The following is a 68781-nucleotide window of genomic DNA, read 5'->3' as shown; positions in this document are numbered from 1 at the left end:
AGACCTCTCCTCGGAGACCCGCTGCTGGCTGACCGCGGACCCACGGCGGCATCGCCGCTTTTGCAGTCCCGCTTGGGCATCTTCCAGCTTGACGGTTTCCCTTTTGTAAAAGTCCACTAGCTGCTCATTTTTCATTATTTAAATAGGATGTTACGGGTAACGGCTGCTGGGCCCAGCAGCAGTTCAGCTTGATAGAGCTTCACAATCCAAAGGTGGTTCCGTAAATCTCATTTACTTTCTGACTGTAAAATGAGACAAGCGCGTATTTCTCAGGAAAGCCTTCTGCATACAGCCTATACCTCAAGTGTAAATGGGAAGATTTTAGTATATCTGTTTGTAAGTTAGAAAGTATTTCTCAGCTTTTAAGTTTAATTTCCAAATAGCTTGATATGATCTTTTTATTACGGGTTATCTTCTGGCTTGCTGTTTTATACACTCAAGGAATTGTTAAAATTGCATAGGAGTAATTTTATTCTACAGTTACTGAATTATTATAAGCTGTTGATGAATTAAGAGTTCGTTTTAATTAGTGTACATAAAAGTGGTCATCTTATTGCCAAATACTAAACAAAAATAATCTGTTAGATATTCGGTGTTTATCCAAAATAGAATCCCAAGACTAATGCTGTACCACCACCACCAAAAAAACTAAAATCATTTATGATGGTGAAAGGACAAGAATGTTCTACTTTCTATTGTATAAAACAAATTTTAGAAAGGTTGATTGGCAGCAGTATCCGTTAACAAATAACCCATTTGTTGTAGGGAGTAGAAAAGCCTTACTAAACTGACAAGTAAGGAAGAAGCTAATATACCGAACCAGAATCTAGCTCACTGGACAGTCATTCTTAATATCTTCTGCACCAAGTCCTCTAATGACTTGTATTTTTTAAACAGGGTAAAGTGAATGTGTTGCATTGCAAACTCAGGTATTATGAGAAGGTAGGAATGTAGCTAGAGACGTAGAGATGTTAGGTCAGTCACTAGATGTATTTGTGAATTTGGTTTGAAGGACACCCTGGAAAGGTTGGAATTTTTGTTCCATTCTTCACGTAACATTCCGTTTACAGGGACTCATATTTTATTTGTGCTTAATGCTAGTAGGGGGAAGTTCATTATCTTTGGTATCTATCTGCTCTTGCTTATCTGACCTTCTGTCATAGAGGAATCAATCAACAATAATAGTCTTTGGTAGAATTTTCTGCCATGACAAGTCAATTTTTATCCCCGATTTGAAAGATAAATTGGCTGACTGACCCCCTCCTCTCCTTCATAGCATTTGTGCAGATGGAAAGCTGAAGAGTTACTTTTAATCTGAACAGAGATTTGGGACATAAATTTGAAGTGCTCATGCTCACATATTCAGAGGGACTCTGCCGAGGTATCCTCGTTGCTGTTTTGCAGCTTGAAGCTCGTCACCCGGTACAGAGAACAGAGCAGAAACTGCTGCTGCCAGCTGATGGGGCTGAGCTGCAGCTCGCGTGGGAAGACCCCGGGACCTGAACAAAAGCTTTTTGAAAGCAGCTGGGTTTTCTTCCACTGCCTGCCTTTGGGTCAGGCTTCTGTCCCGTCAGCTCAGCCTTGACCCCACTGTGTGTGTCAGTAGCGAGTCCTTGTCCTCGGCATGCCCGGCCCCTCGAGAGGGCTGGGGGATGGAGGGACGACCAGGATGCTCAGAGATGCCAGGTACCTCAAAACTGATGGGCTCTGTCTGGGCATGGCAAGATTGATGCAGCAGGAGCTAATTCTCTAGCCGTTTTACATACGCACTAGCTACTTTCTAACTGTTAATAATGCCAGCGGCGTTCGTCTTTCTCATCGCACGCCTGCTAGCCCGCAGTGCTGTGCAGCGGCACTGCTTGCTTTGGGTCATCGGGGTGCAGCTCTGGATTTTTCTGTAATTCTTAAATCCTGAGCTTTTGCCGTTTCCCGTCACGCAAAGACCAAAGGGGGAACATGGCGTTTTCGGGGTGATCAGTGCAAAGTGGTCAGTCGCCTTGCCAGCTGCAGGGCAACCGGTACCGGCGAGCTGCTGCCCCAGTAACACCCATTTTCCTAGTGCTGTGGTGTTGCTTCGAGCGAGCAGCGCCAGCAGAGCGAGCAGGGCTCCCGGGCGCCGCGGTGTTTCGGCAGGGCTGCCATCGCTCGCCGGGGGATGCCTGGGTGGCCGTGCCCCCGCCCCGCAGTTGCCCATGCAAAGGCTCGAGCTCACGTCGCGTGCCGCTCGCTGCCCGTCCCTCGCTCTGCTGCGCACGGCAGAATCTGCCCTTGCTCTTCAGGCTTCTGCACGGAACTGCAGCCACCTTGGGTTAAGGAGATTCAGTCTTGTCCTTCAAACCAACCTTTTTTTAAAAAACTTGAATTTCTTTTATCTTTACTACATTTTTAAAAATGAAAAAAAAAAAAAAAGATTCTCCTGTGAATGTGCTATTTACCGTTCATTCTTTCTTCTTTCTTGGTTTTGATTTGAAGCTATGAAGCTTGGTGTCTGTGAAAATGTTGTTATTTCTCAGGATAATAAGCGGCAATCATCCCTGCCACATAAAAGGCAGGAGAAAGGGGGAAACTTGGGGAACTAGTTTAAGTATGAAGCTAATTTTTAAGTTGTAGATGATGTGTAAATCGAGGGTAATACATAGGATGTCAGTATCAAGCTGTGGTGTTTCTCTGGGTTCACGGTGTGTTGTTTGCAATACACAGAAGCTCAGGGATAAGTATTTAAAATGTGACCCAGAGAAACCCTAGTTTTGATGTTGCAACAGTTGCTTCTTTCATGACTTGTTTGGAGGAGCCATTGAAAGCTGAATAAAGCCCCCATACGGAGATTTTGGGGGAAAAACTTCTGGTTTGGCTTGTGGGAAGTTTGCCTGCTGAAGGCTTGACGTGGTCCAACGGGAAAAGCGTCCCGAGGACGCACGTTGCCATCTGGGCTGTTGCAAGGCCGTGGCGAGGGGAGCTGCGGCTGGCTTTGCCCTCGCACGAGCTGGCAGCTGGGGGTCCGCTCTGCGCGGGGGGCTCGCGGGGAGAGCGGGGCCGAGCCCGGGGCAGCACAGGCGGCCGAGGGGCTTGGGGAGAGCAGAGAGGCAGGGGGGTCTGGTCAGGGCTGTGGGGAGCACCGGAGCTGCCCTGCCTCCTCTCTGGCTGCAGCCCCTCTGCCCTGTGGCGCGCAGCCCTTCTCGCCGGCGCTGTTGGACGGGGAAATGGTGAAGTGTAAAATACCACCGTTTAGGGAACTTCAGAGTTTTCATGAAGGCACATCAGCTTCTAGGGCTGGGAGAGGTTTGTCTGTATTTGCACATTACCTCGTCCTTCTGCCTTCGGTGTTAAATGTGTTCGAGTGCTCGTGGCAAAGGGAAAAATGGGAATTTCTCAATATGTCCCTGGCAGCCAGTCCCAGTGTTCTGTACTCTGTTGCTTATGAATTAGAGCATCTTAGTTGCCAGTCAGTGCAACTTTCTCATCATGGGTCGGTAAGGTTGTAGATTCAGTCAGACTGCTTGAGAAAGGTACTGACGTGTGAAACTAGTTCAGTTACAGCTGCTAGGAGTATCCAAAAGGCGCCGTGCAGCCCGATGCAGCCGCAGGCAGTGCCAGTGCTGAGCAAGAGTCAGCAAAAGTTTGCAGGGCTGAAACCCACCTTCCCAGCAGTCTCACTGGCCAGGATCTGCAAATCTGAGTTTAAACCAGCCCTGCAAAAAACTAGTCAGGCCAACCCAGGCAATATCTTCCCCTTGAAAAAAAATAATTAAAAAAGAGCTCCCGTGCAGCTGACCTCTAACAAGTCTATGAAAGAAGCAACATGGTTCAGTGGCAGAAATGCCCCCAAGGGCAAAAAGAAACAGAAATTGAAACCAGATGACGATCAACCTTAACAAAGCCTTTTGTGATTCATTGTTTTCTTTCAATTTATAAAATGTCTTGTAATAGTTGATAACATTATTGACTCAATTTCCATAACAAAACTACCTCGTGTGACATCCTGTTTATCATCTCAAAGGGATTGTGTGAAAAACAAAATACTGCCAGTGTTTGTTGCCAGCCAAGAACAGGGGGTGTGATGGCTGGAGTTTTGCTTCCCTTCCCGTGGGTTGTGGCTTGGTTCCTGTTACCGCTGCGGCATTTCAACCTGCGGGTGATGGTTTCGACTTTGCATCCCACCTGCACCCCTGACCCCGTGGGAAGGCGTTGGGCTGCGCATGCCGTGCTCTCGCCCAGCACCGATGTGCCGTGGCAATGACCGCTGCGGCTACTGCTGCACCGAGCCGCTGTTTCACAGCGTGGGCAGTGTCCTGCGGCTGCGGCCGTGTGTCCCTGCACAGCGAGGTGGAGGTCTGCGATGCTGCAGGGAAGGGCTGAGCTCCGGCATCCCTCCCGGCAGAGCGCAGCCCCTGCCTGCAGCTGCGGGGCAGGACGTGGCTCTCGCCAGTTTGGTTTTTGTTGGTGCCCATCAAGCCACAGGCCTGGTTCCAGCTCTGTCCTGGTGCAGGTGCAGTGCAGAGGCTGCGTTTGTAGCTTGGGACCTCGCAGAGCCCTCGCGCCTACGTCCTGGGCGTAAGCGTGCTGGGCAGCTCAAGGAGGAAGCGGGTCCAGTTTGCTGCCATGTGCTTCTGTCTGCCCATGGCTGGTTTGCGGGATGTTTCCAAGACGGGTTGGTGCCGGTCTTCGGGTCCTTCCGCTGATATTCCAGGTGATGGTTTCTCCCAGTAAAACACTTCATTTTTCCCACGATCCCTTGCATAAATCAGGGAAGCAGGATGTTGCCTCGGCATGACACACGGTGAACGTTGGCACGCTCAGAGCCGGGGCTGGGGCAGGAGAGCGTGTCTGGCCGCTGCCGCCCTCGCCCCGCAGCGCCCGAGGAGGAGCGGGCACCGTGCTGCGCCTCTCGGGAGCTGCCTTTCCGTCACTACGCTACGACCAAATGAATGTTTCTGCCGGCACGTCTCGGGCGCGCCGTGGCACAGCCGGTTCCCCTTGCGCAGCGGGACCGGTGCGGGTCCGTGTCAGCCCGACCTGCCCCTGCTCCGCTGCTCTGCTCTGTGACTTGACTACCTGTGGAAATGTGACCAATAAGTGTTGAACGCATGTTTAGCGAGTGTTAGCTGTATGAACTAATAAATGTGAATTGTTCTGCACTGGTGGCGTCTGCTGTTGGCTTGCACCTTCGCCCTTCGGCAGCGGCTCTCCCTCGGGGGGGGAGGCATCATCAGGGTGATGGAACCCAGCGCTGGTTCGGGTGGCAGCCGCGGCGCTGCCCTGCCTGCCGCCGTCCTGCGGTGGAGCAGCGGGGGCTGGAATCATTTGTGGGTCTGGGGAAGGCCTTGGTGCCGTTGGTGCAGCTGGGGACTCGGGCGGGTGCACGACCCCTGCCTTGGGCAGCCGGCAGCGTGGACTGGCAGCGGCCTCTGCTAAGAGCAGGGTCGGCTGGGGAGAGCCTGTGTGGCAGGAGCTGAGGGGGGTCCTGTGCCATGGGGGGACGGGGACACAGGAGCAGGGGCAATGCAAGAGTGAAGCTTTGCATGATCTTCTGGGCCCTGCCACGCAATGGGCTCATGGTGGTCCCCTTCCCCTGCCCAGGTCCCAGAGGAGAAGGCAGGAGGACGGGTTTCCTCCTTTTGGTCATTGCACCATTGCAGCCCGAGGTGCCCACCATGGCACACACGGCCCGGCCGTGCCACCCGGGGGTTCCTGTCCATGGGATGGCCAGAACACGCAGCCGTTCGGGTGGGTCGCCGTCGCTGCAGGGTGCAGCAGGAGGAGGGTTTGCACCAGCAGCGAGAGAAGACCCGTGCAGCAACAGCTGCTGCAGGCAGGAGGAATAATCCAAACAAGCAAACGCACCAGAAATCCTTGACCAGCATGCTCTGGAGAGAAACTGCAGAAATCATTTAACGATCTCTCATGTCACTGAGGTGGGTGTGTGTTAAAAGACTAAGAAGCACTTTTCGTATTTACATTTCCATGTGTATTAAAGAGCACACATTAAGGCCCACTTAGGGAGACGCTGCGCTGCCACAAAGGTGGCTCCAAGTGAGCAGCCAGCCCCTACGCTCCACTGCTCCCTCCCGCGGGGCTGCCGGCACTTTCTGCGTTGCTAAACTCATAAAAATGGAAATTCTTCCTTTTTAATGTTTAGGAGCTCTTGTGCTTAAGAGCATTTAGGATTTTTTTTTTTCCCCACTTATTTTAATAATGGGAGGTTCTATGGCAGAGAAATAGCAGTTGTGTCTGCCTTCTGGCACACAGGGATGCAGCCCCCCCCATATTTCTCCTGAGCTGAAGGGTTTTGTCACTGATGTAGCTCCTGGGTTTGAACATGGAGCTGCTGGATTGTAACAAGCAGGTTTTGTGTAGGGCAGAGCCTGTCCCCAGACACAGGGCAGAGGGGTGCGGGCTGAGAGTCTGCTTTCCTTCGCTGGCCAGTTTTGGGGTGTTTTCCTTCCATCACTTGCCCCTTTGCTGTGACCCCCGGCTGCGGGGGGAGCCGACCCACGGCTCTGCCGTCCCTTTCGGGAGGCTGAGGAGCGGCACTGCCAGGTCTCTGCCCTCAGCCCCCTTGGCGGGTGCGTGTCCCCCCAGGGAAAGGCTGGTTCCTTGGGCAGGGCAGGCAGATGAAGTGCTCAGCCCTCCCCGGCCATGCTTACAGGAGAGACTTGGTGGCTCTGGGTTCTGCGTGGAGCAGAGGGATCCATGAAGGTCGCCTGTGAGGGCAGGGCTGTCCTCCTGCTTTTGGGCTTTTGTCCTTAGAAAATTCCCTGGTGTCTGTTCTCCAGAGACAACAGAAATCCGCTTGTTAGGGGCTTTGGTCTGGGGAGCAGGGGATGGTCAGAAGAGCTGTCCCAAAACTCGAGCCAAGCCAAGGACCTAGCAGAGCCCGTGACAGTTGTTTGCAGCCAGGTGAAGCGGCTGTTCCCCCAAGCTGGAGTGTTATGCCTCACAGCAGATGCAATAAACATGTCAGACCATAAATCAGCACTGAGCACGTTCAGCCTCACCTGAGGTCTAGTCCCAAGCTTGCAGCAGGACAGCTCACTTTTGGGGAGGATCTTGTGTCATGACCTCGTGCTGTCCCGCAGTCCCTGCACATCCCCTTCCCAAGGGTGTTGTGGGAGCATGGGCTGAGCAAAGGGGAGAGGGAAGAGAAGACCGACTTCAGGAGGGGGAATTGGTCCAGCAGCCCTTCTCTAGGTGTTTCTGCAGAAGATGCTTCTTTCCCAGGAGGAAAGCTTTGCTCCTTTTCCCGATGTGGCCATGGGGAAGCCAGATGTGCTCGACATGGAGGGCTCAGAGGCTGCAGCGGTGCCTGGGCTGCTGGGACGATGCGGAGGGAGAGTGGCCGGCCGGCTCCCCATCACCCCGGGCACTGCTCCCTGCTGATGCTGGCCCCAGACCTGCTCCATCTCCCCCAGCGTCCCCATGGACGTCACGGCTGCTCTGCCTCTGCCCCGCCAGCCTGCTCGCTGCAGGGTGGCTGTCTCCCCCCTGAGCTCGTGGGGTCCCCGCTCCCCTCCCTGCCGCAGCACCATGCCTACCCCCTTCCCGCTCCTTGTAGAGGGTTTATGGCATCCTCCTTTCAATCCCAGCATGAGCCGTGCCGCTCTGCTCCTCTGCCAAGCGCTGTCATGCCTCCTGCCCTCTCTGTTGTGTTAGTTTTTCTTCTTTACAGGGGTTCTCCTCCACGGTGCAGCTCGAGCAGCTTTGACGCTCACTGCCCTGGATTTATTCCCTGTAAGGGGGCCCTGAAGGTCAGTAATGGCGGGCTCCCTGGGAAGCCGCAGAGGATGCTTCGCACACGTGGGGCGACGGGGTTGTCCTCACCTTCAACCCAAGCAAGAGGAGCTGCTGGAGCTGTGCAGAGGCGATGGGGCGGCCTCTCCCCGTGCCCTGCGCTGGCACAAAGGGCTGCCTGGAAAGCAGGGCTGGAGTGGGAAAAGTACCAGCACATTTTCATTTTCAGCTCAACCTCTACTGACCACTGTATTTTGATTAGAGCTCTGCTTCCTTTTCATCTCGGTGCTCTGGCTGGTGACAACTGCCACAGCCTCGTGCGCGCAGTGCAATAGTTTATCACCGAAGGCCAGCCGCTCTATGAATTCAGAGCCAGCGCTGAACAAATCACGCTGTCACTAACGTCAAACTTGTTAACCTGATCTTTGGTGGATCACTAGTGTCAACATTGCATGGGACATACATTATCGGGCCCAAGGACTTTGGGAGATGCGTTTGTCAGGCTGCTCTGTCACAGTCCCACTCTTGACCTTCGGAAAGTAACTTTCAAGGGTAAGCTGCTTTCCTCTAAAAAAGAGTTGCTGTTCCCAGGAGTGTCACCCCACGGCCACTGGCTAGGACCGGGCTGTGAGGTGAGGCTGGGTCACCACGCCTGCACCGGTGGTGTCAGCCCAGCAACGGGTGAAGGATCTGCTGGGATGGTCCTGTGGGGAGTCTTCCAGGGCTGGGGAAGGATTTCCATTGAAGTCCATCACTGGCCATGTCTATTCCCTGAGCTTCTCCACATCTTGTCACCAACTGCTCTCACACCTCTCCTCATCTCTTGCCCAGTCACTGTCCCCCTGGAGCTCAAACCTGAAAACCAGTCCATTGAGTGCAGCAGACTGGTGGGTCACCATTTACTGGACCATCACGTGTCTCTCACGTCTCAGTTTGCCACGTGCAGGTGCAAGAATTGTTCTCGGTGTTTCTGACAGGGTTGATCACCGCCCCAGAGGTCAGACGAAGGATGGGCCGCCACCACCGGCACGGTAACGGCGTGCTCAAGAGATGTGTGTTCCCGGTAAGATCCTGCCCAAGCTCCTGGGCACAGTTGGGTTTCATGGCACCTTTGCTCAGGCTGGTGGCATCCCCTCCCTGCAGCCCCCCACGAGCCGGAGGGGAGTGATGCCGCAGGGGCGCGGGACGGCCTGGGCACCCGGCACGGGGCTGCGTGCTGGTGGGGCCGGCGGGACAGGACAGCGCTGGAGCAGACGCGGCTCGTGGCCGGGGGGACCCTGAGGTGGGTGCTGGATTCAAGCTCCATGTCGCTGTCCCTGTGGGCCGACCCCGCTAATCAGCTGTGAAAGAGAGAGAGAAAGCTGGAGAGAAATCTTTCTCTCTGCTAACCTCATCACAATAAAGATTCCTATAAAGAGCTCTTATCCTTGAAGAAAATGAGGCACATAAGCAGGAATAGTAAACAAAAGGCTGTCATTTTGACCCAGGAGTGCTTCATGTTGTTGGCAACTGCCAAGAGGAAACATAAAGAGAGGCTGCATCCAAGCCCCAATTATGCAGAACTATGTGACTGATATGTCAATGAGTCCCCCCGGGGAGGAGACCACCAGCGCTTCCCAGCGCTGCCTGCGCACCATCTGCACACACCGCCATGTGCCGGGCCTGCCCGCGCCCCTGAGCGAAGGCGTGCGTGGCATCAGAAGAATGCGGGGGACAAGGTAATGTCATCGGGAACGCTATCGCCAAAGTCCTCGCTGCGTGCGCATTATCGGCACGGGCCCCGGAGTCAGGGACTGCGGGCAGCCGGCGGTGCAGGCAGCGAGATCTGGCAAACAGTAGTGCTGACCACACCTGCTGCAGGCACGCTCCGGGAACGTGGCGCAGGCAGGAGGGCTGCCCCGCCGCCGATAAGCTGAGTGGATGGAGATAAAATCCAAGAAGGAGATATGCTTTGCTGAGCATCAAGGCTACGCACCAGCAAGGAGCCAAAGCACGGCTGCGGCCAGCGGCGGGCGGCGTGGCTCCGCGGGCTCCAGCTGCGCCATGGCCATGCTGGCCCCACGGCCCAGCCAGGGGGATTTGGGGCAGGGCAGTCGCTGGACCAAAAGCTGGGGCTTTGGTGACGGACGTGCCGGTGCTTGGGCCCGTCAGGAGCACGAAGCAGAGCCGGTCCCTTGGCCATGACAATGCTGCGGCAGGGCAGCGACTTCGGGGCCCGGCCCCAGCCCCGAACAGCAGCCGTGCCCTCCCCAGCACATCCCCGGGGACCCATGCAGCTGGAAGCCCAGGGCCACCCCGTCCTTCCCTCCTGGGTGCTGTGGCCACCGAAACGTCACTCCAGTCTGCACCCCCTCCCTGTCCCCAGGGACCCCTGGGGCTGCGCGCAGCCTTCGGCTCGAGCTCCGTGTGTGCCGGGCTGCTCCTGCCCGCGCAGGCGTGTGCTGCCAGAGGTACCCAGGGTCTCCTCGGGCACCGCCGGTCCCACGTCCCGGCGCAAACCCAGCACGGGGAGGGGAAGGAGGGCAGGAGCGTGGGCAAGAGGTCGCTGCTGCCGCTGGTGTTGGAGCTGGCATCCAGCTGGCACCCACACTGCAGACGGGCTTGGGCATCCCTGGTGCCGGGTCCCCACGCACCCACCCTGCCGGGAGCCGGCTCTGCCCGGCCCCTGGGTGGTCACTCCGGAGCGGCCTTCCCAAATCCGCCCTCCCGTCGATGCTGGTCGGGACCTGCCGGGCTGCACCGCGGCCCGTGCACTGGCCCTGACCCGGGGCTGCGCGCCCGCTGCAGAAGCTGCGCTGCGGCCTTGTCAAGGGCCCGTGCAAAGGAAAGTGCCCAAGGCCAGCAGGGACGTATTTGCCCCTGAAAGCACCTTGCTGCAAAAATAGCAAGCGGCCGGCATGAGGCCGGGGCTTCCCAGGGGAACAATGCCCGGCGGGAGGAAGCGGCCGCGGCCGCCCCGCAGCTCCGTCCCCGCCTCGTGCGGTGATGAGCCGCGAGCCGCCGCATGCCGGCCCGGCAGGGACCTTGAACCTGCCACAGATTTATTTTCTCTGACATTGGCATCGCATCGGAACATCTGGCATGCGGCTGATAATTGCTGGGGATCGGGGCGGAAGCCGCTCCGAGCCTGGCGCTTCTTCCAGAGCTCTGTTTTCATTAGTTTTTCTCCTCTCTTCAGCTGCAGAGTGAGGAAAAAACAAGCAGGGCTGCGCAGCTCGCCGCTCCCGCTCCTCTCCCCGCGGCCGCAGCGCCGGGGGTCTCCCTGCTCCCCCCCACTCGGCGTGGGCACGCCACAGGGCCCGTCGCTGTCGTGCCGCGTCAGGGCTGCGTTGATGCCGAGGGGGGACGAGCGTTTCCCCGACCCCTGAGCCCGGGATGGCGGGTCCTGCCGTCCCACCCCGGGTGCCAGCAGCCGCCTGGCCGGGGCAGAGCTGCGGCACAGCCCTCGCTGCGCCGGCACGGGGCTCGGGGCCGCTGCAGCCAGCCCGTCCTCGGGGCTGTCGTCGCTGCGGGACAAGGCAAAGAGCGGGACCCTGTGCGCAAACACAGAGGGAGACGCCTTGGTGACGGCCGGCCGGAGCGCGGGGCCGACGGCGGGAGCAAATCCCTGCTCTGGCGGGACGGGAGGTCTCGCGCACGGCCTCTCACCCCGGCACCCGGCCTCGCCGCCCTCGCGTTTTCACAGGGCGATTGGAAACCCGAGCCCTGTGGCCGACGTGGTGCTTGCGGGCCAGGACCGTGCCCGGCGCTGGAGCGTGGGGAAACACACACGGCAAACACACCTCCGCTGCCAGGGGCTTGGCTGCCCACCGTGTCCCCAGCCCAGGGGCTCCGGCTTTCTTCGAGAGCTGTCTCGGCACACGCGGAGCTGCCGGCCACGGGCGCCGCGAGCTCGCAGGGACCCCAGGCGTGGGGCCCCATGCGTGGAGGAGCCTCCTCCCACGCCCCCCTGCAGAGGGGACCCCTGGGGGCTGGGGAGGCCCCCGCTGCAGGTCCCGGCGCTGGGTGGGTGCGGTGGGCTCGCACTCCTCCCGGAGGCGTCCTGCCCCGTGCCCGTGGCCCCCTCCCTCCCTCCCCGGGCCGTAAATCAGCGTGGCCGTGGGTGCTGGTGCGCTCGCCACCACCCGCCGGTGCCCCCCACCTCCCCGCAAGGTCTCTCTCCCATGGCGCGTTATCTGCCGCGGGGGTCCCACTTATCTCCGCTGTCACTTTCTAATGCTAGTTTATGGGCAGCATTTTGTAGCCTAATTATGATGTTTTTCAGCGCCGTCACGTGGCCACAGAAGCCAATAAGGCACCGAAGTGGGTCCATCCCAGCTGAGCCTGGCCCCCATGGGGAGGAGATTGGCCGGTGTCCTGCCCGGGGCGGCGTGTGCGCAGCCAGATCCCCGACACCTTCCCGCTGGACACAGGTCCCATAAATCCCCCAGCCCACTGCAGACAGGCCGGCGGTGCCCAACACCCCACAAAGGCTCCTCGGGTCACAGCTCCTGGCCGGCAGCGTGAGCGAGGCTGTCCTGCCACAACGGTCCCACGCGCAGCAGGGCGCGCAGCCGCCTCGCGGTGAGTATGTGTCCGTGGGGAGAACCGTGGTCCCACCCGTCTCCTGGCCGCTGCCGCCATTCCCCGGCATGGTGGCGGCCGAGGCCAGAGCTGGAGACGCGGCAGGGTTTGGCAAGGAAGCCGGAGCCATGCATGGGCCTCCGCTTCCCGTCCCGTCCCCATCAGCAGGCGCGGGGATGGAGACTGCACACCGCGAGCAGCAGAGCGAGGCCTCGCCGTAGCCTCGGCCCCTCAGCCGTGCTGCTGCCCAGAAATGACAGATCTGGCTGCCGAGGGGCTCTGGGAGCCCAGCCCGTGGTAGCTGGGGGTCCCGGTCACCCCAGCGCTGCGTGTTATCCATGGGAACGCAGGCAGCGCCCACACCCCAGAGCAGGCGTGGGAGGTGGCTGGGAACCCGTGGCGCCCGGGGCTGGCCGAGCCCACGACCCTTCCCCATCCCGCGCCGGCAGGCACCGCAACCCTCGGCTCCGAGTTGCTTTTGTTCCTTGTGGGGTTTGCTCGGCTCTTCTCCCGACCCGCGGCCCCTCCTGGGCTCCTCTTCCCGGATGGCAGGTCCCGCTCCATGGCTGCCCAGCAGCTCCCCCGGGAGCTCGCGGCGAGTGAGGGGGCCACGGCCAAGGGGCTCTGCCGGCGGTGGGAGCGCTCCTTCCCGGCCAAATGGCAGCTGACCCGCACCGGGGGTTGCTCTGCTGCTATTCTTAGCCTGGGCTTGATTCCTGGTCGCTCTGGAGCGATGCTCCACCGAGCCCGTTTCCTGTTTGCCGCTCTCCCTGCCAGCGCCGCTTCCCACCCACCGCACCCGCGGGCGGCAGCGGGCGTGTAGGGCGAGCTGGGCGGGATGAACCGTGCGGGATGAGATGTGTGGGGCGAGCTGTGCGGGATGAGCCGTGTGGGATGAGCTGTGTGCAATGAGCCATGCGGGACAAGCCGTGTGGGATCAGCCGTGCGGGAGGAGCCGTGTGGGGCCAGCAGCCATGGCTCCTCTTCACCTGGTGCTGCCGGCAGCACAGCCCCCAGCCGTGCAGGAGCTCCAGGCGCCCAAGACCTCGGGATCCCCGTGCCGCTGCCCTTCCTCCAGCTCCCTCGGCATCAAAACACCTCGAATCGGAGCCCCCCCCCGGGGTGGCTGTGCAGGCAGCAGGCTCCTGCCCGTGCTGGGACAGACTGCAGCTCTGCACCAGCCACAAAGGGTCTCCTGCCCGAGCGGGTCAGCCCTGATGGGATGGGTTCAGCTCCAGTGCCCAGCTCAGGGCCGGAGCCTCAAGCTCCCCATGGCCAAGTGCTTGGGCCGCAGTGTGTGGCCAGCCGGCCTGGGAGCATCCCAATAAACAGGACGTGCCGGGAGCACGGGTGCTGCTGTGCCGGTCTGCTGCCGTCATGGAATATTTCATTAAGAATCCCTGAATGTGCAGCAATGAATTAAATACGGGCGGTGAACAACCGTTGTCCGACAGGCGGACCAGGATACTGTTGGCCGTAGCCGCTCCATGTGGGGTGGCTGGTGCTAGGTCCGAACTGTCACCTCGTTAGTAGTGGCCCCAGAGGAGGTGTTGGGAGCTGCTGCACACCCCAGTGCTCCTCATGCAGCTTTCCCCCGGCTCTGTGAGCACCTCCCTGCAGCCGGCCGGCTGGCAGGATGGCCTGGTGCAGGATAACAGGGGTGGTTCTGGCAGCACCCGGGGGTCCAGGGGCTGTGCACTGAGCAGGGCCGGCTGCGGGGTGTTCCTCTTGATCAGACGCGTTTAACTGTGCTCCAGCCCCCAGGACACCCAGTTCCCACACTGGCCCTGCCGCTTTGCAGGCAGGATGCCTGGGGAGGTGGGGGGCTCGTTATTGCCCACCGACGGCGTGGGGCAGCTCCACCAGCCCCGTGGGAGCGGGAAGGGCCCCGTGCCCCTTCCTGCAGAGAGATGCCCCCTGCCCTGGGGTCCCCGGGGCCGGAGCCCTGCGCTACCGAGGCCTGGCTGAGCATCTTCCCCCCAACCCCGGGGAGCAGCGGCGGGAGCTGCCGCCCTCAGCGCTGCCCTCGGGGGCTGCTCCTGCCCCGAGCCCCCCAGCTCCCTCTGCCCGCCCCCCCCCACTCCCGGCTCTTGGCCCGGGGCTGCTGCCGGGAGCTGCCGGCCTGGGGTGCCGTGCCCGCCGCCCGCTGCCCGCCGCCCGCCGGGGCCTGCCGGGCCGGGGACCGGCCGCGGGGCAGAGCGCGGCCCCTTCCCCGCGTCCCCGCGGCCCCGGGCTGGCAGGTCCCTCCGCCCCCAGCCCGTCCCCGGCGCCGTGAGCCGCCCGCTCTCCCCAGAGGAGGTTCCCCAGCCCCCGGGGGGCTGGCCGCTCGCCCGCACCAACATGGAGATGCTCTTCCAGGCGCTATAAAGGGCTCCGGCTCCGGCACCTGCCGCTCCGCTCGGTCTCCGCCGCGCCGCGCTCCCGCTCCGCACCCAGCGCAGGGGCTGGGGACCACCGTCCCCGTCCCCGTCCCCCGTCCCGTCCCGTCCCGTCCCGCTGACCCGCCGGCTTGTCCCGCAGCAGGGCCACTGGAGGGGATGGACTATTCCTATGATGAGGACCTGGACGAGCTCTGTCCGGTCTGCGGGGACAAGGTCTCCGGGTACCACTACGGGCTGCTCACCTGCGAGAGCTGCAAGGTAGGAGCCGGCCGGGGCGGGCGGGGGGCCCGGGGGAACGGGGCCGGGGCTGTGCGGGGACCGGCGCCTCTGCGGGGACCGGGGAAAGGCGCCCGGGGCTGTGCGGGGACCGCTGCACGGGGGAGAGGGGGCCGGGGCTGAGCGGAGAGCGGGGAGGGGGCTCCGCGGGGGCCGGGGCAGCGGGGCCGGCCGCGGGCCGCTCCTCGCCCGTTTTCGTTCGCGGCGGATTCGCCCTCGGCGGCGGGACGGGAGTGCGGCCGCGACGGGAACCCCGACCGCGGCGGGGCGGCCGGGGGGGCGGCGGGGGGGGGGGGGGGCGTCGCGGCGGGAGCCTCCGTCGGAAGCGGGACGCGGGGCCGGGATGCTGGTGCCGGGCTGCCGGGGAGCCGGGCTGCCGATGCCGGGATGCCGGGATGCCGGGATGCCGGGATGCCGGGATGCCGGTGCCGGTGCCCGCCGCATCGCCGCCGCCCGCCGCCGCAGGGTTTCTTCAAGCGGACGGTGCAGAACAACAAGCACTACACCTGCACCGAGAGCCAGAACTGCAAGATCGACAAGACCCAGCGCAAGCGCTGCCCCTACTGCCGCTTCCAGAAGTGCCTCTCCGTGGGGATGCGCCTGGAAGGTAGGGCTGAGCCGCCGGCCGGCTCCCCGCGGGCACGGCCGGGCTTCCGCGGCTGCGGACGGGGCCGGGGGCGGCGGAGGGGGCGGCCGCGGGGCTGCGCGGGGCTGCGCGGTTCCCCCGGCCGCGGTCGCGCTGTCCCCGCCGCAGCCCGCCCGTCCCCGCCGCGTCCCCGGGCCGGTAATTCCCGCGGCCGCTTCGATTCCGTTTTTCCCTCCCAAGTTAAAAAAAAATTCGTTTTTTCGCGTCGCCTCCTGCTTTTCCTTTTTTTGTTTTTGTTTTGTTTCCCCGGGGGTTTTGGCTGCTGCGGCTTCAACTTTCCAGGATTTTCTTTGCTGGCAGAGTGGTTGGGAAATAGCATAGAAATTATTGGTTTCCTTAAGCACATAATTCCAGAAGCCGAGACTTAAGGAAAACGTTAAAAATGTTGGGGCTCACAATAAAACTGCTGAAGACCCACCACGAATTACATTTTTCCTCTTGATGACATTTAGTATAACAGATTTCTCGTCTGACTTTCGGGGAATGCAATTACAGCCCCCTCGGCCGCCACCTCACTCGTGTCAGAGAAGTCGATCCCGATTGAGATATCAGAGTCGGGCCCCAACATCCCCAAGTCGTGCATTGTGGTTTCTGCGAGGCTTAGCATGGGCCAAGAAAATACAGTCAGGGGGACAGATCGCTGGTAGGCGACTGCAAAGCAAAAGCAGACACAGAAAGGAGCCCCCCCCCACCAGAGTCAGCCACCCCCCCACCTCTTCTCCCCTGAAATCGTTTACATTTTGCAGCGGATGAAAGCGGCCAGATGCACCAGCCGGGCTGAGACCCCTCACCCAGCCAGGCTCGCTGCGCAGGGCTTCGCCTGCCCAGGAGCTCAGGGCAGAGTGCGGGTTAATCAGAAAGTACTTCGCGTACTTGCAGAGCGGCCGCTCACTTCCAGGAGCGGGATGAGAGCCTGCGAGCAGAGGCGCAGGAGTAAGACACAACATCAAGCTGCAAAATCAGCCCCTGCAAACTCCCAGCGTGGGCTGGCTTCCAGCACCGTCTCCAAACAGATCCCAGTTTCACTCTCCTCCCTGGGCTGGAGTTACTGGTATCTTAAATCAATCTGTGCATGCTCTGGCAGTTTTGACGGGTGCTGGAGGACAATTTGGGCGCTGGGCAGGGGCTGGGGCCTCTGGGGGCAGGCAGGCAGGGGCAGCACTTGGGGTGGCCGGGGGGTACAGGCGCGGTCTCAGTTTGCCCCTTTTCAGCAGTTTTTGTCTAGCTCGCCGTGGAGCTCCTTTGGTCCCGTGGCCCGGGAGGGCAGCAGCTGGGGTATCGGAAGGCTGCTCCTCCTAAACAGCCTTTTTTAATTTATTTTCTTGCTGTTAGCTCCTTAGCAAAGCCCTGCAGTCAGGCAGCTGGGGGGGATCCCCCAGTGCAGGGTGATATTCCCATGGGACCACCTCTTTTGTGGTAAAAACCAGAGCCTCAGTTCCTAGTATTTTTGGGCAGGGAATCTGAAGTGACACTTTGAAGGTGATCCTCCAGCTCCGCAGGACAAAAGCAAGCCTGAGATGATTGATTTGGGGGACAGAGCATTGACCCAGGCCCCCCTTGAAGTGCTTGAAGGGATGCTGCAGCGAAGCCTGGCTGGGGAGAGCAGCACAGCCCTAGCCCAAGCCTGCCCGCACCGCTGGGCACCCCCCGGGCACCCCCACATCCCTGCCCCGGGCAGGGCGAGGTGGGCGAGGGGAGGCAGAGCTCAGCCTGCAGCTCGCACCAGCCGGGGCTCTGCGTGGGGGATGAGGGCAGGCGAGGCAGAGGGAGCGGGAAGGGGGTGCGCTGGGGGCCCGCTCCTGCCGCCGTGCCAGCTGGTTGCAGCCCGGGTTTCGGGGGATGCTGGGGGTGCAGGCGCTTCCTGGGTGGCTCCGCTCGGGCGCCCTTGCCCCAGAGGTCGGGGCGCATCGGTTGCTTCCCGGCAGCCAGCTGGGATGTAGTGAATGGCAAGTTGTTCCCGATCCCAAGTGAGGCACAAACGGCAAGAAAAGCGGAGCAGGAGGGAATTAAAAGGCCTCTTCTCCCTTTGTGTCCTTGCTGGGAGAGGGAAGGGGGTGTACTAGCAGTTGCCTGTGGAGGGTTTGAGAGACCAGGCCGTGAGCACCTCTGGCTGTGTGTGGGGGTGCAGGCAGCACCGTGGGGTCCCTGCCTGTGCACCCTTGCCCAGAGTCACGGTGGTCCACTTGGGATGTGATCCTGGGCATCGCTGGGCCCAGCCTTGAGCAGTGGTAGAAACACATTACGTCGAGTGGATGGGAGATTTGGGCTTTCGGCGCGCTCTGGCATCTCCGGGGTGTGTGGCTGGGGACGCCAGTCCTGCCCGTGCCAGCTTGGGCTTCGTGACGGGGTCTGCCCATGGGGATCCCGGCAGGGGTACGCACACGTGCTTACTGCGGCCATCTCCCTTGTACCCCTGAAGTTGGGAATGGCCCCGGGGCAGCTGTCTGTTGCCCAGAGGTGTGTGGGCAGGTTTTCAGGAGTGGGGGGGCCACAGCACACCTCACCTCAGAGGATGCCTCTGGCTGCCCTGCTCCCAGCGAGATGCTGTTTTCATGAATAAAGAATGAGGGAGGAAGCACGGGGCAGCTCCCCTGGGAGCACATTCCTGCTCGCCCTGGAAATGTTGCTGCTCCCGGCGACGCTCCCCATTTCCAGCCTGCCTGGGGAGAGTTTGGGAGGTGCCCTGGCTCTCTGAGGGGGCTGGCCGTGCTTCCAGCAGTCCCAGGATAAGTAGGCGAAAGAGAGGCAGAGGTAACAACAGCTGAGACACAAAAGCAAGGCCTGCCTGCTGTCAGCAGGGACGGAAACTAGCGGAGGGTTTTTTCCCTTTGATGCTAAGTCTGTGGGCTGTGCTTGCTGGCGCGCTCTCCTCCATCCCTCGGCACCGCCGTCCAGCTCCCAGCTCCCAGCGAGCTGACGCTTTTCCAAGGGTGGGCCGGGGCAGCAGTCCCTGGGAGCGCAGCAGGGTGGTGCGGAGGGACGATCTCCTGCTGCAGAGAAGCACCTGCTCCTTCGTGCACTGACACATTCTTGGGTTTCTTTTGGGGTTCAGAGGGAACATCTGCTTTGCTACAGCTGGGAGATTGCAATGGGGCCGTCAGAGTGACTCCACCAGCGGGATGCTGTGGCAGAGCCCCTCGGCCGTAGCTGATACCCAGCAGGGATGGGCAGCCTCCTGCCCAAAAGCCAGCACAGCCCTGCTGTGGTGTGCAGTGCGCCCAGCGGGACCTGCCAGCTGTGCTGCCTGTGAAAGGGGCAGAGCTTTGCAGAAAAGAAGCACGTGCAGCCTGGATGCAGGCAAACCAGGGTCCCAAGGGGGCTGTGGGGTCCCAGGCTCTGCAGAAACAAGGAAATCCCAGGGCTGCTCCAGAGCCAGGGGTCGTAAAAATGAAAGTGGGTGTCGAGCCCCCTTGTCTGTCTGGGCTTCATGGGCTGTCCTCTCAACCTGTGAGGGATGCAAGCTGCTTTATCCCCCAGCCCATTTTGTAGTTAAAGCCAAATGTCTCTTCCTTTCCTGCGATTCCCAGAGGCTCTAAGGGTGACACCAGCAAGGCAAGAGCCGGAGCCAGGCACCTGAACCTGCCATGTCACGTTCATGGTGTGCATGGCTGGGCTGGGAGCAGCACAGCCTGCCAGCGGCTTTCTGGGAAGGTCTCCCCAGTGCCCCCCCAGCCCCGTTTGGCCACCAAATCCCCCGCCCATGAGTTTCTCTGTGCCACGTGGAAGCACTGGTCTCCCTCCGCGCAGGTTCACTGCAGCCTCTGCCCTCTCTCTGCCCCCCAGCTGTGCGTGCAGACAGGATGCGCGGCGGGAGGAACAAGTTTGGACCCATGTACAAGCGGGACCGTGCCTTAAAGCAGCAGAAGAAAGCTCTGATCCGCGCCAATGGCTTCAAGCTGGAGACCGTGCCTCAGATCATGTCCCCGGTGCAGAACGACTACAGCCTGTCCTCCACCATCCACAGCATCCACGCCATGTCCAAGACCTTGCCGCCCAATCCTGCCGCCCTGACGCCCGTCGACTACGAGCGCAGCCCCTACGGGACGCCCTCCCTGGGAATGACTGTGCCCAGCCACGTGCCGCTCGCCAGCTACCACTACCCCTCCTTCCCCAACCGCACCATCAAGTCCGAGTACCCGGACCACTACACAAACGCGCACGAGTCCATGCCCGCCTACGTGTACCCAGAGACCTACCCCAGCAGCTCCCCCCCCGACATCCCCGAGGTCATCCTGAAGCTGCTGCAGCTGGAGCCCGACGAGGCCCAGGTGAAGGCACGGATACTGGCCTGCCTGCAGCAAGAGCAAGGCAAAGGCCGGCACGAGAAGCTCAGCACCTTCGGCCTCATGTGCAAGATGGCCGACCAGACCCTCTTCTCCATCGTGGAGTGGGCACGGAGCTGCATTTTCTTCAAGGAGCTGGAGGTAGGAATCTGGGCGGCGGGGAGGGACGCTGCACTGGGCGGGAGAGGAGAGGCAGGTAGGATTGGGGCTGAAATGCCGTGAGGATGGGATGCTGCCATGGGCAGGATTGGGGCTGAAATGCCGTGAGGACAGGGCAATGCCCGTGGGCATGAGCCCGGGGCCACCAGTGCTGCAGATGTGCTGGTGCGTCCCTGTCCTGCTCCTGGCTCCCCGCGCCGGAGCGATTCCCACTGTCGCCGCAGAGCTAATGATTTCAGATTCATCACGGTGGGGGCAGGTGTGGGAGCAATCGCTGGCAGAGTGACTGTGGTGTCAAGCTCAAGATATAATTGAAAAATGTAACGTTGAGGAATTATAGTTGAGACAATTCTCTCCTCCGTCTTTAGGAGGAAAATCGATGCTGTCGGGTGGGTGCCTATTAGCACCAGGGAGCCGGGGCAGGGCTGGCCGGGGCAGGGGACACCACCAAGCCTCCTCCAGAGCTGCTTCTGCTGCCGGCAGCCCATAAGCGTGCCCGGCTGGGGGACATTGAACTGACCTCCGTCCCGCCGGGCCATCCCCTCTAGCAAATCCCCCCAATTACTTGCTGGGGCCAAGGGGTGGATTAGCAGAGGTGGGACAGCCTCTGCCATCCTGCAAACCTTGCCAAGCTTTCAGACATTTTCCATTCATGTCCTGGGCTGAACTAAGATCACAAACTGGTACAAAAATGGGAGAGAAAATTTTGCAATGATGTGGCCAAAACCCAGAGACCCATGTCCTGGGGTTGCTGAGAGACCTGGGTGCCTTCCTGTGCTTCCAGCGTGAGGCTGTGCTACCGGCTCTGGCCAAAATCACCTTCCTCCCGTGGTGCCGTGGGGACTGTGCCCCAGGACAGGGCCAGGCTCTTCCCCATGCCCATCCCAAAAGGGTGCCATGGGGCCAAGCGTTGCAGAGCCTCACGGCTCAAAATAGCCCCCGGCTGCCGGAACAGTGTCAGGAAACAGCATTGTGGGAGTGGGTCGGGCTCATTTCAATCATATCAGTGTCCAGCCTGGATTTTGGGAACAGGGTGGTTGTTGTTTTGCAGGAGATATTGTAAACAGTGTAAATTCAGCTCCTGGTGCCGCGTAGCCTTGTAAGTCCATTGTCAGCCTGATTGTGCCACCAAAATAGGCTGTTTCCGTGTGAATCCACGTCAGCGGGCACTCCTCCTCCTGTGGGGCTGGGGGGGGGGGACAGGAGCACCAGAGGCCTCACCTGGGCAGGGCCATCGGCATCCTGCCATGCCCGGGACACGGGGTGCAGTGCCCAGGGGTGGGAGCTCGGCTGGGCATCCCTGTCCATCACTGCCACCCCGGGGGCTCATGCCTTTTGCTTCCATCCACGTGGTAAGCGTGGGGCACATTCCCAGGGACTGCACGACAGCGTGTCCCACCCTGACTCCAGAGGGAGCGTGAGAAAGCGCGGTTGTTGCTGGCCTTGTCTCCCTCCCGTGCGCCGGCTCGGCAGCGCACAGCAGAACCGGGCAGGTCCAAGCCCCCAGCACGGGGCTGTGGTGCCCGGGCCCCTCTGTGCATGTCCCCCCGGGGATGGTGCTGGGGCTGCCCACCACCCACCCGGCACGGCGCGTCCTCCCTGGCGCAGGGTGGTGGCTTTCCCTTGGGCATGTGGGGAGAAGCTGTTGGGAAGCAGGAGTAGGTCTGCAGCTCCTGAAACCCCACTCCTGCTCCTGCCTGGCACATAAAAGCAAACAGCTGCTGGGGCGGTAAATGAACTCCTGCTAGTGCAGAGTTTATGGCTTTACCCTAAAGCCTGCTAGCACGGAGTAAAATTGTGATCTCGGAGATCGATGGCCGTCATGCAGGCAGTCCCTGCTGGGTGCTCAGGGCTCCTCGGAGCAGGGGATGGCAGCAGCCCTCTCCATCCCCGGGGAACATCTGTGTGAAGGCAATGGTGTCCATCCCCAGCCGGGGAAGGGCTGTTGGCCGAGGCCGGTGCGGGGATCCAGGCTGGAAGGGCATCGGGCTGGGACGTTGCTCCGGGGCATCACGCTGGGCTGATGCCAAGCAGGGAGGGGGTGAAGGCGGGTGAGGAGGGGGTGCGGGCAGACGACCCCATGCACGGCATCCCCTGCCTGAACACTCCCAGCACCCACGTGCTCCTGCCGCAGGGCTGCTTTGCAGACAGCCGGCTTCTCCCGCGGGCCTCGCAGGGATCCTGGAGAGGACGGAGCAAAACCTCGGGGCCGTGGGGACCTGCTGGCTCATGGCTGGCCAGGACGAGCCTTTGCTCCCTGCCCAGGGAGAGCGGGAGCAGATCCCCCCTGGAGGTGGCAGGTCTTGTTCCCATTCCCACACTAGCAGCCTGGCGAGGGGCAGTGGCAGATTGGGTGCTTTGCCATCTCCTCCCGGTGGGGTGGCCGGGGTGGGGGGCGTTGGGGAGAGCCCCCCCGGCTCTGCCGCTGCGCCCGGGGAAGGAGGGGGGAGATGGGCTAATGGCCTCTTGACATCGGCTCACACGCCACGTCCGCCCACAGGCGCGGGGCAGTCAGATTGAAAACAGATTTAACTTCCCAGATATATCGTTTCATTTAAGGGCCAGTAATTCTGTCAGTCTGCCACTGACAAACGAGGGTCCCCATGCCAATCCGCCGGGGAGACTGATGTCGCGGCGTTCATCTCGTGTCACCAGGCAGAGAATTACGGACTGCGCTGGCCTTCGGAGGCAAGACTAATAATGCCGCGCGGCAGAGGGGGATTTGGGGGCCCGCTTGTTTATCGAGGGCCGGCCAGGCAGCCGCGGCGCGAGGCCGCGCGGGCGGAGGTGGAAGAGGTCAGCGCTGACGCCCATAAATACGAACTTTAACTGAGTCTAGATGAGATGTGTCAGGACTGAGGGAAGATTTGCAGCATCTCTTCAGGAAGAAAAATATGGGCCGGGGGTGAAATATATTTTGTTGGGTCGTGAGTCTCAGGCAACTTTGTCCTTTCAGATGTAATTTTTTTATATATATATGGAGAGGGACAGACAGAGAGATGTGCATACAGACGCATGCTTGCACACTCACATTGTGTCTGGTTTCAGTTTGGTTTATAGCCATGTATCTTGCACAGCCTGGTTTATATAGGTGTTACTGCCATACGTACATATAAATATTGTGCACACAGGGGTGCAGTGACCTTTAGATTGGGATGAGCAGCCAGGAATGTTAAACAAATTGCCGCGGTTTCAGCCCGAAGGCCGGGCTGGCCTGGGTGTGCGGCGGGTCCTTGCTGCCGGTGGAGGGGCATGGCACGGCCACGGGGAGGTGGGCTGATGCCGATCGCCTCCTTGGCCCCTCCTCGCCGTGGGGCCGGGGCAAACCACCCTCCCATCCACGGGCAAGCACCAGTGTCAGGGGGAAGGGACACTGAGGGCAGAACCGTTCCCATGGACCGAGGGGTTCCTGCGGGTCGCTGGGTCTGTCTGCTGGGCTGCTGTCCCTCGCTTCTCGTTAAGAGATCTCGGAGCCACGACAAAGCCTATTTGTAGTCAGTTGCTTCTCTGCCTTTAGCATGCATGGGTCATCTTGACCCCATCTCCTGGCCAACGGCCAGAGCGTTTTTGGCAGATTTAAAATCTCCTTCTGGTCATGGATGCTGCAGCAATGTTTAGCATCCTATGCACTAGGGGAAATGTGATGGCTTTCCCTGCCTGCTGGCGTTCCGGCTGGCACAGCCCTGCCCTCGCTCCCGGGATGCACACGCAGAGCCACGATGCCCACACAGCCTTGCAGCTGGCTGCCTGTGAGCCCTAGCAAAAAGCAGTAGCCTGGGACACGGTTCTCTGCCAGCAGGGAGATGAGACCCTGGCCCTGCCGCACTGGTCTTGGTGGTTTTTTGCTTTAAGATGCCCATCGCGGTGGTATCTGGGCAGGGGGATGGGGACCTGCATTGACCATTAACACCTTAGACTTGTGTGGGGTTTCGATTGCAGGTGTCTGGCGGATGGTAATCCACTTTTGCACTTCTCGGTAGCCAAGGTGACAGGTCCTGCTCGCACCCAGTAATTGCCTGGGCTGCGGCTCAGGGCACTGGTATGTGCCGTGCACTTGGGTGGGAGCTGCTGGGGCAAATCCTGCACCAGTGATCTGGGAGGAGGCCTGGACAACATCCCTGGGGTGAAGGCAGGTCAGGGGCATCCGAGCGCTCCTCGTGCCTGTGGCATGCTGAAGCTGGGTGGGGAGAGGCTGGGGATCGATGTCTTGGGACCCGCTCAGGGCTTCTGAGCAAAGTGGGATTGCTGGTGGGTCACTCTGCTTCGTAGCGCTGCAGAGATGTTCGAGGGCAGACGGCGGTACCTGAGGTGGGGCATGCCCTGGACCAGCCGTGCAGGGAGCAGCAAGTTCAAGCAGGGCTCTGCTGTCCCCGCGGGGGTTTGGCTTCGGGATGCTGAGGCACTGGGGTGGCTTGGGCACTTTCTGGGGAGCGCCAACAGTTCCAGGGTCTTCCTCTCCTCATGCTTATGAACCCACAGGGAGGGTTGCAGGAGGTTTAAAACTACATCTGCATGCAGGTCCTGCAGCCGGGCAGCACTGTCCGTGCCTCTGCACACCCTGGCCCCCTCCTGCCCTTGGTCCCAGCCCATTTGCTGCAGGGAAATGCATTTTTCTGTGGGTCACAGGCCTTCAGCATCAAGGCGCTTTCGGCGGCAGGGGAGTGCTCTCCCTGTGTGGGAGTGTTTCGCTGCCGTGTTTTGTGAATGGGTTAAATGCCTGCTTTAAAAAAAAAAAAATAAAATCGCCTCTTAAAGATAGCTTGCATCAGGTCCTTGATAAAGCACTCCGTTGAAAAGCCTTGACATTAAAAGAGGAAGATCCTTTGCTTAACTTTTAAAGGCGAGAGTGCATGCGTGCCGCCTCGCCGGGAGGATTGATTGACTCTGAGTGGCCGTCCATTAGCAGCCCTCTCCTCCTGGGAGGCCAGGGGCTGGCGCTGGGCACAGGGGAGGTCATCTCCAGCCCGGAGACACACTGCCAGAGCGGGGCCGTGGCGGGACGCCTGCTGCCGCCCCCAGCCCGGGGCACAGGGACACCCAGCTTGGTGCTGGGGTGCAGGCAGGGCTGGGGTCTCTGGAGATGTCCCCAAGCCCTGCCCAGCCCTCAGAGCCCCCAGCCCACCCTGTCATGCCCCCAGCTGCACCCCCCCCCCCCCCCCCATGCCACAGCCACGTGGCTCCGGTGCATTGCGATGCTGCCAGGAAAGGCTGTGGCACGCTGGAGAATGCCGGCGGGAGAACAGCCATGCGACAGCCACGCAGGGTGAAATGTGTTGCTGACGGGATGCAGGGAGGTGCTCTGCTGAGGGAGCTGAACCCACCTGTAGAGTTTGGGAGAAGCTGATTAGTAATTTTTAAAGGAAGAAAAGAAGATTTCAAAAATGTTGAAATGCTTCCTTTTGGAAAAGCTGAATTTTTTAAAACCATTTTCAGGGTAAAACCTTCAGTCTGTCCCTTCTGGAGCTCGTCCTGCTCAGGAATGAGGCACAGGAAGGAGCTTCCAAAACAACGCTGCAACTCAGCCAGAGCAGAGGAGCTCAGCCCTGGCCAGGGGCGTGCGGCTGGGCTGGCAGCACGCTGCTGTGCCAGGAGCCCAGCTCCCTGCAAGGGCTGGCCGTGGTTACAGCCAGCCATTCACCTTGGGGCAGAGGTCATCACAAATTCCGAAAATCTCCATTTTGTTTTGATGCAGAATTAGCTTTTCCCCAGTTCTTTGTTCAGCAGCTGAACAGAAACCTCATGGTCTATTCTGCTGGGCTGTGTACTGTGGCTCCTTTTCCAGTTTGGGCGATGGGGTGGCGAGCCTGGCCTTGGCAGCCCCGTTGCATCTTGCTGCAGGTGGGTTTCGTGCCGTTGGGCAGGAGTGGGCACCACAGCCCTGGTCGCCGTAGCTGCCTTCTGCGCCACATCTCCCTCCCCGTGCTGCTGCGCAGCCAGCTCTGGCCACTCACCGCACTTGAGAAACAAATCCCGGCAGCTCACGGGGAGTGCCGGGCTCTGAGACCATAAAGCTCTTTCTCATCTGACTTCTATTCCTTTTGCAATCTTCCAGCACTGGTTTATTGCAGCCTCTTCAGCAAAACGAGGGTATTATCCAGTCCTGTGATACTGCATCTGTCTTCCTTCTATTAAAGGCAGCGAGCACAATGGCACTGCAGAGCTCTTCTGCTGGCGCTGAATTTGCTCTGCAGGGAAGTATCACTGATAACCCCCCGCCCTTTCCTTACAACAGCCTTGCAGGAGAAGGGGGCTCCGGGCAGGGCGGGGTTTCGGCTCTTTGCAGAAAGGAGTTGGGGTCCCACGGAGATCAGTGCTGAGGGGACGGAGCTGGTGACCCATGGTGGTTCTCGGCAGGGTGGCGGGGAAGGCAGCTGAGCGGCGCGCTGCCTGCCCGCTCCCTGAGCTGGGATGGCAGCGTGCCCCACGTCACACCACGACCCTGGCCTCTTTGTTTCGCCAGACGCAGCCGTTGGCTCTGGCACCTCGTCCTGCCCATCGCTGGCGCTGCCTGCAGCCCACCGGCTTTCCCGCAGGACCTGTGGAGGTCCTTGCAGTTGTGTCCTGGGTTGAGCTTCTTACCAGAGGCAACTGCAGCTATTTCTTTGAAAGCGTAGCTGTGGATGCTTATACCTGTGCCTGCACGTGCACATCAGCACACGTGCAAACGTGCACGTGATCATGCATGTGTTGAAGTGTGGGCAGAGGCTGACCTGCCAGGTGCAGGGCGCAGCGATGCCCCGTAGCCGGCGGCTCCCCCGTGACCATGCTGTGCTGCAGCAGCTCTGTCCACCCCCCCCAACAAATCTGCCATTCCGGGCAGGGAGGCAAGGATGGATACTGTCTTCTTTCATTTTAAAGTATCCAGAGGGGCTGCCGGGACACACAGGGCCTTTGTGCAGCAGCCACGCGTTCCCTCCCGCCTGGAGACGCAGCCAGCAGTCATTTTGTTAAAGATTTGTGTGTGGTTTGGGGAGGTTGTGCCTGGTGGGGGAAAAACCCGTGCCGATAAGAGCCGGCAAGTGCCACCGAAACGCACTGAGCTGCTTCAAAGCTGGCCCTGCGCAGCCGCCCAGCCCGTCTCCTCTCTTCCAGCCCAGCATCTCCTTACTAGGGGTGCAGCTCCAGCTCTCCCCGCCTGCCCAAGGGGATCTCGCTGCCGGGCTGGCCTCCCGCGGGATATCTGCCGGGCACGGGGTGGGTGCTGTGTGAGCGCAGTACAAGGTGTGCATGGGGCGTGAGCCTGCAGATGTAACGCAGCCGCAGGGAGCTGGTGGTTGCAATCCTCGCTATAGATGCTAACCAGTGCTGTGGGTGTCAGTCTTGCCATCCTCTCCTCCCACCCAACATGGAGGGAGGGCTGGAGGTGATGCAGGGGATACCAGTAGCAAGACGAAGTGGGGCGCAACCTCCAGCCCAGTTACACGCTGGCAGGGGTGGACATGGGAACCAGGAGCCAGACCAGGCCTTTGCAATTAATGTTTCATTAATCAGATGCAGCATCTCCTTGCTAGGAGCTTGTTCACAGTCAGACTGCAATTTCGATGTATAAATGTGTGTGTGAGAATTTGGGAAATGCTCTGCAGGTGGGAGGGTGAGGAGGGTTTCAGGTTCTTAAAAAAATGAGGCTTTTGCCAGGCTGCGAGGGTCAGGGACAAAGTCCTGGAGGACGAAGTTCCGTCCCACCTGGAGGAGCCAGATTCCCGAGGGAGATGGGTGATGCTCCCTGCAACCGCCCCCACGATGGCCTGCCAAGCAAATGCATGCACAAAGCAGACCTGGGGCTGGGCAAGTCTCTGTAGATCAGGTCACCTGGAGGGAGGCAGAGGTTTGTCACTTCTCCAACGCATCATGTTGATGCCGTATCTGTACCAAGGCATTGCTCATCCTTGTGGCAGAAGGCCTCATCCACTCTCTGCTTCATGTAGTGGCACCGATGACTGGACTTGTTGCTCTACTTCTGGGCACGTGAGCAGTGAAAATTGGGTTTTTTTTGACACTGATGCCAGTCCATTAGAAAACCCCTTTCTACTGTGGTCAGGGTGAGACACAGATGGGTGCGAGTCCTGCCCAGGTCCAATGCTAATGTGGCAACATGCCATAGTGGCTGATGGTGTGAGTTTGAGCCGTCGCTGCCACAGGGTTAGAACATAAAGCTGACCCTCGAACGCAGAGCTGGGGGGCCGGAGGGGTGGTGCAGGGACCGGGGCATCCCAGCCCTGTCCTGCCAGCCGGGAACAAGCTCGTGCAGACGCAGCCCCAGCTTCCCCCGTGGCCGACCGTGCCCCGGCGCGATGGGCGTCAGCGGCACTGCTCTGGCTGTGTTTCAGGTGGGCGACCAGATGAAGCTGCTGCAGAACTGCTGGAGCGAGCTGCTGGTGTTCGACCACGTCTACCGGCAGCTGCAGCACGGCAAGGAGCATAGCGTGCTGCTCGTCACCGGCCAGGAGGTGAGCGCCGGCCCACAGAGACTGCGGTGGATGCTGCGGAGGGGTCGGTGGGGGCGAGGGGGGGTGCGGGGTGACTTTTGTCTTACCTCTGGCCGAGGGTTGCCTACCCAGTGCAGGGCGGACGGGTTCGTTTTGCTGTGCTATGGGATGGCTTGCGCAGAATGTCCCGTCCCATCCCATCCCATCCCATCCCATCCCATCCCATCCCATCCCATTGCATTCTGTCCTGTCCTGTGCCATCCCGTCCTGTCCCATCCTGCCATCCAGCTCCTGGTTCTGGAGAAAAATGTTTCTCATGGAAAGATCAACAGCCACACCTGTACTCTCAGAGGCGGGATGTGAGAAGGGGCCCCTTCCCTCCCCAGGGGTGGTTTTTGGAGACACGGGTGCCTGCGATGCCAGCACCCTGCAAAGGGCCCCTCTGTTTCAACCAGTGCTGGAGAAACGGGGTTCCTGTTTCACTCATCAGCCTTTGCTTTGACGCTCCTAATTCTCAGTCGGTACTCTGGGCTGGTGCCCAGCTCCTGCCCTGCGCAGGGTCCCCTGCAGCCGGTTTGGGGGGGACTGTGGCCACCATGGCTGACACCGTCCCCATCCCCACAGGTGGACATGTCGACCATCGCAACCCAGGCCGGCTCCATCCTGAACACGCTGGTGCTGCGGGCGCAGGAGCTCGTCCTGCACTTGCACTCGCTCCAGGTGGACCGGCAGGAGTTCGTCTGCCTCAAGTTCCTCATCCTCTTCAGCCTCGGTGAGTGCTGCCGCGGGGGGGCCAGGACGAGGGGCGGCCGCGCTCGGGTGTCATGGCCGTGCTGCCGCGGGGTCTCAGGGGGGTGGTGGGAGCGCGGTCGGAGGGACCCCGCGCAGCTCAGGGTCCAGCCGTGCCGGCTGCTGCGCCGACGGGCAGCGAAGGGGCTTTTAATGAGGAGCCAGGAGCGAGGGCTGGGACGTGCCGGCTCCCACGCCTCGCTGGGAGCTCCGAAACGTCTCCCGCTGTGGGTCAGGCTCTGCCTCCAGCCGTGGGGGCCGTTGCCACCCCGTTGGCCAAGCGGAGACTGTTTTGGTCACTCTCCCGTCGGACCGGGCAGGGAAACAACCGGCTGATACGGCCGCAGCAAAACAGGCGTGTTGACAGAGGCGGCAGCCGGGGACAGCCCTATCTCCCGGGATTTGCGTCAGAGAGCCCGTGCCACCGCAGTGGGCAGGGGCCGCGCGTGGCTCCTGATTAGGCTCAGCCCTGGAGCCTGCGGTCGGGCCGAGGCGGCGGGTTCACACAGTCCTGCCTCACCTAGACAAAATACACAGGAGCACGGGTGCTGCTGCCAGAGCCCGCAACGTCCCTGGGGCTGCACAGCAGCTCTGCCCGCCCTGCTCCTGCCCTGCTCCTTCCCTGCTCCTGCCCTGCTCCTTCCCTGCTCCTGCCCTGCTCCCACCCTGCCGCCCCTGCGGAGAGCATCTGCCATGCACCACAACCAGGGATGAGCCTCCTTTCCCCGCAGGCATCGCCCTAAGGCAGGGATGCCCGTCAAAGTCTCACCAGAGGGATCTCAGCCCTCGGTGGGGTGGGGTGGCTGTGGGTGGTGCTGAGCACCACAGGGACCCCAGGGAGCCTGGCTACCTTAATTACCATGTGCTGACACCTTCCTCTTGGTCTCGTCCCAGTGGGAGATCTCACCTCCCTGTGAGAGGACGGTGGTGGGACCTGCGAGGGGCTCAGCTGGCTGCCACACTCCCAGCCCGCACCTCTGCTACCGTGGCTGCTTCACTTCCCACGCCTCCATGGCTGCTGCTAATTGCACGCACCCAGACGGGGCAGGAACTGGCATTTCCCCAGGGAAACTTGTGCTTGTGTATGTGCAGCGGCTGGCTGCTGGTGCTGAGTCGGGACAGTGAGCCCAGCTTGGGGCAGCCCTGTCTCCATCCCCATCCCAACCCATCCCTGTCCCCGTCCCCGTCCCTGTCCCAATGCCTTGGTTTGTGCTTGCACTTCTGGTCCCATCCGGGGGGGTCCTGCCCGTGGCTCTGTGCCTCACTGCCAAGTGCAGCAGGCCATGAGCTGCACTCTGCGCTGTATGGACACTGCTGTGGGTTTTGGCAGTTTGTGCTTGAGGGAGAGTTTGCATCGCTATATGTCACCGTCGCTGAGGAGCCAGCCTGCTCCAGGAGCAGCACCGTCGCTGGGTTAATGGGTTAAGTGGAAGCACTGACATGCTGTAGGCAGTGAGAATCCACTCCCCCATCCTAGGGGCCAGGGTCAGGGCCAGAAAGCTCTGAAGGATCCACTGGTTTGACTCAGGTTTGCTGTGGATATGTCTGGTTAGCAGGCAAGTCCGGCAGCCACAGGCAGCCGAGGAGCCCGGGCAGGGTGGGTGTCTTGGGGCGTGGGAGCTGCGCTGCTGTCCCATCCGGCACCTGCAGCACCTCCTCCGGCAGCTTTCTTTTCCTCTAGAGCTGTTTTGAAATCAAGAGAAATTAGGTATGATAATTTGCTGTTCAAGCAGTGATAAGGTGTGGCAAAAACAGTGCCTGGGCTGGGAAATAAAGGAGCTGGTGGGCCTTGTGCCCTGAGCTGGGACCTGCCCCGGCCACTGCCCCGCGGGTTCAGCACCGGGAGGGCCAGTACCCCCGGTGCTGCCCCACGTACCCCTGCCACGGCACGGCACAGCACAGCACGGCACAGCGAGCAAGGGCAGCGTCCTCCCAGAGCACAGCCAGCGCCGGCGGCCACGGCTGCTGTGCCGATCGCAGCTGTGGTTCTGCTTCCCTGGAGCAGCGGCTTTCAGGGAGTGTGTGGAATCAAATAGCTGTGTTTCCCCATACATCATTTTGCCCCAAATCCAACTTTTTCTCTCCATATTGCAGAGCTCACTTGGAGTAATTTGCCCTTCGCAGGCTCAGCTGTAGAGGATGGGATTGTGTATTATGTGCAGGATGTAATTGCCTTTAACAAGAGAATTTCCACATTTACCACTCTGCCACAGCACAGTCAAAGCCAAGCCCCACTCACAAGAGCTGCCATTTGAGTTCTAAATAGATTTCTCTCCTGAGCAGGTAAAGAGATTTAATTAAAATTAGGGCTTCTCAAAATAGCAATATTTATGAGGACGGCACAGGTTAGCTTTGTTCTACGGAAGGGCTTAATAGAGCCTTAATGGATTGACCTATCATTCGATTTCATGACTTACATTCATGAAGCAGCTACTCTTGGGGAGGGGAGGAAGAGAGGCTTTTATAGCCCACATTCCCTTAAGCGTTTGCAATTTATCAGCAGCTTCTCCCAAACAAAAGGAGCTGTGAATAGGAAGAACACTTGAGGGCATAGAAATAATCCCAGGCATATCTGTATGTGTGATGGGAGGCTTTGTCACAGGACAGTCTTTGCAACTGCTGCAGTGTCTCTAAATGAAGTGAGTCAATGTTATTTGGACAACATTCTTTATTCCTTGCAGGAATGAAAAGATTATTCAAATATTCAATTAAACACTGAATAGGGTCTTTCAGAGAACCAGGTGAGTTCATCGAGTAGAACTAGCTATTGTTGAGCCAACTCAGGGGATAGATTTGACATTTATCAATATAACTTCTTTTTTTTAATGACATGCAGAATAACCTTATGCAGATAAAGAGATTTCGTAACAACAACCCGGGTAGAAGGGAGACGGCCACAATAGGAGCAAATGTGCTGCAGGCGTGAAAAGGGAAGGGTGATCTGATAAAGTGCATCTTGGCACAACCTGCGGCGCTTTGTGCCTGTGCCGCACAGCGCCCGGCCCGGAGCCCCAGCACAGGCAGGGGGCTCCCAGCTTTGCTGGGCTGGAGCAGTGCTGGGTGCCGTGGCCCCCCCCCCAAGGGAGCCTTGCAGGGCCAGGTAGGGTAGGGGAGTCCACAGACACCCCCACCCAGTGGCACGGGGCTCCCGTCTGCTCCCTCCTGCTCAGGCACCTCCATCACCAGCACTGTGCTTTGCCCTCCCGAAAGCTGCTCAGCCCTCTGGGTACGGCCATGTTTGGCTCCCCGCTTTTGGGGGATGAAAACCAGAAACGAACCCCCAAATCCCAGCTGCCTTGGCCAGAACCCGTGCCCAGATTTCCCTGTTCCCAGCCTACAGGCAGGATGTGTCCAGGCTGCCAACACAGACCTGAATTTGGCCACGCATCTGCGGCTGCTGGACGTGGGCAGTGGAGCCGGCAGCACCGTTACCGAGCGCGGCGCTGCTGGGTGCCTCCGTGCCATACAGTAAATCTATGAAATCTGCTTGCCCCAAATGGGCTCGGTGCCGGGGTTTGCAGCAAGGTCTCCCGTGGGCAGGCGCCGAGATACCATTGCTGCGTGTAGCTGTAGCCGGCGGATGGGGCAGTGCACGGCACTGTTTCCCTAAAGCCACTGAAATCTGTGTGTGGGGCCAGTTTAACAACATGTTGCGCAGATTAAAAATCAGTGCTTCCTTCACGGAGCACTCATGGCAGCCCAAGCACTGAGGCAGCATCCTTGGAGGGCAGACCCCAGCTCAGGCTGCCCCAAAAGCCCGGAGAAACCCCGACCCACCAGCTGGGGTTGTCCCTGCAGTCGCTCCTCTGCCACGGCTGTGGTTGCAGGGCAGTTCCAGACCCATCATCCCAAGGGACGATCTCTGCCCTGGGGCTGTGCATGCCCCAGCTCCTGCAGTGCTGCCATCAGGGATGCAGCGGCCTCTTGGCTGCCAGACCCTGCCTGCACCTTGGTGCTGCGCTGCTTCCCACCCTGCAGGCAGCAGAGCTGGCAGCAGGATTATGGGGGACCTGCTGCGACCCTGGTGAGGAGCGGAGGATTAGGGTTTCCAGGCTGGTGAGCCCAGTTGCCACATTGGAAAGACCAGGTTTATCGGGGAATTAATTCAGCCGCTTCCTCGACCTTCAGGAATTAAAGGGGGCTCATGGCAACGGCTCCCTCTGTGTGGGCGCAGCCAGCAACATCTTTTGGCTTTGCAGCTTCCTGCGTGGCAAGGGCAGGGGGACATCGGCCCTCCTGATGCCGGGGGGTTTGGGTGTCCATCTTCAGCAGCGCGGGAGACCCGGGAGGCAGGGCAGGGATGGGCACCCCATGGCCGGGCCGGGATGGGGCATGGGACCCCTCCTGCACTGCGTTTTTGTGCACAAGGGGCATTGACACAGGAGCGTGGGTCCCTCCTGGCGCACCCAGCGCAGCACGGCACGGATGGGGCAAACACGTGCGTTCGGCACCGTTTCACCATTGTCCTCCTCCCTTGCAGACGTGAAGTACCTGGACAACCACACGCTGGCTAAGGACGCTCAGGAGAAGGCCAACGCGGCGCTGCTGGAGTACACCGTCTGCCACTACCCCCACTCCACGGACAAGTTTCGCCAGCTGCTGCTGCGGCTGGCAGAGGTCCGGGCGCTGAGCATGCAGGCGGAGGAGTACCTCTACCACAAGCACCTGAGCGGCGAGGTGCCCTGCAACAACCTCCTCATCGAGATGCTGCACGCCAAGCGGACTTGAGTGCGGCCGCCAGCACGGACCCGGCGCAGCCCCGGTGCTGCCAGCAGCGCGGCAGGGGCAGGACGTGTGCCTGGGGCTGGCAGGCCGGTGCCGCCTCTCCACCCCGCTTTTCTCAGTGACGCTATTTAACCTGTACTATTGCAAAAGTCCCAGGTGGTTTATTTTAATACACAGTAAGGACAGTTGATGGCTGCGGGGCCGTGGGCTCGGCTGCTGGACTGCCCCATCGGCAGCGCTGCCCCCCCGGCTCCTCTGCACAGCCGGTGCCCAACCTGTCGCCTGCCCGACCCGGCTCTGCGGCACGAAGGAAGGGTAAAGCCTGTCCTGGCTTTTCTCTTATTTATGCTCCCCTCCTGCTGTCCCTACCAGCCATTTCTCCACCACTGCCATCCCTCCCCCAACCCTGCCCCATGTCTCAGGGCCCCTCGTGCACAGGGCAGGGGAGAGGTGAGGTGAACCCCCCGGGTTGTGGTTTTGCGGTGGTCGGGGTGTCCCCAGCCACCAGCACAGAGGCAGAGGATTTCTGCAGGAGCCAAGCAGAACGCCAGGGCTGGGGCTGGAGATGTCAGCCCCATGCAGCCGAGCCAGGACCCCAGGGTGCACGTGTCGGGGTCCCTTCTCCTGGCTCCCCTCAGCATTGCTGCCTGCTCTGTATCCCACCGCAGCCCCTGCCGAGTGAGGGCAGGCAGGGATGGGCAGTGCTGAGCGCTCAGCTGAGATTTGTTTTCTCAGTGCTTGCCGGTGCTGGAGACAGCAGCCATGGCTTTGCGGCTCTTGACAGCCGCAGTGCCCAGAGCCCACAGGTGTCCACGGTCAGCACGTCTCTGGGATGTCAAAGCTTTGCTGCAGAGGCTCTAACAGTTTTGGTACTGGGAGCAGGGGATCGTCCTCGGGACACTTCGGGCCGGTGGCCCTGCTGCTGCGTCCTCAGTGCCAGCACAACATCCCCGCGGCTGGAAAGCTTTGCAGGTCACAGTGCCCGGGCGGCATCGGCACCACGAACCGAGCTGGTTCCTGAAGCGCGAGGACGGGGTGGCCCCGGGACAGTGTCCCTGGGCAGCGCAGGTCCTGCCTTGCTCCAGCCGTCAGCCGCAGGAGAACAGCCAAGGGGCAGGATTGGGCCGGGGACGGACCTGTCCCCTTCCTGCCCACCGGTGATGGGGGCAGAGGGAGGTGCAGGGTCCGGCCCCTGCACCGCAGGTGCCAGGGCAGCAGCAGGTCCAGACTGCAAACAGCCCAGAGCTGCTTCCACGACAGCACGTGCCTGGGGGCTCAGGGGAGCTGGGGGGGCTTTACAGCCCCGTCCTCCATTTACCTGCCCAAGCATAGGTAAAGAATAATAAGAATTGTCCTGCACTTCGGGCTGGGTCAAGCCGAGCCCCCAGACCCCCCGTTGTGCTCTACCGTGTCTCCAGGTCACAGCAAATGCTGTGCCGATGCCACAAGCAAAGAGTTATCGGTTCCTCTCCAGTCACAGGACAGGGGCTCACAGACATGACTGGGCAGCGCTGGGGGGCTGCAGCCCCCCGAGCTGGGATGTACTGGACTCTCGCTGCTGCTTGCTCTCGGTCTCAGCCATGGTCTCCTCTCCTACCGCACTGCTGCCGGGCAGCCCAGCACAGCCCCCCCCCAGCCATGGCCGAGCCCCCCCCGGCTCCGCTGGGGCTCCTCCAGCACGGCTGGGGTTGGTTCAGGTTTGTTTTCCACAGCGGTGTTTTGCTCTTCGTTTCGAGGAGGCTGTTGTCCGCTGCGGCTCTGCGCAGAGCCGGTGCCTTGAGGAGCTGCAGACGCTGTGCCCAGAGCCATGCGGTTTGTGGAAGCTTGTTAGATGCAGAAGAGCATGTTTGTCTCTGCTTTTCAACGTTTGTGCATTTTCCTCCTGAAGTCTGTGGTTCAGTTTCACCTTCTTCTTTCTGTGAACTTAAAGAACTGGAGAATATGGTTTGGGAGGTAAAAGATGTTTTATTTTCAGAAAATGAAAAGTGTCCTTAAGTGTCTCTCTCTCTCTCTCTGTCTCTCACATCCTTTTCTCCCCCTCATCCCTTCCCTTCCCCACTCCCCACCCTTCCTTCCCAGGCAGGAGGTTACCAACTTCCTTGTCGGGAGCAAACCACTGTAATAAATTTTGCAGTTCATTTAAAAAGGCAGACTTTGTCTTTTTTGACTGTGTTTCTAACCCTCCTTTTTGGTGCCTTCTCCTCCTCCTGGCTCCCCACAGGCAGGAGGGATGTCCTGCCTGGTGTCCCTGCAGGAGAGCAGTGCTTGGCCCCAGCAAGCACCGCGTGCCCACGGGCGTCTCTCCTGGAGCGATGCCTGCCTTCGGAGAGACCAGGACACTACGGCTGCAGGAGGGGGGCCGCTGCTGTGGTGTGATTCAAGGCATTGGTGACTCAGGATCTGGTTCGAAGTGCTGCTGGGAATTGCCATAGCGACTCTGAGTGTGTTTTGCAAGTGATGGGCAATTAGCTTAAACTCGGGATTTTTCACGTAGCCCTTGGTGGTCACTGTGGCTGAAAGCCTGCAATGTGCCATGCACTGCAGCAAGGAGCAAACCCACAGCAAAGCACAGAGCTCTGCAATAGGTTCGATGACCTGTCTTGTAAGTACTTTGGTGCGTGGCTGACTCTGATAACCGGAGCAATGGTCTGCACTCTCATCTCGCTCTCCTGACCAGCACGGGGCTGCTCGAGGGCTGCAGTTCCCAACAGCACGTAGATACATGCTGGCCAGCACACGCTGTGCTGAGGCCAGGGAACGCAGTGCAGTGCAGGGGACAGCACACGGGAGGATGCAGTGTCCTGGTCCCAGGCACCGTGGCCAAACTGCCCTCCACTGCATTCAGCCACGAAAAGCCACGGCACGCTGCCCCGGCTGAACACGAGCCCATTCCCGTGAATACATTGCAACAAGGAGAGAAGGTTGCCTTTAAAATCAGCATTTACTGTCATCATAATCAGCAAAAGAACCAACACATTTTATGTGCTCTAAACACTAGGGAGGTAACAGGAGAGCCAGTCGGATGCAAAGAACAGAGGGAGAGAAAACATAACCCCAGCTGGCGAGCGGCCACGCCAGCCGGGTGAGAGCCCAGGGAGGAGCAGGGAGAGGATTTTTGTCCTAAACAGCAGAAGATGCTATTGAAGTCAGCTGCTTTAGAAAAGACTTGAAGCCAGCTGCTGTCTTCCTTAGCGCATGTGCTTCCTACGCAGCCCATCCCCAGCCCTGCCCCGGCAGAGCGGTGTGCCGGGCCGGCGGCAGGGCCGGGGAGGGCAGCCATCCTTGCCGGCACGGGACCGTGGGCACACCACCTGGGCACGGCTGCCACGGGGAAAGCTGGGCTTGCTCCCACGCCACCTGCTCCAGGTCCCCCAAGCTAAACAAGCTCTACTGGCAGCAACAACAACCACGCACAACCACATGCTGCCGGTGGTGCCGTGGGGCGGCTGGCGGCAGTGCTGCACCGGGCCAAGCTTGGCTGCCCCGGCAGAGGCTGCATGAGCCGCGGGGACCCCCAGGCCGGCACGCAGGCTGGGCAGGAGTCAGGACGAGTACCTGCCTGTTGGTTGCCCGCCCCTGGAGAGGAGCGGGGCGGTCTTCAGCAGCAGATGAAGCCCCGTGAGACCCCACGCTACCCCAGTCCTGCCTTGGTTTTGTCCGCACATGCTGCTAGGAAGAAGCGCAGGGCTAGCAGCTCTGCCTGGGCTGGGACAGCCCTCCGCGCGGAAGCCAGCTCCTCCGACCTGCCGTCCTGCCAGCTGTTGGAAGAGCCTCGGCGTTGTGGGCCCGTCACCCAGAAACTTCTCAGAAACCTAAAGCAAAAGAGAGATGGTCTCAGCTGTGTTGGCAGGGAGGGGAGGGCAGGGGTCCCTGCCGGGGCAGCGGGTGCACTGGCGCGGTCCTGCGGCGCGCTGGGAGAAACTGCAGCCCAAACCTGCCGTAGGATGGAGCAGCGGGTGGAGGCGGCCACTGGTCTGGCACGGCCAGCCCTGCCTGTTGCCAGTGTGGCTCTGCCACCTCAGGGACCCCCCTGCCCCTTTAGGGGGTCTCTGAAATACAGTCCTTACAGCAGGGAGCCAAAGCTGCCTCAGTGCACGGGCTGCGGCTGTAAGGAGAAACCTCTTCTTCCCCTGCTCAGAAATTAACCCACCGTGCACAGCGCCAAGCTCTGAGAGTGCTGAAGAATGAGGTTTAAATGGAATTTAATGAAAATACCAGTGCCACCGTGGCAGAGAGCACTGATATCGCATGGGATGCACCTCCTTCCATCAGGGCATAATGTACCCTCTGCCCGTCGGGAAGGACCATGGCACAGATGGCAGCAGCGATCCCACCACAGCGCAGCCCGGCAGGGTCAGCATTGAGGGGTCTGCATTTCTCCAAGTGCCCATGACACTCAGGTGGTTTACTGGCTTTGAATCCCAAAGACTCGTAATATCCTTATTATTTTAAACCCAATCTTATTTAACACGGTATGGTGAGAGTTGCAGAATTACTCAATATTGATCAGAGAAAGGCTGGGCCATGGAGACAAGATCCATGTTGCTATGTGTGGCTTAGCAACATATAAATGTATTCAAACAGAATAATGAAATTATCGTGGGGAAACAAAGCAGCCATCACTTGAGGAGATGGAGGATGTGGAGGCCTCTTGGAGCTCTTGTTTGCCAAGACAAGGAAGACGGTACTTATTGTTTGTGCAAATATGTGAACCCCCCCCCCGGCCATCCCCTGCTTACATAAAGAGTGTAATGAATCCGGGCAGTGCGCTCGCTGCAACGTGCAGCTTTGTACAGCTGGGCTGGAGCTCATTACTGTGGAAATGTGTGGCCTCTCCGAGTGAATTGAGTCCTTGTGGGGGGAGCCCTAATATTGGGGGTGGGGAGGCAGGGAGGAAGCCCATGCCTACCTCCTGGCCACAGCCACACTGCAAAACTCCTCATTTCTGTGGTTCTGAAACTGGTCTGGTATTTACCTGGATTTTATCCGCTCTTATCCTCACGCGTGTTAATGCACCGCTGGGAGCCCATCCCACCTCCCCCCACGGACCCGCTGGCTGCCTCTTGCACGTGAAGCCAGCGCGATGCCCACAGCTCTCACAAGAGCATGGCTGAGGCGCTGGAGCAGAGAAGAGGTGGATCCCATCCCAGATCCAGCACAGCTTTCCTGGGAGACTGTGAGCAAGTCATTTAAGCCCCAAGTCTCCCACGGGTGCCCAGGGTCCAGCGCTCCTCCTGCCCACCAGCTCTCCTGACTGGACTGCCCCGCGGGGCAGGTGGGCTGCTCCTGGGTCTCTGCGGGGGCTCCTGCCAGCCTGCTGCTGGTACATCACAATTTTCATTAGAGCTGGCTGGTAATTTTCAAATAAAGATACCTGGGGCAAAATATGTCTCTTTTCATTAAACTATTTGGGAGAAAACAGAAGAGGGGAAGCAGTGTCTGTGTTGAAATGATTAGTCTCCTGTTCATCATCAAGCACACAAGTTTATGGTTTGCTTCCCCTGTTATCTCCAAGAGCTACGCAGCGTTTTGCTCTGTTGAGCGAGCTGTGAAGACGGGAGCCTGTGCAACACTGAGCTGCCCTGGGGTCTTCCAGGCATTACTACAGGTGGGCATTACTGCCTTTTATTTTTTATTTTTAATGGCTGGAAGCACTTGTCTTTGAGCCCGGTGCCTCGGAGCAGCGCAGCGTAGCCGGCACCAACGCTGTGCCGCACGCTGGCTTCCACGTACACAAGTGTGCAGAGGAGTGCTCTTCTGGTTCAAGGAGATCTTCTTGTTCACCCCAGGCTGAAGGACTGCCCAGCCAAGGGCTCCCTCGCCCCCGGGCGCGCTCGGAGCCACGCTCGGTGCTAGCAGAGAGGGTGGTCGTGCACAGCGCTGCCCTGCGCCCACCGGCCGCTTCCACGGCCGTTGTGCATCAGCCGGTGTATGGGGGGACAGGCACCGAGCCCGGCCCAGCGTCCCCACCGTCCTCTGGGCAGACCTGGGCTTTTAAAAATATACCGAGGGCTTACCTGAGAAAACAAAACCAAAATAAACCACCCACCTCTTTGCACAGCTGGAGTTTAATTACACATGTGGCTAGATTAAAATATGCAGGAGCAGGTGAGCGTGAGACTGTGGGGGGACAGAGCACAAATGCACGTGCTGGGTGTAGGTCTTGCTGTCTCTGAGACCCCACTCCTACGCCTGAAATGCTGCAGCACATTTACTCCCGGATGCCACTGTTTCTGCCTTGCTCATGTGTCCACTGTGGGGAGGAAAGCTGCAATGCTTCTGGGTGGCATCGTCTCGAAAATAGTCTAAGCATGCCCTGCTTAGACACTTAATGTGGAGCAAAATCAGAAACCTGCTAATACACTGCTTCCTTTGACAAAAGAAAATGTAACAATACAGAAAAAACAATATCAATTCATCCCCAGTGCTTCTTCACTGTACTGTCTGCTTCAGTGACCCCATCCAGACACCGCACTGAGAGTGCTGGGAGTACTCGGTAGCGGTTGGTAAAAAAAAAAAACTAATGCTAAATATGCTACACCTGTACCTGGAGGAGCTGGGGAGTTGCCCAAAGCCAGGCAGGGAAGCTGGGGAGGGAGCTGGGGGCTGCGTCTGGCCGGCCTCTCCCCAGTACTGCCGTCAAGCAGAGGTCTGGGGCTTAGCAGGGATTTCTGGTTTTAATTCTACCCACCTCCATGGTGACATTGGCCTTTCTACAACCTGAAACAGAAGAAGCTAAATGGCTGCTTTTAAGCTCATAAATCCAGCCCCGTCTGAACACCCCACCTCCCCTGGCTTCCCTTCTTTGGGAGCAGGGCACTCCTAACACCCGCCAGTGCTTTCTGCAGCAGCTGCTGCTTTAAAATACCCTGTGGCAGCACAGAGATGTTGCCACCCCTGAAAGCAGCCCAGGTCTTGCCAAGCAGCGAGGCATGCCGGTCCCTGCTGCGCCTCGAGGACCGGCCACGCTGGGGTGCGCAGCCGGAGAGCTCAGCATCAGGTACCTGCAGGTACCCCCCGTCCCTCCGCTGCCTGCCAAGCCCTGCGACCTGCAGCTTCGCTGTCGTGGAGGGGGCCCAGGGAGCCGCTGTGCAACAAACTGCGGACACAAAGCGGCAGCAAGAAAGGTGCAGAGACACAGGAGAAACCAGGCGGGTGCCCTGAGATGGGCACCCTCGGCTGAACGCTGCAGGGTGCTCAGGTTCCCTCCCTGGGCTGAGCCACCAATGCTGCTGGGGAAAGGCAGTACTGGCAGAACTGCTGGGTGTCATTACTGCCCCTCTCCCTCATCTGTTCAGGGGGGACACGGATCTCCCAACAGCCTTGCCAGGACTGCACCGATCAGGGCAGTTTGGAAATAAAAAGCTTCCTGAAGCCTGAGCAAAAATCACCTGCCCTCTGGGCAGCACTCCACCATGCAACCACAGAAACCAGTATCAGCAGTAACAAAAATTAAAGAAAACGACGTAAGCAAATGTTACCTGAGGATTTGAACGCTGTCAGCTCTACAGCCTGAAAGAGGGGAGAACATTTGTTAGCAGAAGGTACAGGTCTGATTGCTTTGCTGCTGACAACCCCCCGCCACACTCCCCGGGGCCAGGCAGGGCTCCCCCAGCACCCAGCCACCACATCGCACTCTCCCTCCCACCGAGCCACCGCACAGGCTGGGACCTGGAGCCTTCATCCCGCTCCCTGAGGGATGGACACCTTGCAGCGTGCCCCTGGACACAGCTGCACCTCTCGGCAGCGCCCGGGGACTGAGCTGGTGCCCCGCTCCGCACGCCCTCTCCGGGGACCCCTCCAGTCCCGGGGGTGACCCGGCGGGCCGGACACCATCCTGGAGACCACAGGAAAATCCAGGAAAAGAGGAAAGAGAACTTTCTCCCCCCTGGGCTGTGGTGGAAAGAGCACGCACAAGCCCGCACCCCGTGTTTAAGTGATGGTTAATGCTCTGTGAGGTGTGAAATTCCTGCTCCCAGCCCAAAAGCAATAAATATCACCAAACAACATTTAAAAAAGCTGAAACACAAAGAACATCTCGTCTGTGTTTGTATCTTCACTCGCTCAGTGTTTTGTCATTTTAAGTGTTTTCAAACGTTTTTAAGTAGCATCTTCTCTTCATCCAAACCATTGTGCAGCTGCCAGTGACATTCTTAATTCACCGCTCCTCCAGTGAGTGCCATGACTCATTTAGCCAGGGAGCAGGAAAAACAGCACTGACTTATATAACTAACGAGCGCAGAAAGCAGCACCTATCCAGCGGAGGGTAGCACCAACAGGGGCCCAGCTGTGCCAACCACCTCTGCGGTGAAGATGGGGCTCGGATGGAAAATCCCCCGGCCGGCTCGGCACCGCGGGGCTCACACCGACGCCGAGGGAGCACTGAGAGCCAGCCACGCTGCCACAGCACAGATCCGTGCGGGCAGTGGGGCCATGCCCCCTCTCCCCAGGCAGGCACTGGCATCAGCCTTGCCTTTTGCTGCATCCACATTAGTGAGAAAGGAAACGAGTATATTAAAATGCAATGTTTAAGCAGCAAAGATACAGCAAAGTCCTCAATGACCCTCACAGGGAGGAAAGCGCTTTCTGTCTTTGCCTGCTAGGAAATGCCACAGCCTTGGCATTTAGGAGATCTGCTGCCTCCTAATGCTCCCTGCCTTAGGAAACTCAGGCCCCCGGGCTAATCCCTTTGGCCCACGTCTCATATCTGGTGCCAGGAGCTTAGCCCTGGTCCCGGTTTACACAGCCAGCACCTGGCCGGCTGAGAAAAGCATCACCTGCGAATGAATCCCAGTCGGCATTCAGCATGAGGGTAGGAACGGCATTAACCACAATATAAATCATGAGAGATGAAAATATGGATTTTATTGAGTGGCTTCAAAACGATATGCCAGCTATAGAAGTATTATCTATTGGATAAATAAGAGCTGTCTATGTGACACAGGTTTTCAAAGGATAAATATTAGAGAGGGAGAGAGAGATCCTTCAGTGAGAGACTCATGAAAGTAGTGTTGGATTTTATTCTGAGGAAATTACAGCACTTGTATGTCAAGTGCACAAGGACTGATGATCATTTCAATAGTGGGAGATGGAAGTGGTATCAGAGTAGTAAAATTTAAATTGTTCCCTACTTTAGGCCATGCCTCGCTGGGCTTAACATCAGACTCACTCCTGCAGGCAGCACAACCCAGCCAGCCTTCCCTGGATGGATGCGGCTCACCCACCACGGGGCCAGCAAGCCCCCGCTGCCTGATTTTAACTTGCTCTCCCTGGGGGAAGTCTCCCGCCTTGATCCGTACCGACCTCCGCTTGGTGCTTTACTGGCTCAAATCCACTGGCTCCTTCTGTTCATGCACGCCCCTGCTACAATCACCCTGCCGGCGCGGCAGCGGGGCTGGTTGCCCATCGGCTCAGGGAAGAGCTCTCACCCTGGACATCGGCCATCCTGGGGCCTCCTCCTCTCCTGCCCCCAGAACTCGCACTCTCCCCTGTTGCCCACTGCCGCCTGCCCCAGCCCCGGCCGCTGCCTCCTGAGCCAAGCCCTGCCCTCACAGCACAGCCACGGCGGGTCACTAGCCAGGAGCTCCTGCCTGCCAGCCCACCTTGCTCTCCATCTTACGCTCCTACAGAAGACAGCAAACACTCAGTTGCGTCCGGCTTGACGACCAGGAGGGCCCACTACGGGCACGAAAACATGCATCTCCAATGATTTAAATGACTTAAATCAATATGCTGCTAATAATGAGTATGTATTTTAATACACCAGAGTCTTCAGGATGAGTATCAAAACCTCCTTGGTTTTGATAAACGGGCCGTGTGTCCGGGCTGGTCCTCAGGAGGAGAGCAGGCAGGCTGTGCTAACACGCTGCCTGGTCCCTCACCAACACTCAGCAACTTCTGTAACGCCCTGGGACTGAGGGGATCGGCACAGGGTCTGCGCGCAGGGTGGATGAGTCAGGCAGCTTCTGGGACTTGCTCAACACAAAACACTGAATTTGTGCCAGAGCTGGTAACGCTGCCAGGTGTCCTGAGTCCCGGCCCCTTGCTGGAACCATCAGACACCACTCCTACATAACTATTATGCTCTGTATATGGATGAAGGTGGAAGAATAACAGAAGACATTACATACCGGTCTCTCAGGTGACATAATTGATGAAATGCCCATGGGAATTTTGGCTCCAAAATTTCCTAGGGGGTGAAAGAGCACAATGAGTTTGGGGACTAGAGAGAGAGTAGAAATATTCGTGCTTTACCAAGAACTCCGTGCTTTGCGTCCCTAAGTATCTCCCACTGAAGCAAAGGACCAAACAGGTTACCTGCATAATTGCACCCACAAACTGGTTGGAGCATGCAACACCTTTTTTCCCTGAAGCTAAAAACCCTATTTCCTACTGCCACCTTTGCCTCTCCTTCTCCAGAAAATTCATTTTAAGACACAAACATGGATTCTTGCCTCAGGAGAATGCAATGCTGTGTAACACAGTGATGAGACCCCCTGTCCACACCCAGCCAGCCTGCAGGCATGAACCTGACCCCTCTGAGATCCACATGCATACAGTCCCTGCCTTTCCTGGGAATCCTTCATCCCATGCTGCATTTGCAGCACCAGACCCCAAGTGTTCACATAGGCACAGTGTGCAAATGAGTTAACGCAGTGCCAAGTGCACATGCACTAAAATTCAAGCCTTGGGAATAACATTTTACTGTGGTATCATCACACAGCCTGGGCCAACAGCAATGACAACTCTCTTTACCTTTGTTGGTGATGTTCTTCACTGGAGGGTCTTTCTGCACAGGGCTTGACAAGGCACTCTCAGCTGCAGAAGGACTCAGTTTCCCTGTCTCCCAGGAGGTTGTGTTTCTTGGACTTGATAAGTAGTTGATGGGATGAGAGCAGTTCTGTAATGACAGGGAAGAGATACAGGACAGTGAAAACTGCAACGTGAGTCTTTGCTAGATCCAGGTCCAACTTTAAAGATTGATTTCATCTGTGGCCCCTGGGACTTGGGACTTCAACTCCCATTCCCAACCTGGTACAGCAGGCTGCTGCCTAATCAGGGTAGATATCTTTGGGTCTGCGCTGTCCAACAGGACTGCAAAGAAGGGAGACAAAAAATTAAACAAATGACTTCTTTCCAACATCATCTTCTCAAAGCAGACCAAACATATGTCTAGGGCCCTCCTCTGATGGGTACATGATGAATGAAGGGGGCAGCAGGGCTTCCTTGCAACTTACTGTGAATGAGAGTGCTTTCTTCTTGTCCTTCATCCTCTGGATGGCATTCCTCACCTGGAGAAGAGCAAGGACATTAGAGAGGGCCACAGCAGCTCTAGCAGAGCGAGAGATCCTCCAGCAAGTCATGGGGAAAAAACAACTACTGTTCCAGAAGCACAGTTGGACCTATGCTGCCTGTTGCACCGACAACAACCCCAGCTACCCCCTTGACTGCTAATAAACAGTTGCTGTGACGAGTGACTGAGCCCCAGCCAGGGGCATCTCTTACCTCGCTGTTATAGATTGCATAGACCAGGAATATGTACAGGCCCTGAAAAGGAGAGAGCACAGGAAGGGTTAGAGATGTATAGCTGGGTTGTGCTACTTTGCATGGGAAGAAATGAGTTTGATGAGCGCTAGAATGGGTGAGGACCGGGCTAAGGGGAAGAGGCACAGATAGATGGTGGGCATTGCACAGCCAGGGACAGCTGGGCAGGGAGGACCTTCCTTAAAATCACAATTGAGACCAGGCTCTTCACAGAGAACCCAAAGGAGAGACGGTCCCTGCCGCAGTCCCTCTTCCTTCTCCTCTCGATCTATTTCATTTGGGGGGAGCAGGCATCTCTCACTGGGCACTTGGCTTCCTGAGCCCAAAGGTCTCCCGCACTCCCATTCACTCATGCATGCAAAATCCCCCAGAAAACACCTCCTTCAGACCTCAGAAGCAGAAACCACCAGGAATTAATTGCTAGGGGAACTGAGATCTGGGAAGCAGACCTCCCTTCCCACCCAGCACCAACCCCAGGGGGGGTTGCCAGCCTCCCACAGACCACGTGCAGTGTGATGCTGGGAACAGTTCCTCTGTTCCATGCAGTGACGGACCACAGCATTAACAGGACGGACCCTCTGACCCAAACTCAGTGCCGTATGGACCCAGAGGCTTTGCTCAGTCGCAGTCTAGACAATCCTTCCTGCTGGCACGCTGGGGCTCCGGCAGCACAGTCTTGGCCACCCTCTCCCTACTTGCCGAACCAGCACTGTTGCGTGCACGCACCAGAGATCAGCGAGCAACGCCACGTTCTGCCACGACCAAACGGTCAGCCACAGCTACATGCCTGGGGCCAGTGAGGGATGTGCTCAGGGAAAATGCCCAGGGCAGGGCTGGAGCGAGCATTGCCTGGAGGCCACAGCCTGGGGCTAATTACAGCTCCAGACCAACGATTTCATCCTTAAGGCAGCCCTATCTGGCCCACCAGATTTATGTTATATCTGTGGGGTGTTTGTTATCGCAGCTAGATAAATCAGCTGCAGCAAGAAAAGTAATCCATCTTGTCTTCAATGAGCCTTGCTCTTCATCTGCAAGCTCTTGGCAGGCGTAATGGTAGCAGTACGCTGGCGCTGTGCCATGACCTGTCCTTCAGCCAGCAATGCTGGTCACTCCCCCAGACCAGATTTCTGGTCAGGCTGCCAAGGCAGGTCTTCCTTGAAATAATCATTCTGGATGAGCACGGGGAGGGGGGAGCGACGAGGTCAGCTGAGAGGAGAGCAAGGAAGGAGAGGAGGCCCAGCTGCAGCAGCGGTCGGAAGCAGAGTCGTGGCTCTGGCGGAGCCCGCTCCTGCCTGCGCTCCTGCCTGCGCCCCTGCCTGCGCCCCATCTTCTCCCGGCGGGGACCGCAATGCCCCGGCCCCCGCGGCTCCCTGCTCACGGCAGGGCATGCGCTGGGTGGCCGCAGGCGAGAGCACAGCACGTGCCGGGACCCGCAGAGCAGGATGGATGCTCCTGCCTGGTGTCCGTCTGTCCAGCAACCACATCCTGCTGCGGTCCGCACACCCCAGCTGGGAGCAGCGCCGTCGCCTGCTCCCCTCTCACCAGAGACGGGTGAGTGGGTCTGTAAGTCCCTGCCCCGAGCCAGCCTCAGGACCATCCTTACAGCTCTACAAGTCCAAATGAAGCCAGCAGGTTTTACCTACACTGTTTCTCAACAGCAGGCACCTCCTCCCAGCACTGGGTGCTTGGCGGGGTGTTGGTGCTGCTACCTCCAAAATCGTGGGCTGGAGGGAGGGCGATGCCGCCTGCTCACCAACCTGCGGGGCAGCCACCGCAGCCACCTCCAGCACAGCACCGCTCCCTGTTGCTTTTCAGTCACTCGGCTGAATTCCTGTGCTGCCTGGCTGGAGAAGGAATTGTCATGTTTGGTGTCGACGCACAGAGTAACCTTGAAGACAGGCTTTGGTTTCCACAGATAAACAGAAAGCAGTCAAACAAACAAACAACCACAGCAGCAAAACTTTCCTGCACAAGATTCACACATGAAGAAGCATGCTACCTTAAAGGAAATTCCAAGGCAATCCATAAGACAGTCAGCAAAGGGGCTGAAATGTAGCAGGCTTTGTCCCTGCTTTCTCTCAACTCCACAGCTTCCCACCAGCATTTCTCCTCTGGGGTGATCTGCAAATTGACCTGAACTTGGTAATGAAGGGACAGAGGCAAACAACCCTCGACTGTCCATCCACACAACAGCCACAGCTCCTACTGAGCTTTAGGAGAAAGAAGAAAAACAAAAGCAGCAATAACTTAGAAAGCAAGGGAAGAAAACAAATCCTGATCCAGCAAACACCTCAGTTCCTATATCACCCAAGGTGGACATTGTCATGGTTTGTGAGAGAGAGTCTCGGGAGTTGTATCATCCAGAAGACACATTTATTCATTTCAGGAGTTATTTCTTGTCTCTCAAAAACCCCATACACCCAGCATCCACACTATGACAGCCAGCATCCCACAGCCCCCCTGCTGGCACCAGCGATGAAGCAAAGGCTGAGTGAGCCATGGAGGATGTAGACTGGGCACTGACATTGTCAGGCCACAGTCAAGGGGTATTAGCAGTCACTGAACCAGGGAACTTGTCATGGGATTTCCCTTGCCAGTGCTGGGTTGCAGAGTGAAGAGCAGCCCTGAGTGCTACTGGAAAGCAGCTCTCCTGAAGGCTATCCAAGCCTGAGATCCTCAGCAGGACCCCTCTGGTGTGATACACGTATTCATGTTTTTACAGCACAAACACTGAAGCAAGGCAGAGGAAGACTGCCAGGGTGGTGCTGGGATGCTGTGCTCTGATCTGCCTTTCTGCTGATGTTGATGGAGTTCACCCAAGCTGAGAAATGTTTTTTTCTGTGAATGAAAAGGTGCTGGTGCTGTTCTCAGCTCTGCTCACCTCAACTCTTCCCAGCACTGAGCTTGGAGTTCTTTTCTGCTCAATAACCTAAGCATGGCATGAGGAGGCAAGGAGAACTGATGCTATGTTTAACTACAGTTAGGACAGGCCTCCTGCCACCCTTCTGATATCCTTAATAGCAGAGATGCGGAGAGGCGGCCCTTGTCTGGCCTTGGAACATCCCCATCTGAGAGCCGACGGATGTGCGTGAGCAGCACCCGGCTGCTGGACCAGCGCCAGCCACAGGCAGAATATCCCTGGAGCAACCACCCATCTTGTGCACGCGGTGATAACGCCTGCATTTCACCCTTGGAGAGCTGGGCCAATGCTACACTGAAACCGGCCAAGTATGCCAGAGGGAAGCACTGCGAACTCTGCTGCTCCGTAAGTGAAAGCTACAGCAGGAGCCAATTTCTACTGAATCCAAAGAAAAAAGGGAGATGGGGGGTGGAGAACTCTTCGGATCCCAATGGTTTGGAGGGTAGTTCCCAGTTGCTCTCTCGGATTCCCTGGAGTAGGATTTGTCCTCAAGCACTGGGTAAGGGACTCCAAAAAATACATCTGTGAATACCCAGCGCAAAGGGACAGGACTGACGGTGTGGGTACTGCCAGGCGCCACCTGTACTGCCGTAGTCTCAGCCCCAGGGGTTGGACCGAGTCCCTGCGTGCCCCCCCCCGGGCTGGCTCCCCACCACCAGTAAGTGCCTGCCTGCAGAGAGGTCCACCGTTCCCTTGGGACCAATCCCGCCCCCCCCCCTCCATGTCAGGAGCAGTGGTGTTCCGTGCTTCTCTAGCTCCATCTACAGCTGCTTTCTCTGGAGGTTTGGAAAGCTTCTGCCAACAAGGGGGCTGATGCTTTGAATCACAGGTGGCAAGCACATGTTCTGGGACTTTTTGTCACCATGTGTCCCTGAGTTTCAGATATCCTGAGGTCCTGGGAACTGTTCTACCTCAGTGCAGAACTGAGCACTCCTGGCTGCTGTGACTAATACAATTTGCTTTGCTCTCTTAACCACATACAGGCTGGGTAAAGTTTGAAACTCTTTTGATGAAATCAGTAAACTTAGAAGCAAATATTAAGTATAACTTTACACACCAGGGTTACTTTCTGTCCTGCAAAGATCCCTGTTAATACTACAATATTAACGACATGACTCTGAAGTATGATAGCATTCAGGAGTCACAGCCATGGCCCTGGAAGACACCAAGACAAGCGAACAGCCTTAAAAATGTAGCCAGATGCTACCTGAAGAAGAATGAAGAGGCTGAAGGAGATGACATGACTCACCCAAGGTCTTGCAAGTCAGAGGTAGAAACAGCACACACACTTCCAGCCTCCCCGTGCGAGGCTCTGATCACCAGCCTGCATCTCAATCTGTTCCACCTAATACTCACTCCTGCATCTCATCAGATTTCAGTGCACCTGTCACTGGGCACTGGGAGCATCCCTGGAGAGTGGCTGCATGGCTGCAGACAATACAGATTTTAGGGGGAAATATTTTCAGTCCTTGGTTCTTAATTCTTCTTCCCTCGTCTCCCTGCAATAAAGCTGACTTCCAGGCAAAGGGACGGTGGTTCTGCCTGTACAGTTCTTAGGACACAACCTCTAAGTATGTATGAATGTGAACCAGATGAAAAACACTAATCCTAGAATACACAGCATTTAAGCAGCAATCAAGCACACTATGGCTGGAAGTGACCTTTGAAACACTCTCTGTGAACAGCCCTATTCTGACAGGGATGCTGGCACACACAGCCCATCCCTACCCTGTAGGAATGAGGCTCAGATAGCAGCTGGGATATCTGCCCCATTAAACTGGACAGTTACCGTTTGAATTATCCACTAAATGACCAAATCAAAACTGTAATGAAGTTCCCTACCAGCATGTCAGTTTGGAAGTGTCATTTTGAAACCATGGGAATGTCAGAAAATCTAACATGAGAAACAAGATTTGAACTGGAAAGCTGTGGCACCAGTAAGACACTCCACAGACTGGTGCTGAAGGGCCATTAGATGAACAAGGTCTCCAGGGCCGTATTTCATATCTTGGGAGCATGAACTTAGTTTCCTCAGACAAAACAGCACAGCGGCTTGGGAAAGCTGGGCTGGGCTTCAGAGTTGACAAATATCCCTGACTATTAGGACAGGTAGAGTACACTGAAGCACAAGAAACTGCAGATACCTGCTTGGCTGTGATGTGAGGATCCACCTGGTACAGGACTCACCTGGAGGGAGTTCAGCACGATGAAGACATAGGCCCAAATGATGCTGAGGTGGACAAGCACCCCACACACCCAGGTCAGCCCCAGCACGGGCAGCAGCACCAGGATGGGCTTGGCTGTGGCCCTGTCAGGAAGAAGAGCTCAGAGTTACCTGGGCGCATTTCAAAGCCAAAATACTGTGCACTGGCACCCACCTCCCAGCCAGGAGCTCTCCACGGGGGTCTCTGTCGTGCCCCACGTCCCTGAGCCCAGGGTGTCGCGGCAAAGCCCCCCCAGCCTGCCGAACATCCTTCCTGGCTCTGCAAACCCTGCCCAGGGTCTCGCCATGATCTGCCTGGGGCATCTGCACTAGGTTACAGGGCATGTGAGTGGATCTGCCTTGGAAAGAGCTCCACGGGTTTAGGAGCATCTTGGCCCATATCTTGCAGTTTATAAGAAACTTCCCTTGCCTCCATGCTGGAGATAGCTCTCCTCCCCCAGCAAGTGCCTTTCAAACAATGTGTCCAACAAGAGGCACCCAAGGTGGTAGCTATGGAACAAATCCCTTTGCAAACAAAATTAGCTAAGAGGGGAAAAAACCAAACATTTCACCTCCCGGCCCCCAGCATGCCAGTCCTGCTCTTTATTTATCACTGAGAGTTAGCAAGAAGGGAGCTCTTTGACGTCATTAGCCATGAGAAAACAGCTATTTTTCCCCCTAATTGCTGCTACAAGGAGGGCTTCTGTATTTGTTTTATTAGCATATGGATGTCACCCTGCCCTCCAGCAATGCCCTATCTTCGTGCTTCTGTAAGTTTGGGAAAATTTATTTATGATACAGGAGAACAATGTGTGTCTAGCAGGGGTATCCGGCGCCAGCTAACAACAATAAAGATTCACAGAGGATGATAAAATAATGACTCAAGCAGCAGTTTTTTAGAGGTCTCTCTATATTGACTGATTACAGAAGTTCGCACCGCCTCTCCTTCCCCATGTATCTAATCCCCACCAGCGTTACTTTCAATCCACCAAGTCCCAAAGTAATACAGAAAATGCCTTTTATAATGGCAAATAGCCGAAACCCCTGCACTCTCTACAGCTGGCATCCTGCTGAGGGGTGCAGACAAGTGCTAAGGACGGGACAGGCGTGAGATAAACTCAGTTACGAGCCCTTCAAACTGCAATGTTCTGCAAAGTGGAGAGGAGCTGCTTCTGCAGCTCAGAGGTCTATAAAATTCCATGGAAATTGGGCACCCAATTGGGTCACTGGGTTCCTTGAAACACCCCAAGCTGCTACCTCACTTCCCTATGGCGATGTTTTACAGGATGCCTGCATGCCTGCCAGCAAGCTGCTTAGCAGCACGGCAGGCTGATGCTAGCGAAGGGGCAGACAGCTCGGCAGTGGGATCAGCAGTGTGACCCGCGTTCCCACGCACGCTATCACCACTGCAGACAACGGGGATGTGCTCACACCAGCCATTCCCAGACCCAAATTGCCGCTCCTGGTGATTCCAACAGGCCCAGGGTAGCTTTGATTTCAGCAGGTGCTGCCAGGGTTCTCCTGTCCCAGAGTGTTGAGAATTAGGAGTGCAAAGTGCAGATGTGGGCATCCAGTACTGGATTCCCCAGGCTGAAAGTGCTGGCTGAGCTTCTCAGTGGCTTAGACATTAGAACAGACAGACTACCTCTGGGTGATGCACAGTTGCCCTGGAGGAGAAAATCCTTTCTACCCTGACTCCCCCAACTCATGGTCTTTCACTTTGCCAAGGCAAAGACTCTCAGCTTAACAGTAATTCCACCATTTCATACCCAGAGCAGCCACGGCTGGGAAAACCAGCCACTTCCCTGCTCACCATATCTGTATTCCAATCTGGTTCTCCAGGCTGCTGTTGGGCGTCAGCATCTTTGATCTCCTGCGAGCACTGGACACAGTCACCATCACCACCCGGAACAGCACAAAGGTGTTCACCTGTCAGAGAAGAGCCATTGGACCCAGTAACTTTCTGTAATCTCAGCTCCAGTGGGGTGAGACTTTTCTGCTGAGAACTCAATAACTGAGCGTCAGATCTTAGGGAGAAACATATCACTCCTGAGAAAGCCATGAGTAAAATACTTCATAGAGCTATCCACACAAGTATGAAATCTATAAAACTTATCTCAAAACTCCTACAGAATGTTTTCCCTGTTAAGTGTTTACTCTAGACCCCTTAAACATTGCACCTTTTTCTGCTACTGTTGTCTAATGATACTGACGCTACTTCAAGGATGTACATGTTCCTGTGTTAAAATCAGACCTTTAGTTAAGGCAATGTCACCTTGTAGGCAACCTACACATTTATCTACATTTCTAATTTAACAGCCAAAACAAGAACTGGTCAGCAAAATTTTGTTAAAGCACTTTTTTCTATTAAAAAGCTGCTTTGGTTAAAGAGATTTATTTGTGTTGTGAAAGTATATATAAAACATAACAAAAATTCTCCTATAAAAGCAGCAGGCACAATGAGCCCTGCGAGCAAGCACCTTAGCTAGAGAAGTGCTGACACCCCTGACTCTGCAATGCTTTCCTAAAACCAGACACGAAGGAAACATGCCTTCCTGGCAGGTTTTGGCACTTACTGCCAGGATGAAGAGAACAGGCCCAACAAAGGCCCAGATGACATTGGTCTGAATGTTCAGCCAGCAATGGTTGTCTGCCACATACTTGTTAAAGGAAGTTGCAAGGGTCACACCCACGATAACGACTGGAAGGCCTGCAGAAAAAACCCACAGATTAAACGCCAGGAAAACCAGAGATGTCCCAGGCAGGTAAGCTGTGCTCTAGACAATTGCTTCAAAACCCCCATGACCAGACACGCTCCGGCGTGAGCCAGCTTAGCCTCTGAAACCCCACGAGCAACATCAATTTACTGCAGCTGAAATCTGTCCCAGCTCTGCAAGACCAGATTTATACGCTGTCAGCATCACTCTCCTAGGTATAAAGCATTCCAAGTCCTGAGTCCTGATCAAAGCAATTTACTCCTCAGATTGCTTTTTTAACAAAATGGACAATATCAAAGACATAAACCAATCCAAAATACTTGAACCAGTTGGACCCAATGTCCAACTATGTGTGTGTTTTGCAAGGAGCACTGACCTAAAGAGGGTCTTCCTTGACAGGAAATTCAGCTTATTCAAATGAATTCTATGTCCCTAAAGGGCTCACTCAGAATAAAGGGTGCTTAGTCAGAAACATATTTATATTTTAATTACTATCAGACAGTAGTAATGCTCTCCAAGAACAAGAACTTACCATAAACTTCCTCCTCCATTTTTTTGTATTGAACTCTTGGATTTAGAAAAATAACAGAGATGTTTTTAAACTTATATTCTAAGACTGGCAATTTGACACATAAAAGGTAAGAAAGCTTCTGCAGAGTAGTGACACCCAGCTCTCATATTGAATCAAACCAAACATTCGGGAAGCTCTCCTGTTGAAACTTTTGCTAGACAAAAAATTGACACATTTTTCTGAGCACCCAAAGCAGAGGAGTCTGTAGATACCCCAGCCTGTCACATAGTAGAACTTCATTCTTCTGTCTTCACTCATGTTGACTGCTACCACTTTGCTCCACAGGAGAAGCCCCTCTACCAGCATCCATGAAAAGGCTGCCATGAAGAAGAGATGAAGGCAGGCAGTGACCATGAAACACACCACCTGGAGAGAAGAAAAATCACACGCCGTTTCATGAGGAGGAGTCCTCCGGGAGCTTCTGAGTGCCTGTGATCAGGAAGAAGAGAGCAGCCTGCAATTTATGCTGCAGAATGTGCAGAAATGCATTTAAACATCCACAAGCACCAGGAAGAGTTCTTAAAATTGCAACACATGAATAGTCCAACTGCTGCAGCTCACACTCATTTCATCTGTGTGACCATCTCAGACCACAGAAGAGGGAACTGATAGCATCTTTTCCTGCAGTTCTTGGACCTTCCTTGCAGGTCTCTCATCTCAGAGCTGCTTGATCCAGCCCCGGGATTTGAAAGAGGACACAGAAAGGGACAGAACTGTATGTTGCTGTTTTATAACTACTTAAATTTCCTGAGGGATTTTTTTGTCAGAAACAAACTGTCAGAAAAAAGAGGTGAATTTTCCTGACAGATTGCACAATGCACATATGCATATCTCCAAACACAGAGACACAATTCTTTCCCAGATGCAAGTTACAGGTATTTAACGAAACATTAATAAAAGGGATTACACTTCTGTTCTGTTTGCCCTGACAGTAATGCTTGAGCAGGCCTGGTTCTGCTGGCTGAACAGGACACTTTCTGGTGAGCTTACCTGGTTGGTCTTGGCCAGTTCACTGAACATGAGCAGAGCTTCTGCTGCAGCTAATGCAAAGATCAGGTTCTTGTGCACAGTTGTTCGTTCACTCTTGGGGACACTGAGAAAGGAGAGGAAGCCCTCAGCTGCAGTCAAATGAAAGGGTGCATGTGTTCTCACTAGTCCTTGCTGGGCTGTGCAGACCTGCCTGGGTGACCTGCCATCTCTCTGCTACTCACTGCAAAGACGACAGTCCAACGAGGCAGGGGACTGCCCTGGTGTGCATGCCCTTGGTGCTGGGGATGCGCTCAGGTACGGCTGCTCAGACCTTGGCCAGTGCTCCAAGGAACAGGCAGCAAGGAGGAGGTGGAGGGAGCCACTGCCGTGCTCACAAGGCAGATCTCTGTGCTTGCCAAGTGACACAGAAGGGTTGGCAATTGAAGAAATAGTCTTTGCTCCATTTATTTTATAAAAATTAACTCTAGCAGAGCAGCTTTTATGGTAAACATTATTAGCCACTGATAAAAATCTTTCCACTCAGGTGTGTGCACAGCTCACACAAGCATCTGCACAGAAACAACCAGCACTGCACCCCCTCCCTAGCCAACGACAACCACTCCCCTCCCTCCCCACTGCTACCGACCACCAGTGCAGCTCCCCAGCCTCTCCCCGTGCACCTGCATCACCCCACACTGACAAAGGATGCCTTGGTTGTATACTTGTTCTGAAGCAAAATAGCAAACAAATAATACAGAGAAGGCTACAAGTGTCTGGACTTTTCTTACCCAACTGCCACGAATAAAATGAAGGTAACTATCAAGGCACAGAATGAAACTCCACATCCAATAAAAGTCAAAGTCTGCAGTGTGAGCTCCTCCTTGGTGGTCCTCTGCTCCAATCATGAAACAACAGAAGACACAAAACCCCCACAAATTAACCACAGACTGCTTGCAGTGCTGGCATCCACTCCACAGAGTGGCAGAGAAAGGCTCCTCGCTTACCTGCATCTCATACACCTGCAGCAGGACAGCAAAATTTGTGGTGTGGTTGCAAAAACAGGTAGTGGAGTCCGGGAGAGATGTCACCACAGAGCAGCCAGCTGTGGACCACATCCCACCAGCATCTGGGCTAACATGCAGCAAAAAAACAGAGAAAGCATATGGAAATTATCATCCACTTCAACAGAAAGCCAAGGTGTTAAGGGAATTTCATTCTCCCAGAAGAAGCAGAGTTGAAAGGAGGAAGAAGATGGTATCAGAGACAGGTCTTCATATGGACTTCCCTTTGGCTCATCCTGCATCTCAGCAGGTTTGCCTTATCCATCAGGCATGCACGAGAAAATACATCTAGTATCAAAGTGTGCATTAAAAAGCACAGTTCAGCCATCACTGCTTTAAACAGAACTCAGTAATTGCACAGCTCTGGGAAGAGCTCGTTTTACAGCACATTAACTGAGAGCATCACTGAACCAGGCACGTCTAATCCTCTCCATCAGCTTGGCCTGCCATGTACCCTGTGTGGTTCCACCGGACTCTTGATCTTCAGGACAAGCCAGCCTGTCTCCAGCCAGCCAGCTGCTCTCCGCTGCCTGGGCAGCCAGCAAAGCTCCAAATCTGAATTCCCTGTGCAGGGACCAAGGCTGTGGTGGGTCAGCTCTGTCCTCACTGCCAGCACAGCTCCTCTGAGCCTGCCTCAGTACCAAGGGAAGATCAAATTCAGAGCAGGGCTAGTGGAACTGTTTGTGCAGTAACCAGCTGCTTCCAAAAACACCCTTTTCCCACCTTCCCCAAACCATCCATGCCTGTTACAAGGCTGGGACTCTAAGGAGGTTTTTTTGCACTTGAATGACTTAATTACCAATCCATAATATATTACAGTTTCAGTGCTCTCACTGTGGTGACATTCAGTAAAAACACATCTCAATGCCAAGCAGTATGTATGAGGCTGGGAGTCCTGCATGTCTGTTGGGCTATATATCTTGGACCAAGCCTTCTTTGTTGCAAGAAACTATCATAATTAACTAGGGCTTTCCATTTTAGTTGTATATACCTCATTAAAGGTCACTTGCTCATGAGTGACTTTCCCAAAGGAAATCTTCCCAGGAGAGCGCTCTACTCCAGCAGATAGAGGATGCCAGCATGCAAAGCAGGCAAAGAATTACAGATCCCTACTCTTACCACTACATTTATATTGTTATGTTTGGTTTTCCAGTGGAAATAAAAGCTCATAAATCTAGGGACTTGAACTGAAACAAGGCACCTGAGGCTGAAGTTCCAGAAGGCACAGATGGGCCCCACCAGCTTATCGGGCAGGTCCTGCAGGCAGAGAGGGAGAAGAGGAGGTCACACAGCCATGCACATACTGTATGCAGACTGATGCAGCTCACTCACTAGGCTGCAACAAGGTCTGTCAGCACAGGACTGTTGTGGTTTAACCCCAGCCAGCAACTAAGCACCACGCAGCCGCTCACTCACTCCCCCCCCACCCACTGGGATGGGGGAGAAAATCGGGAAAAGTAAAACTCGTGGGTTGAGATAAGAACGGTTTAATAGAACAGAAAAGAAGAAACTAATAATGATAACACTAATAAAATGACAACAGTAATAATAAAAGGATTGGAATGTACAAATGATGCACAGTGCAATTGCTCACCACCCTCCGATCGACACCCAGTTAGTCCCCGAGCGGCGATCCCCCCGCCCCCACTCCCCCCAGTTTATATACTAGACGTGACGTCACATGGTATGGAATACCCCGTTGGCCACTTTGGGTCAGGTGCCCTGGCTGTGTCCTGTGCCAACTTCTTGTGCCCCTCCAGCTTTCTCGCTGGCTGGGCATCAGAAGCTGAAAAATCCTTGACTTTAGACTAAACATTACTCAGCAACAACTGAAAACATCAGTGTTATCAACATTCTTCTCATACTGAACTCAAAACATAGCACTGTACCAGCTACTAGGAAGACAATTAACTCTATCCCAGCTGAAACCAGGACAAGGACAAACACCTCCCCAGGGAAAAAGGAGTCAAGGTGAGAGACCTGGGCATGGGACACCCTTAAGTCCAAGAGCTCTGGAGGCCTTGAGCCAAGGCTGGGCACAGCCTGCCAGGTCCGGCTGCGCGATGCCGCTGGCAGGGGAGGTGGCTGGGCAGTACAGCCCCTCCTCAGGGTACCTGGACACGGTGCTGCAGGCGGTAGCGCACAGACGTGCTGATCTCCTGGTAGTCGCTGAGCAGAGCAGATGAGATCACAGCAGTGCCCACCGTGGTGCTCAGGTACCTGTCAGGGAAAGCATGACGCTCACAGGCACAGGAACCACCAGACGTGCTCAGAAAACAGGATCTCACGTCATACAAGACAGCTGGAGAGATCCGGAGCCACTTCTGGGGTGCTTCAGTGCCACCAGCAAAGGGCCTGGGCGCAGGGCAGAAGGTACTTGAGATTACCTGGCAAACAGAAACCACCACTGCTCCTCCCGTAACTGCAGGAGGTGACCGTACAGAGGAGGCACTGGAGCATCCTAAGTGGTTGCCAGCTGAGCAGCACAATGGCTGAGCCAGAGGTGCACCGCAGGAGCGGCGTGTGTGCCGGCATGTGCGGGCTGCCATCCCCACCTAGTGTTCAGCGAGCTCCCCGGAGAGCAGCAGGGCTCTGCCTCCCACCACTTCTGCGAGCCACCATCTGCAGAAGCTCCCCGGCTCCAGCAGCTTCGGCCCCAGGCGGAGGGGACCCTGCGGCAGCCCCGCGGGCTCCGTCCCCAGCCACCCCCCAGCAGAGCAGATAACCTCGGGGGAACCAGAGGCACGCACAAGGGACACCACAAGCAGCCCCGGCGCAGAGCTCAGGCCCCTGCCTCCACAAAGCACTGGTTCGGGAGCCCCTTTCCATTGTCCGATCTCCACACGCGTGTTGGAGAAAGCAGGGACAAGGACAAGCGGGATGGGATGGAGTAGGGTGGAGGTGACCCCAAAAGAGAGGCACCGAGAGACTCAACGCAGACTTGGAAATGAATTCTCCTGTGGTGCTAAGAGGGCAGCCCTGGGGTGCGGAGGGGTTTTTGTTTCACTCACTTCTGTCCTCCGTCAGAGGCAGGCACGTCCTGGAAGACAGCACTGCTGCCAGCGCCGGACAGGCAGCGCTGCAGGGAGCCGTAGCCAAACCACATGTTCTTCACCATGACTCTGCGGAGACCTGGAGGGATAGAGCATTGCAGGACGGGTGCAAGCCCACAGGGCAGCCCGGGCTTCAGCACCGCTGCCCTAATCTGGAGGTGTGATACTGGGGGTCCAGGGAACCCACAGCTCCAAGCTGTGTCTGTAGAGAGGCTGTAGATAATCTCTCCCCCACAGCCCATCTCCCTTTCACCAGCGGCATCTCCTCCCCACATCTCTCCAGACTGCATGTGTGCAGGGTAAAGAGTTTGTGCCGTTAAGGAGGATGCTGCACAAGTGCCAAGGGGAGACCCAAGGAAACACAGGTATCATAACCTACCTCTGGCTTTCAGTCTTTGCACTTCTTCTGTGGGAACTTCAATGAGGTCATGCCTGCCTTTCTCGGGGCTCTGGACCAGGTACGCCTGACTGCTCAGCTCCTGCCTGCTCAGTTCCAGCTTCCTGACCTCCATCCCTGTGGAGGGGTAAAATCAGGTACTGAACCAGGATTCAGTCTTCCTCCAGAGCTACTGCTACAGCAAAGTACCACAGGGACATTATAAGCCCAGCCAAGACCCACAGCAGCAGACAGATCCCCTTCAGTGCAAACCATGTGCATCTGGGCTCAGTTTGTCTCCTGCGCCCAAATGTTTCTTACAATCCCCTTACAATCCACAGTGTGAGAGATTCCCCCACACTGTAACACTTCTGCACAGAGAAAATGGGGAGAAGGCTGTAGGGTTAGCAAGAGGAGAGGTGCCAGGAGTGGACTTGCACTGGGAACCAGATGGGATGACTAAGCTGCGTCCCAGTGAGATGCTCTCCCCCAGCTCTGCCAGTGCCACTCACCGACATTCCCATGCTGGATCGTGATCTTTGTCCTCCCTGCAGTCAGCAGTGGGGCTAAGTGTGACACCATTCTGTCGCAGAGCTCAACAACAGCCATAGGCCCTCTGATAACCTGTAAACATGGAGAGAACAATGGAAATCAGCACCTGCACTGCCAGCTCACACTTCCCACAGCTCACACAAGTTTTGTTAAATGATTGGCCCTTGGCAGAAAAAGAGAAGTTGGGACTCAAGGCTTTTGCTTTGCTTTTCTTTGATTTCTTCACGAAAGGATGTTCCCGATTCCTTCAGCAAGGAGATGAGACTGGCAATGAGGGAAACTTGCTGGTCTTTATAAAAAACCATTAAACCGGCATGGAAATAAATAACTAAATAAGCTTCTGGAAAGAAAGTAGATTTTTAGATCTGACTCCTGATTTTTGCAAAGCTGTAGAACAGCTGCTTCCTCTCTTTCTGGAAAAATAGAAATAGACTCCACTGCTGGAAGGGTAGCAGGTGACTGCCCCCTTTACTCAAGGTCCTGTGTGTGTTGGGCAACACAAGTGCCACCCCTGCACTACATAAACTCAAATCCTTTCTCCTTCAGCAGATATATCTGCTGCACCAGCTACACTGGGCCAGAGCTGGTTTTATGCCACTGTCGAGAAGCTGTGAGTAATTGTGGCCACGGAGACCTAAGCAACTCTAAGCGATGAGGTAAACTCTGAACTATTCAGCATCCTTTCGACTCTGGAGGTCCCTGGCTTGGTTCCTGGAGCACTGGCCAGGCCAGACGCTGTCACACATTTCCCAAAGACGGGTGGAAAGTGCAGACCATACAACAGACACAAAAGACCCATGTGAGAAGGGAAGAAGCTAATGGAGAAAATCCTAACAGGGGTGGGATGATGTAAATCCCTCACGCAAAGCCTGACGGTGTTTTGAACAGCATGGGGGCTGATGACAGAGAGCTCCTTGGCAGCCCACCCACGGAAAATAGAACAAACTATAAAGTGAAGGGCATTGCCCTGCCAGAGACAGCAGGATGTGGGAGCAAGGAATCTACAAAGCACCGGGAATCTGCAAACTGTGTGTAATCCTGTAAATCCAGGCTGACAAAGTGGAGAAGCTTGAAGAGAGCAGAGACAACCACTGGAGGCGTTTGCAGGGAAGGCACTACTTGACTGCACTTGTTTGCAGAAGAACTTGTTTGCATCTCCAACAAATGAGGCAACAGTAAGGCAGATGGCCCTTATCTGAGCTGGCAAAGGGGCTCCATGCCCATGCTTGCAGCATTTTCACAAGCTCCAGAATACAGCCAGAAAAGACTACATGTGACCAGACAAGGACAGGTCCTCAGCCTGTGGTCATACAGCAGGCCAAGAAGCTGCACACACAACAAGATGAACAGATGTGGCACACTGCGGCCAGACTGCTTGTGACACCGTTACCTGGCTGACTGATGACCACGTTTCAATATTCTGCTCTTCCAAGATTAACTCAGCCACTTCCACGTAATACTGCCCCAATTGCTCCAACATCTCCAGCTCCTCTCCTTCCTGGACTTCCACATCAGAAACTTGCTTTAGTAACTGAAGCACTGCAAGGAGGTCAGACGACTCCAGCACAGGTGTCTCTCCTCCCCTCAGAACAGTTGCCAAGACATCAAGAGCACCAAGAGCAACAGAGAGGTTCATGTCTTGGATGTCGCTTGTGAAGAAGTTCTCAGGAATCTGCCACGGAAAAGATGTTTTAGTTCAGTGCAGAGCCCTGCATGCCCTCGCTGGTGTGAGGACACCTGCCTGGCCACCCAGGCTTCTCTTAGGGGAAGGAGATCTGCCTTGACATTTTGAACTCTCTTGTCCAGCCTCTCAACCTCAGTGAGATGAGTCAATCTGAAGCAACACTTTCCTTGTTTGATCACACTATGAGTTACAGCTGTATTGGTCACACTCTCCGACAGCAGCTCAGAAAAGGCCACAGGCATAACTGCTGGCCTCAAACACCAGTAGGTGCCAGCAACTCCACCCCAACAGCTCCTGCCTGCTCCCGGTGTCAGATGCCAGCGTTGGGACTGCAGGACTCACCACAGTCCTCTCTGCAAGTGTGTTCACACGGCTGACAAGCGAATGGCTGGATTCCAGCTGAGCTGTTTTCAGTTGCCAGTATGCATCTGAGAATAAAACAAAAGCATAACCATTGCTGTGGTGTCTAGCAGCGTGGTAAACACATGCCATGTTCAAAGCCTGGGGAATGGTCTTCAGATGGTGGGTAAGTTTGTAGGACAGTCAGGGCAAGGAGACTTCACAGCTGTATTTTATTTCTAGTACAAGATCCCACCTGGAGAGACAGTCTAACACTTTTCTGCCTCCTCCCCATGTCCCCCAGCCAACAAGTCCGGAGATGCCTGGATTGGAAGGCACTCTACAGCATTGCATCCAGAAGTCATGCAACGTGTACAACCGCTGCTTAACTGGAGAACAGCAAAATAACCTGTCAGAGTGCATGCAACTGAAGCAAAATCACAGCTACAGCAGGTTTTGCACGTGATCGCTTCAGAGCAGACACGAGGCCTTCCCATCACTGGCCATCATCCTAGCGAGGACCTCCAGGAGTGAATGCCATGGAAGTAACGAATAAACAAATAACATGCTGTACCCTTTCTGTAGCGACAGATAAAAGGCAAAGACTGCAAACAGGATGTGTAACTGAATCCACCACTGCCAGCTTCAAAAACTCGGCATTCCTCAACAGGCCCTGTGGAAACACACACAAACAGAAGGCCCAGGTCCCCCAGAGACACGCCATCCCCAGCAAGTATCATGTTTCCTGCAAGCAATCCACAAATCCTGTTGAAGACAAAAGCTGTGGACTGCTCCTGGAGCAGCCCCAGAGCCAGAGCAGAGCAGGGACTGGGCTCAGAAACTGCTCCCGACCCACCCGGTAAATCCTCTCCAGAAGGAACTTGGAGGAGGTGGCAGTGCCAGGTCCTGAGTTCGTGATTTATCAGTAATGTCATGCCAGTCTGGCTGAGAGACTGAATCCCTCCTCCCAGAACAGCACTGAAGCACCGTGTGTGCAAATCCCAGGAAACAGCATCACTGACAAGTAATCCATTTCTCTCAGTAAACGAGAAAGCCTGTAATTAGCCCAGGACATCTGAACAGCTGTCATTGCTAGGGTCATTGCAGGGGTCTTCAATGACCAAGGGTTTAGTGATGACTGTGCCTTTAAGTACGATTTGTAAACTGCCCAGCCCAGCTTGGAATGTGCTTCTGCTCTCCTTCCTGAAGGAGAAGCATCATTCCAGAAACTGCACCAAATTCCCTAAGGATGGGACTGGCTTCTCGGACTATCCCTGCGTGCTGACCCCCCGCTGCAGAAGGGAGCTGAAGCAGCGAGGGTAACGAGACTTACCCGGGCAAAGGAACTGTGCAGTCACCTCCTGAACGGTGCTTTCAACCTCCAGAGCGTTTGAGCTCCACCCAAATACAAGGTCTTGCTCTACCACCCAGCACGACCGAACTTTCTCAATTTGTTCCGCACCGAGGACTTTCTGCCAGATGTGCAAGTCAGTGATGTTCCCACTGAAGGACTCTTTCTCCCTGAAGGTGCCCCCCAGGGAATCTTGATCCTGCCCAATTATGAAGGTGCCCTGGCCATAGATGGCCTGGGGGGCAGACGGCCCCACAGCACACAAACCGCTGGCAGAGGCTCTCCTTTTACCATCGGCATAGATGGCCCAGGTCCCGTTTTCCTGCTGCCAGGTCACGCAGAAGTGATGCCACTGTCCATCAGCGCGGAACACGGGCAGGTATGGCGAATGGTGCCCATGGACTATGAGAGCAAATCGAACAAAGCCTTCCTCGTCAACAAAGCCACGGAGCTGGAACTCATTAATAAAAGCTGGCACAGCATAGGAGAAGATGGTAGCAATCTCCTGGGTCCTGGTGTCCCATTGGAGGTGGGCGCAGGCTGTGACAGCAGGCAGTGCTGGGAAGTCAGAGAGCACCTTCACATATTTTGTGTCTGTTTTGTCTCTGAATACCAGGACTGGTACAATGTGGTCCCCTAGAAGGAGAAATTTCAGCCAACATAAAGGAACAAGCATGGGCCAAAGCCTGATCATCTTCCACTGGGATGATGTATTGGGTCTGGCCTCCTACTCAAGCTAAGAACTCATGGACCCGACAGGCAAGGACATCCTGTAAGCATGCAGCAAGGCTTCTGCTTCCCCTGTACCTGGAGGGGATCAGGAAGGCAGGCAAGCTGAGATTGCATCAGTTCAGCAAGTGTAATTTCCAGAAACTTAGTTTTCTAGCAAATAGGGTTGCAAACAATGAGTATGGAAGGAACAGCATGTTCCCAAGCATCCCATGCTATAGCAACCAAAAGCATAGTCAAATAAGACCTTTGAGGCATCTGCCATGCGGTGCCTTGCTGCTGGGGAGCGCCCGTTCTCCTGGTCCTGTCTCTAATATCGTTGCTCTGCAGGACCTGCAGGTCACAAATGGTGAGGCTGAGCAAAGCCAGACCTGCTTTACAGTGAGATGGTATAGGAGGACAGAGCAGAGGAGAAACTTTGCAACTCCCATCTGTTGCAATGCATTAAAAAATCTTGACAGTGACCAGCTGATGTGCTGGGATCACTGTTGTTCATGATGCCAGTTCCAGCTTGTGACTAGAGGTCCTAGGTGTTACCACAGTGACAATGAAAAACAAGTGGCGACTTTTCTAGTCAGATTAATTTTTCAGAATGAAAAAGATCCAGCAGTGAACATGTCTCCCAATAGTCCAAGCCCACTTATACTCACGTCTCCATTTTGGTTTGTGCAGGAAACCATCCCTTTCATTTAGCCAGACAGAACCTCTGATGCTGTGGGACTGCAGCAGTTTGCTAAAGGAAGCTCGCTCACTGTCTTGGGGTTCAAAAAGCAACTGGGAAAAGCGTTGTTCGCAGTATCTGTCTGCATGCCACCAGTCCAAAGCAGTGGCCACATATTCATACATGTGTCTTGAGGTCTCAATCGTGACAGGAGCAAAACCTGGAGAAAGACACATGCAACATGGAGAAACAGAAAGCCTCTCCGACCCACTTTTGTGCCATGTACACTACAGGGTCATTCTCTTGCAGCATCCCCAAGCATTTACAAATACTGCCTGGTGCACCCCGGAGAAGCTGAAGGCAGGAGCTCATTTCCGTATCCAGCCCTCCGGATATTCAGTGGGCACAGTGTGACAGAGAAGTCCAGACTATACTGGACCTAAAATGAGGGACATCTGTGAGTCCACTCACAAACTGAATCGCTGGCCTAGGGCTGGAGCTGGGCACACTTCTGTGGGACACACAAAACCATGCTGAGCTCAGTCCGAAGAAAAAGCTCACTGTGGTACACCTAGGGATTGCCCTCAGGGTAGCTTGTTCAAAGCATTTGTACAACCAAATTTTCTCATTTCATTCCAATTTCCCAGCTCCTACCAGCTCCTGCATTTGCAGATGCAATTTGCAAGAGCAAAATAATCTGTTTTGTTTGCAGCAGCACAAAGACTAGCAGCTGAGCAGTACTTAACTAATTTTAGACAGTAATTTCACAGTTAGCCAAGCAAATACTTAGCTATACAAATATAATTTCAGGCACGAAACAGGGTATCAGAAAAAGTTTCTTTACCTTTGTTTCTGCCACTGGACACCTTTTTATGCGTTGTTTCTCTATGCTGAATATTGCTTGTAAAAACATACAGCAGTGCTGATAAAAACACTAACCTTTAGAAGTCTGATTCTTGGCAAGGGCTGCAAAGGCAAAGAGACTCCTGGACAGAGTACTGACCTGTTGGGAAGGATGTTTCGTAATGTTCATATAAAGCATTAATATTATCTCAAATACTCAAATTATAAAAATTACTGTAAAACTCACCAGAAGGCTGAAAAACCAAGAATCAAGTCTCGAGTCTCTCCTAAACATGCTGACCAGCTGGAAAGCTTTCACCTTTTGCTGGAATAAACAAAATATTACTAGGGATGCATTACAGAGACAGAAGCATTCTGCAGAAACTTAGCTCTCAGACAAGGCTGCTTTCCTCTGAAAGTCTTGATTCAAAAAAGAGAAAATGACTCTGTCTGAAATACCTGTCCTGGGTAGTATCCTATCAAAATAATTCTCAGTTATTCTTAAAGAACTCAAGGTCCCAGTTTAACATTTGTTTCCAGGATACAGAATAATTAATCATAAAACATATACAGATGTGTGATATTAATAGACAGGCAAGTTAGCAGAGCCTCTTTATCTGCATTAACTAAATAAAAAAGCCATCATAAATTGCATCATTAAACAGTGTCACATCACTGGCAGATTTTCTCATTTCTTTTAAAGCCCGCAGGAATACAGCACCAGAACAGATCCTGCAGACCAGTAAATCCAGCTTCCATGAGCAGTGCCTGAACATGCCGCTCAGTACCACAGAGCCATCCCGGAGAGCTGCCCAACATCAGGACTCGGCCGCTGAGCCCCCACTGCACCAGCTCTGGGCCGGTGGAGGGAAAGCCTGAGTGCATGGCTGTAGAAAATCTAGTAAAGTTGTAGATATGGGTATGTAAAGATACAAACATGGAAACTGGCAATGTGCTCTCCAAAGCAAACAAGTCCTAAAGCTGTCTCTCAGCACCGACACTGCCAGCCGTGAGTAATCTCTTTGCTCTCAATGGGACTCTCCTGTGTGCACAGCAAAAGCACACATTTAAGCACTTTGCTGCTAAGGGACTAAGGAGATCAGTTCTGACGCCCGGACTCTAAATATGTTCACCAACAGTCTTCCAAAGTTCAGCAGTGACTTTATAAGCAGAACACAGCTCCAAGCCCTCCAGGGAGAAGTACGTTTAGCTCTGCGCTTATCTGATGGGTGAGCGACGGGAGCCACGGGCAGCTGCCCGTGGAAGCCCCTGGAGATGCTACCACGGGAAATCTGGAACACGGTCTTGGCATGAAAAATAGGGCAGCGCGGGAGTCACCAGGGATCCAGCCGGCAGCGAGGGTCTAACGCCGTACTGGGGAGCCCGGGGGAAGGGGGGCTACCCCCAGCACAGCCGCCGGCAGGACAAGCCCGAGATGCCGGACTGGCCGCGGGAGCCGCCTCGGCTCCAAAGCGCGGCTGGGGGGTCCGGGGGGGTTGGCAGCGACGGCCCCGACGGACAGCGGGCTCCCGCGGCGGGTCCGCTCCGCACCCCGCGCACCGCTCCGCGCCCCGCGCCCCGCTCCGCGCCCCGCAGCACCGCGCCCCGCGCCCCGCAGCCGGCCGGCAGCACGCCCGGCCTCCTCCGTGCCGGGCTCCGCGGCTCCCCCGCCCCGCCAGCACCGGGTCCGTCTGGCCGCCGCAGCCGTGCGGCACCGAGATGGGCAGCGGCACCGAGATGGGCAGCGGCCCCGCGGGGCCGGGGCTGGGCGGCCGGCACCCCCCGCATCCCACCCCCCCCTCCCCGGGACGGCTCCTCCGGCGCACTCGGCTTCCCACCGCCTCAGCCCCGCCAACAGCAAAGCGCTCGCAATCCTCCCCGCTCCACAACCTGTGCTAGCAGCGCGGGGGATCTCCTTCCCGGGCGGTCACTTCTCCATGGAAGCCCCCGGTAAAGCTTCCCAGGAAATCTGGCACGTGGTCTTGGCAGAAAAATCAGGCGGGGGGGGGGGGGGGGGGGCTACCAGGGATCCTCACAGTAGCAAGAGTCTCATACCGGCGTGCCCAGGAGCGCAGGTGAAGAAGGTCAGCTCTAGAGGAGATGTCCAGGAGGACAAACAAAAGACCCGGGCTAGTGCAATGAGCAGGGGCAGGGCTGAAAATCAGAGTCAAACCTGCAGAAGCTCCGGCGCATCCCTGGTGCGATTTCCTCGCGGAGCGGCTTTAGCCTTCCAGCGTTTCCTCAAGCCAGGGCCCGCGGCAGCCCCGGGGAGGACGTGAAGGCTGGAGGGCCCAGGCCACCTCCATGGGCCGGCAGCGCTCCCTGCCTCGCAGGACAGAGCTGCTCTTTTGGTTAGTGCCGGCTACAGCAACAGGCACACAGTTCCCACTCCTCCCCTGCAAGCAAATGCTTGAATCACACCATGGATTCACGGGCAACTGGCTTTTGTTCTTCGGAGTCTTCGTCCGGGAATGAAGGCAATTATCACATCCCAGCGCCTCTGCTCACTGCAGTAAATCTCTCACAGAAGAATGGACCTTGGAGGCAGCTGCTCCGGGCTGCTTAGTCACCGCTGCCAGTTGGGAAATGGCCTGGCGCTCACGGACAGCGCGGCACGGAGGGCCAAAGGCTTGCAAAGCAGCATGGCAGCACCGGGAGAGGGCTCTGCTGCTCACTGCGGTTTCACCAAAACTGGATCCTACTTCCCTCGGTGATGGAGGGAGCAAAGGGTTTGAGGCAGAGCCCAAGTTTACAACAAAAAACTTCAGCGGGAAAGTGCAAAGTGTTTTTCAAACTTAAGGCTGGATTAGGTTTAATAAGAGCAGAGTTCCCCAGCAGATCATAGAATCAGAATCATAGAATGGTTTGGGTTGGAAGGGACCTTAAAGATCACCTCGTTCCAACCCCCTTGCCATGGGCAGGGACACCTTCCACTAGACCAGGTTGCTCAAAGCCCCATCCGACCTGGCCTTGAACACTTCCAGGGATGGGGCATCCACAACTTCTCTGGGCAACCTGTTCCAGTGCCTCACCGCCCTCACCAGGAAGAACTTCTTCCTTACATCTAATCTACATCTACCCTCTTTCAGCTGGAAGCCATTACTGCTTGTCCTATCACTACATGGTCTTGTAAAAGGTTCCTCTCTGGCTTTCTTGTAGATAGTAAACAATTTTCTTTATGCCCATGTCTTAGACAGAATTAAACACCTTTTGTAACAGCACTAAATGCAGT

At 56.4% G+C, this 68781-nt stretch overlaps 2 protein-coding genes across 2 annotated transcripts; one reads left to right on the top strand and one right to left on the bottom strand.

Moving 5' to 3' along the window:
* The first annotated feature begins 12204 nt into the window (after window positions 1-12204).
* NR5A1 (nuclear receptor subfamily 5 group A member 1) lies at window positions 12205-34108 on the top strand. Its single transcript, XM_030001182.1, has 7 exons — window positions 12205-12291; window positions 14812-14930; window positions 15414-15555; window positions 19378-20018; window positions 28364-28483; window positions 29087-29234; window positions 33732-34108. Exons 2-7 carry the CDS (start codon window positions 14829-14831, stop codon window positions 33977-33979), a joined length of 1401 nt encoding a protein of 466 aa, XP_029857042.1. The 5' UTR covers window positions 12205-12291; window positions 14812-14828; the 3' UTR covers window positions 33980-34108.
* Window positions 34109-40026: 5918 nt separating this feature from the next.
* Window positions 40027-67992, bottom strand: ADGRD2 (adhesion G protein-coupled receptor D2). The gene is made up of 26 exons (XM_030001180.2): window positions 67440-67992; window positions 65797-65874; window positions 65646-65709; window positions 64696-64926; window positions 63299-63952; window positions 62540-62638; window positions 61969-62054; window positions 61333-61614; window positions 59903-60014; window positions 59394-59528; window positions 58973-59093; window positions 58076-58181; window positions 57163-57218; window positions 55905-56031; window positions 55689-55792; window positions 54922-55024; window positions 54144-54297; window positions 53220-53353; window positions 52457-52572; window positions 50628-50748; window positions 45482-45523; window positions 45214-45267; window positions 44732-44876; window positions 44107-44165; window positions 41458-41488; window positions 40027-40303 (listed from the first exon to the last, which is right to left on the bottom strand). Exons 2-26 carry the CDS (start codon window positions 65842-65844, stop codon window positions 40188-40190), a joined length of 3300 nt encoding a protein of 1099 aa, XP_029857040.1. The 5' UTR covers window positions 65845-65874; window positions 67440-67992; the 3' UTR covers window positions 40027-40187.
* Window positions 67993-68781: the final 789 nt, after the last annotated feature.

This window comes from Aquila chrysaetos, chromosome 24 (assembly GCF_900496995.4).
Source record: "Aquila chrysaetos chrysaetos chromosome 24, bAquChr1.4, whole genome shotgun sequence".
Taxonomy (NCBI): Eukaryota; Metazoa; Chordata; class Aves; order Accipitriformes; family Accipitridae; genus Aquila; species Aquila chrysaetos.
The sequence above is the reverse complement of the archived record's forward strand: the minus strand, read 5'-3'. Positions and strand labels throughout refer to the sequence as shown.

Bases quoted from the DNA above. Each gene is read 5' to 3' on its own strand.
- NR5A1 (XM_030001182.1), top strand. From the start codon at position 14,829: ATGGACTATTCCTATGATGAGGACCTGGACGAGCTCTGTCCGGTCTGC. The intron at 20,019-28,363 runs GTAGGAATCTGG...GCTGTGTTTCAG, and splicing joins TTTTCTTCAAGGAGCTGGAG to GTGGGCGACCAGATGAAGCT. The intron at 28,484-29,086 runs GTGAGCGCCGGC...CCATCCCCACAG, and splicing joins TGCTCGTCACCGGCCAGGAG to GTGGACATGTCGACCATCGC.
- ADGRD2 (XM_030001180.2), bottom strand. From the start codon at position 65,844: ATGTTTAGGAGAGACTCGAGACTTGATTCTTGGTTTTTCAGCCTTCTG. The intron at 62,055-62,539 runs GTACAGCATGTT...TTTTATTCTCAG, and splicing joins TATCTGTCGCTACAGAAAGG to ATGCATACTGGCAACTGAAA. The intron at 55,793-55,904 runs GTAAGCGAGGAG...TGATTGGAGCAG, and splicing joins TGCAGGTGTATGAGATGCAG to AGGACCACCAAGGAGGAGCT.